Consider the following 72089-nt stretch of genomic DNA (forward strand, 5'->3'; position numbering starts at 1 on the left):
CATTTTTCCCATGCGCTTATTTCTTTGATTACAAAGAAAATTTAAATAATTTATGATGCTTCGTGTATTATTTAGAAATTTTTCAAGAATTGTTCAAAAGTTACCCTTGCAGTTGTATTCTAAATTAATATTGATATTTTCACACGTTCTTAGATATTTCGATAAAGATATTTCGAATAATTAATGTAATCTGGTGATTCAGTTTATAAACAACACAGCGCAATAAGTGGCAGTAACGAAATTACGTGTTCTCAGATTTGCACATATCTTAAAAATTGTTTAATCTTCTAATTGAACAGTTTCTTGATACAAAAACTTTGGACAACGCAATGCAGCCCTTTTAATTTCCATTTTCCTGTTTTTGAAATTACCGATTTGTCGTCTATTCGTTACGATGTTTCCCAATAATTCCATCTAATGGCAAAAATCTCAAAGGCAGTTTCAATTGTAACTAATGCTAAACATCGTATCAAGAGGGCGATGGTTATCGGCAATCGTGATCGAGTTGGAAACGATTCTTTAAACTCATTTTCAAATTAAAGAACGCTAAAACAAAGGAAATGACGAAGTGAAATCTTAGTCATTAATGAGATTCAAACAGAAGCCAAAAGGTCGGTCGACAAGGCTTATGGTTCGCATTCGTTTAAGTAGTTCTTTTCCGACTATTCAGAAGCGTGTCTCGTGCTACAGAAAAAGGTAAATTTCGATCCACAACTGCCTGAACACGTGAACTCACTTTTCAAATTGCATTGCCTCTCGTTTCCAGTGTGTTGTTCGATTTCGTGGCATTCTTAGCTAAGAGAATATATAAAGAGAATATCAATTTTTAAGCTGTAAACGTTCTTCGAAATCTTTTATGGATTCCTTCATGGAGACTTCAATTTGGTGTTGCTAAAATGTATTTTTCGTCTTTTCCTTTTCAACTTTATGTGACTTTTATCGAACTTTATTTTTTAATGATCTAAGTTAGTATCCTGAATAGATGAAAATGTGTGCCGATTGTGTTTCGTCGAGCGACATGCGTAATCTTCAATTTGTTTAAAAACAGCGCGATGTTGGACGAGAAACAACCAGCAAGGAAACAAGAAATGAAATGGGCGGCTATTTTATGGTACATTTATATACACGTCCTCGGAGTATACGCTATCTGGTTTTTGTTCACTTCCGCTAAATGGATGACTGTGATTTTTAGTAAGAAAACACCCACTTTATTATTCTTTTGTTTCACACGACGAATTTTGTAACTTGTGGTACATTTATCGCTTCAATCGTTCCGTGCCCCTCCACTAAGATATAGTCTTTTCAAGAGTTTCATTTATTATTCGTTCTAGGAAGACATATTACTTTATTCCTTCATTCTATTAAAACAATAATCAAATTCTAGCCTATACCTTTTGTGATCAGTCAATAAATTTTCCAGCGTTGTTTATAACGACCCTTGGTTGCCTTGGAGTGACAGCAGGTGCCCATAGATTATGGGCTCACGGTACGTACGAAGCCACGGGATCTCTTAGGCTTCTCCTCATGTTGTTTCACACCCTAGCAGGAGTGGTAGGTACCTGAAATTTCTGCTTAAGGGAAGAACCGGTTAATAAGTTAATTGTTATTATTACAGCTTACCTGTCATGTTCTTATCCTAGTAAATTATATTTTGTTTACAGGGTTCGATACACGACTGGGTATTGTATCACAGGCTTCATCACAAGTATTATGGGACAGATAAAGACCCTTACAATCATAAGAAAGGATTTTTCTATAGTCACTATGTAGGTAATATATTGTCACCGAGTATGGACCTTGAAGAGATCAAACGTGAGATCGATATGCGTGATATCGAGCAAGATGGCTATGTTTGGTTTCAAAAGAAGTAAGATCTTCTTAACGAACGCTAAAACTGTCTAATTTCCTTACATTTATTATTATTCTATCAAAAATTATTTTTGACTCGTTGCTTCCACTTGTTTAAATTTCATTTCTAATAACCTGCATTGCTCTTTCTACTCTTTCCAAACAAGAGACCCTCGTTCTTTGACAATATAACACTCGCCTAATAATTTCTGGCACTGACTCTTCTTCGCACAATTCCATTTCTTCGAACATAGATATTTTCTTTCGTTCAAGCGTTCAATATTTAACTTCTTGCCTAATTTTTCACGCATCTTCGTAACGCAATTTCTCTTCTTTGTATTTACAGATTCTACTGGCCATTATTCATAATATTCGGACTAATATTGCCATTGAACGCGCCGCTGGAATACTGGGACGAATCGATGACTGAGACCATACTGATCACGGGAGTGCTGCGATTCGCCATTACGGTGAACGTATCTTGGCTGGTGAACAGCGCGCGCTTGATCTGGAGTATGGAAACGCAAAAGTTAATGCAAATTTCAGATACCTTTAGCATATTGTACAAACTGTTCTTTAAAATGCCTGGTAGCCACGGCACTGTCAGGATAGACAACGATGGAATCACCGTTCAATAAAATGTTAAATTCGTTGAAAATATAAGAAGCTTGATGAAACTAATACAAACGATCCTCTGATTAATCATTTCGCTGTAGTTGTTCGACGAGATTAACAAATTCCTTGAATTCGTAAAATACAATGTAATTTAATTAGAAAATTGTTTCCTTTAGTTGTCAATATCGCTTCATATCCATCTTCGTTATTCGATAAAACATTGTTCATTAGTTAACGAGAAAGAAATTCTCTGCTTAATATTGAAGCAACGCGAAAGAATCACGAAATTTCATACAAAGAAATTTTTATAGGAGAAATTGGAAATTAGAGAAAAGATTTTACATCGATATCGCAACAAAAAATTAAAGAAATCTTTGTATCGATAATTTTTGCATGATCAAGTACCGAATCCAAAGCAAACTACTCACGGTTCCAGATTGCCACAAGACAACATCAGTGTATTCTTCCTAACGAAGTCATTTTGGCCGATGTATCACTACATGGTACCATGGGACTGGAAGTGCGGTGAATTCGGCAGCTACGCGGACGGTTGCGCCACGTTTTTCATCAAAATATGGCACGAGCTCGGTTATGTTACTTTGTTACAAACAACTGATTCCGAGGATGTTAGAGAAATGCTTCACGAAGTGAGCAAGAAGAAAATGACGCTTGCGGAGGGCCTTGGAAGGCTGAAAGAAAAATCTATGTACAACGCAAAAAAACTGAAGCTGATGGTTAAGAACTGAGCTGAAATTAAAAGTGTACCGATTTGTCGCAGCTTAAAACGATAGATTTCATTGTTCTTTTATCGTCGCTTTTATCGTCTTCCTTTACCAACGTTATTTGATATGATTCTGAGCATCGACAAATCGTACAAGTTATTACTCACTGACGAATATAAACCTTTGTTATATTTTGATAATATATTAATTTTATAATAACAATGATATAATTTATGATGACAAAACCACACAAAAAAGAAAAGGTCATTAAACATCTATGATTAAAATTTCATGCAACTACCTTTAGTTTATTAATCATTTTGTGTAGAGAATAATATATTAGTTAATTAGAGCATTTCGTCTCAATTGAAAATTGCGAAACTGTCAATTGCTCTAGGTTGATCGGTATTAGAAGAATAATAAGGCAATGAAATATAGTGGAACAGATATCACCATGTGAAACAAGCTTAAATTACTAAATCGCGATTCCATCAAATTATAGTTTAAACGAAATTACAATTAAAATCACACAACAAATTTAATTTTGAATTCAATAAAAACAAAATAAAAAAAAAAAAACAAAACAAAACAAAAAGTACAGTAAGAAAGAGAATTAAGGAAAAAATGTGAAAGTATGTCCGCTCTAAATGAATCGTTCAGTAAATGCCCGGTTACGTTACTACTCATGCAACGAGAAAGAAATTAATCAGACGAAAGAAACGATTACCCTGAATGCTCTTATATGATTATCGGCATGCTACGAAATGGAATAAAATCAATCATTTCGTCCTGATCTGGTAACAAAACAACATATATATTTGTCTCTTAAAATCTGGTAACACATCACACTTTTATTTAAAGTTAAGATTAAATCTTAGAACTAATCTCCGATAGTTCCTTGCACAGTAAACGTCTGCGAACGGACATATTTGTACGTCTGCGAAAAGATCTTAGTATACTTGTATGCGAGTTATTTCTTTATACATATGGAAAAAAAACACATAGAAAAAACGAGGGCGATCTCGTGAAAAATACCGTCATATATACTTTCTTCAAAATTTCGCACAACGTTAGCGAAATTTGCCCCCCTCGTCTTTTTTCACACTAATTGCTAATCTCTATGTAATCTTTGATATCAATCTTCTGTGTACACCGTCGTACCGCCATCGTAACGCGAATTCATACAATTATCACACTTCTTATACTCACAAGTGAACACCTGAAAAGCCAGTAGGGTGAAGGAAAATAAGTAGATGCTATATATGGAAACGAAGAATCGGTCAGAAACATGTAATCATAGCGACAACCAATTTTCAGAAAAACATATATGACGGATACGGCGAATGTTCTCTAAAAGTGTACAGATCGGTGAGAAACATGTTGAGCATCCTTTTTTTTTTTTTTAACAAATCAACGAAGAGAAAGGATTTTGTTTCTTGTAGTGATACTTCGAAATTAATGTTCTAAGACACTTTTAGCAAAGAGAGATTCACCATATGTTTGAACGTAGAAAGAATTTTGCTGCCTACTGTTCCTTTTTTTAATGAAGTTCTGAAGATAACGAAGGAGACCCTTGCCTGAGAATTTGTTTAGCTAATTTTTCAATTCTTTACACGGGGAAGGATATTTTCTCAAGGATGGAATGTCTCTTAGAAAAACAAATATTAAATATATCAACAAATTTCACAAGCGCCCGCACGATAACAAAAAATATTCGAAATAAGAGGTTCAAGTAGAAAACTGACAGTCGTTTACATTTACATTAAGCGTACAATGTTTTTTTCACTTTCTTTACAATCTTTCTTGCAATCGACTATGTCGACTATGCAAATAATTTTACAAATATACACGTGCAAATCGTTGCAGAGCACGGCGTGCTTTTCTTAAAGGTACCAGAGGTCTTCGTATTGATCGACATCATCTTAGTTTTTCTTCTTCTTTTTTACAATCACGCTTTCTAATGTGTTTTTTCAAATAGTGTCGTCGAGTACAAATATTATTGTGTTTTTTACGCGCTCACTTCTTATTAGGAAGAGAGAACAAATTAGGAAGATATCATATTCTGTTTCTTCTATCTTTCTTAGTCTTTAACCCGAGAAAGCGTGACGCTTCTTCTATTTTTTAAACATCTTTAATTGAAGAAATGTATTGTACTATCTTCTGCAATTCTACATATCACAAATTATAATGTCAATTTCCAAAAACGAAAAGAACATTGCTTCCTACCATACGCATAGAAAAATATTTAGGATCGTATCAGTAATAATCGATGAAGATAATTAATGTTGTATTCAGTAATAAAAAAAGTAAATATAAAAGAAGAAAAAAGAAAATATTCGAAGAAAGATCAACTAAAGCTATATTTTTTTTACTTTCTTCTTCTAGTTTCCGCTTTCTAAGGTTAAATTCGACTCAATAACGAGCCGAAAGAGAGGAAAAGTATATTAAACGCAGTATATTAAATTCCAGTGTTCCCATAATTGACTCAAACATCACTACTAAATAATTTAAGTTGTATTGTAATTAAATTTCCAAATAAAAATAAAGAGAAAGAGAGGAAAGAGAAAGTAGAAACGAAAGATAGAATTTTTATTACAAAAATAGCATGCTATTATATAAGTAGGATGAGAGCAAGCATCTTGAAAGGATTAAGGAACGATCATAAAAGGGAAAACGGAAATGTGTAAGGCGAAAAACAATAGTGAAACCGTACGAATCAGAGTTACGAAAAATTTTCAATTTTTGAAAGAACGAATGATCTATAGCATTAAAACGGCTAAAGAGGCATATTATCATAAAGCATAAAATCCTCGACGAGTTTCTCTCGATTCACTTGGTTCTTTATGAGAATACGTTTAACGCGTCCTAATTATGTGGTCGCTATAATAATTCGCGTTAACATAACATTTTTTTCTCATTAAACATGCTAAAAACATTCATATTTATCTCCTTTTATCCTTCGCAGCTCTGATATCGACTATTAATATGAAATAAATAAAAGACAAAGACAGCAAAGAAGCCTCCTAAGAATAGAATCCACACTGCCATCGGATAGAGAGCTCAAGAACAGAAATTTAATTCAGTATCCATAAATCCTATGGAACAGTTTCTCCAGCTATTACAAGCATCAATGTTCTTCGAAGTTTGGTGTATATATATATATAGTTATATATATATAGTTATATATATATATTATATATATATATAGTTTTAAACTATCGTCGCCTGCGAGTCTATCGTTACGATCTAGGACGTCGTTAAAGTGTCTAACCGAAGTATCGATTTTCACCCATAATCACTGAGGACACTTAGAGTTCACGTAACCATAATATCGGCCGCGATCAGTAATCCGCAAGACAGCCTACGCCGTCAATCAAGATATAAATATTTTTTATTTTGTAGAAATTGATATTCAAAGTACGTTAACTATTATTTTAAGATTACATTACAATAACATAAGACTAATAAAATAGAATAAAGATCTTTGTTCGATAGTAACGCGTACTTTTGTACACTTGGGGCGAATATCAATCTTGGCGGAAACACGCAACGAAACAATATACAATATTTTATCCTTTATTGTAAACCAATATCGGAAAAATTGGATATAACTGATGCTAATATAACCGGATAACTAAGAATATTAAGAGCTATCCCAAAATATTTCAATTGATTACCGGATAACTTATATACCACCCCTTCCGTAAAGAACTGTACAAAGAAGTAGGCTGTCGTTTACTATTTTCTATTGAGAAAACGATCAGCCTAGCACAATATTTGTGTCCGTTAATGATCTTTCTTCAGATTCACCACCATTGTCACATCTCTATCTTGTTGCGTCTGATCTTTGTCACCCCAACCCCACACGTTATGGCTTCCGTCGCCGGTTCTCTCTACTCGTTTCCGCACCAGATCTTGAGGTACTATCTTCATATCGTACGCGAGGCCAAGTTTTGAGCAGGCGTCAATGAATAACGTTGTTACATTAACTTTGTAATTGCCCAACTCTGCCGTTTTGTAGTCCCATGGAAATACGTGATGATAGTTGTGCCAACCCTCACCTAACGCTGTTATGGCTACCATTTTATTTTCCACGGGGTTGATATACCTAAAAAATATCATTTAATTCCTCTTCCATTACATTTTTTTTAATACAGCTTATTAGAAAATTAGAGATTTTTGTCGATGGTTTTTTTTTAACGCGAAATATACGACAAGTTCTGTTTCTTTCGAAACCGACTAACTCGATAAATAGAACCAAAACTATGACAAATAATACTAACTTGTCATATGGTTTGTTTCCAAACATATGGGCCGCAGAGTTGACCAACCAAGTCATATTCAGCGTATAGACGTAGCGCAAAACAGTAGGGACGAAGTAACCGTTTCCCCAAGTCTCGTTCCAGCAGTAGACAGGAATTATAGTCGGTACAATAAAACACAGTAGAGGCATCAGAATCACGTAATATCTGTAGACACATTGTACAACGCATTAGAAACCTTATCTTCCTTTATTTGTTTATTTTTATTTATATTTATTCCGTATATAAAATATATTTTAATAAAATTATCTAAAAAAAGAACTCAAGATCGCTTCATTCTAGTTAAAAATATTGTAACACTACAATCTTCTGCCATAGTGATCAACTTTCCCGAATGTTTCGAATCGATTCTTAAAAATCTTCTAATTTAATACTGAACGTAGAAAGAAGATCAAATTTTCCATTTCAGTGGATCGCAAGGGGAATCGATAAAGGGCACTCACTTTTTCTGGAAACTCAGTATAGGATTGTTCTTCAGATCACTGAGATCAATTCCTTTGCCTTTCGCGCGGATGTCCGGATGTTTCCTACACAGCAACCAACCAACATGCGCGAAGAAGAATCCCCTCTTTGCGTTATGAGGGTCTGCGTTCGTCTCGCTGTATTTATGGTGAAGTCTGTGATCTCTGGCCCAATCGATTGCCGCATCCTATCGAGGATAAACGTATTAGAAAAAAAAAGAATAACTTAAAAACAAAAATCTATTTACTCTGAACCATTTCTAGTTGCACCAAGAGTCGGGCATTAGGGGAAGTATCGCTACTTGATCTTTGATACATTAAAGAATTAAAGATCTCGTTTACGTTTGATTTCAACTTAGAGAAATCGAATACTCTAAGAACCTGTACTTCTAGTAGAACTTTTCGAACAATCCAATGATTCAAATATTTTTTTATCTCTCAATATTGTCATATCTACTTCCAGAGATTCCATAATTTCATCCACTGGATACAATACAGTTCGTATTAAAATGATTTAAAAGCCGTCTGGACAATAATTTGTTTTCTTTTTTCTTTCCCAGTCTTATCATGTAGCGAGGTCATCATACGGTTCATCGTTCAGTAATTACTCGATCGATTGCTTACTTGGAAGGCTATTGTGTTGGCAATCATCAGGAACAACTGCAAGGGCCATTTCGCTTTGTAAGATCTGTGTGCCCATAATCTGTGAGCGCCAGCTGTAATTCCCAAAGCACTGTATACATGCAAGATGATCGCTGCAAAACAAAAACGAACGTTAAGGATACTGATCTTGATCGTATCGATACATAGGAATCATTGAATCTTATGAAAGAACGTACTAGAATTGACCGTTTATAAACTGGGTTATGTAAGTTTCATTAAGTACGACAAAAATTTTTATCAACATGTTTACTACGTTGTATTTACGATTGTTCAATAATTAAAACTTTTTCAAAGCGAAGAAAAAATCTTGTTAAAGAAAATCAAGGATAAAAGAGAATGAAGTAAAAAATTAATTGTTATTTTACAATCTATTGATAATTACGTTTATAATATCAACTCTATCACGATAATAATAATTATTATCAGAGTGAACAACAATCCAGAGAGAATTTTTCTAGAACAAACAAGGAAATCTGAGTACGCCAACATGTCAACACGTGTGTGCAATGTAACGTCTCATTAACGCATATTATTACTTCCCACCTTCCTCTTTCGAATAATTAATTAACGCTGACTAACTTATTCGTACAAGCTTTGGTTTCGTTGGCATACAACCCATCGAACGTACGATTTCTGAACTCAAATTTGGTACGATGCCATTTTACGAGGTCATTTTATCGCATAGACAATATAACTGGGTCTAGACAATTCCACAGAAGTTGTCACGAATTTACAGGTAATTAAGAGAATTCTTTTTCAAAATATAGTTAAAAATAGTTGAGTTTAATAGAATGTTTCCGTAATGGTACAATAAGATGAAAGAGGGTGAAGAGATAAGCTGAACGGATCGGTTGTTGACTTATAACAGGTCAATCCGACAGTTACAAGATACAATTCTGGTTACAAGATATTATAAATATTAGTATTAGGTAATGGACAAAAAATATTTTCACACTTTCACTCACTGAATAATAGTGTCGCCCATTTTGCCGATGTAAGAGCGAGGTACAGTCCATAGACGGCGCTTATATGAAGATACGTGAAAATAATCACATTCCTCCAAACGATCTGTCTCTTGTATTTCGTTTTAGGCGCGTCGACCACCCTTGAGCTCTCCTCCAGAGTTTCACCCTCAAAGAGTACACCTGTCGGGCTACTCGTTATATTCGGCGCCATTCCTCCTTTCTTCCTAAAAAGGGAAAACAGTGTATTAGAATTACCGAAACAATTCGTACAAAGCTACAAGAAATTCACATGGATATTAATAAAGAGTGCAAATTTATCTACATAATTTAATATTTCAACTTCGTAATAGTATTACGTTATAATGAATGCATAAATACTAATCAAATCCTGTTATGTTTTTATACATTTTAATTCGGCGCAATCGAAAGAATTGACGTCAACGTAGGTATACACAAATATGTGACGCATGATATATGTATATGAGAAATGAATCATTGGAATTGGAATGAAAAAAGTGCAACATTAAGTATACATTTCTTGCGCAGAATGGAATTATTATTTACACGGGATTATTTACAATGGAGATTCTTTCCCTTTTGCAGCTTAATAATGCGACATAAAAAACACTGTTTGGAAAAACTTCCCTGACACATATTCAAATTCAACTACGTATGTATAAGCTATTACATAATATGTATAATGTTCTATTGCGATATTGTGCATATCATTGTATTTCATTCTAATTATGAGACAGTGAATAAAATATAAAAAGAATTGGTTGGTGAACATTGAACGTTAAAATGTTGAAACATCTTAAAAGATATGAATAACGCATGTTAAATTCTAAGGAAGGTTCAACTATAATGATTTTCTGTTTCCTTTTCTGCTATCTTACAACGATATATGTGTATCAATGTTACTCTCGGTTAATCAGAATTACCAAAAACTGAAAAATTCCGATACGATAGCGTGGAATATATATGGAAAGTTCACCAATAGTAATTAATGATGCGCGATAATAAAATGGTACTTTATTGAGAAACTCGAACATTAATCAGTTATTAATTCATCGGCACAGTTCTTTGAACGTGTTGGTAAAGCTGATGATCATCGTGCAAGCATTACACAACAGGGCAATCTTCGAATCAATTTATTAACATATGTGACCCCTTAGGTATTTCTTCGATATAAGGGTATCAATGAAATTACTCTGTAAATCTTTTTATTCCAGTAATTGAAACGATGATATAATGAAAAATTTTTATTCAACGATATTTATATCTTTTCGTAAAACAGAAAATTGTTCCATAAAACGATTATGAATCGAACTTTTTTCTAATAAACTGACATGCATTAACTTCAACTGTATTCAACTGAACATTAAAATATTTCATTCTTTATTCAAAATGGCAATTGAATGTTGTAATAGAAAGGTCACACTTCTACTTTTTTCGATAAACTAATATACATTTATTAAGAAGTCATAATACGAAATGACATGAAATACAACAAACTCATTACAATATGGTCGCTCAATTAACGACAAAATGACACGAACGAAAGAAATATCAAATAATAACTCTCCAGTCAGCTGAAAAATAAAATAACTAACTAAGAAATTTACTAGAATTCTTATCCTTGGAAACACAAAAGTGTGCCGCAGGAAACGCAGAGAACGTCGAAGAAAACACAAGAGAGCAAAGAATAAGAGAACCGAAGGAAAAAAATTCTAACACTCACCAAACCTCCTTTCTCTGTAATAACAAAAAAACCATACCTGTTCATCGGTTCACAGATGTGTCGCCTAAGTACATTCTAGATCCTCATACATGGAATCTTGTGCAAACGTTGCGAAATATTTCCCGACATGAAACCGAACAACCATCCCTTCGTCCCGTCAAAACAGGACATCCCGACGAAATCGATAACACCAGCAGTGAAAACAGCTTCCCCGACCAACCTTACAAATTCAATCCATCACCTGCGACTCTATTCGTCCATGAATCAACGATTTAATCCTACGATTAACTAATTCTTTTACCATTTCCTTTTGCTAATAACGTCTCGCATTCAAAATTCAAACGAAAGCGTCCACCGTTAATATTTTACAGTTCGAAAATTCACTCTGTCTTTTACCTAGATATGTTTAATGAACCTTAGATCGTATTTAAATCGTCCTCAAGAATCGCCACTTTCACTGTTATCACGGGTTTATCACAGTCGTCGACCCGTAACGTCTATACATATATTCAGGGACAACAGCTGCCAGACGCCCGTTTGGCAACACCTGTAACCTCCACTACGGGTCCAGCGACAGCAAAGGGGTGGAAGAGGTGGTGGCAGTAGACCGAGTCAATGGAAAATATGCTACTGGGGTAGAAAAGGAGAATGAAATATTTCGTCGATGCCCGAGCGTGGTCGTCTATCGACTGAAGGCTAGATCGCGAGACGCGCGCCCTCCTTGGCACGCAGGCTCGTCCGTACTGCGTACCGACGCGACACCACCGAAATATGTATATCTTCCTCGCGACGGAGTTTCGTTGGTCGAAATTCTTTCCTAGGATCCGTTGATCCTTATCAAAGACCATAAAATCGACTAGAACGTACGTTGTCCAGAACCTTGACACAAGTTCAGTTGAACAAGTTGGGGTAGGAACGAAGGTTTGAGGGAGTTGAGAAAAAAAGTTTGGAGAGAGAAAGACAGAGAATGGAGGTTATGAAGGTACGAGAGAGTAAAAGTGTTGCTATAGAAGACAGAAAATGTTGAATGATAACGTTATGGGAGGGAGTATAAAGGAGAGCGAGTGTAAGGATAGGGTTAGCATCGGCAATGAAATGGCGGAGATGTGGCTGCAGCGTTTTTTAGAAAGTAAAGGAGTCTGTTTGCTTTGAAAAGAAATTGCTGAATAGGAGGCAGAAATATAGCGGAGAATGGGGTGCCATGAAATGGGGTTGAAAATGATAGAGATTACGCAATGGAATGTCGTTTCGTATCTTATGTATAGAAAAAGTCGAATCGCTAGGACGGAGAGCGAAGGACAATTCACTAGAGATTTTATAGCAGCAAACGCAAAATTTTGGGTATAAAATATAGTGAGATATGCTAGAACGGAAGATAAAGAATAGATGAATATTACAATTTTTATCAACAAAATCAAGATTTCAACATAATTACAGTTTTTTCCGGTATTTTATAATTTTTATTAAGAGACGTTTGTTCATAATTTAACATGTTCGGTACATGAAAGTGAAATTAACTTCGTATTACTGTTATACTACGTGTACTGATAATTCCTAAATACGCATACATATACAATTGCTAAACGTCAAATGTATGATCCATACGAAACGAAGAATCTCCATATTCAGTAATCAAATTTCTTTATTCAATTTGATTCGCAGGTCACATCCGTAAGTCATAGGCAATTGTCAATCATTTACGTTACATTAACCAATTATCAATTATACATATTCTGTTCGTTATATTGGCTGAAATTAAAGGGTCGGAAAATGGCTGATTTGTCACTGTTAATAATCCCGTACATTCATCACAATGAATTTTTGAATGACCTCGTGTAAAATTACACAGTGGAAAATAAAAATATGTGTAAAATTGCAATTCACCCTTTCCGCAGATAAAAAATATCGCAACAATTTATATATTACGCAATGTGTGATATATAACTAGCGACGGAATCATAACATCATTATTTATATAAATTTATTTATAATGCACAATTTATGGAAGTATATTCCTCACAAGAAAAAGATTGATACATTCAGAATATAATGTTTTGTCCAAGCCATAAAAAACAGTATCATATCCATGTAACATAATTTACGTCTTACGATATTGTTTCTCTGATAATTACATAATTAACTGTTAACGTGTTTGCATTTATAGCGACAGCGTTATAACACAAATTATTTATCCATGTTCGTCAACAATTTGTTAATAAGGAATGATATATATGCCACAAATTAAAGGAATCATCAGTCGAAAGGCAATTAAATTGAAAATTGAATTCTTTGACTTCTTTAGAATCTAGCACTCTTCTCAGATAACGTACAATTTGTTATGGGCGCTATAACTACAATATTTTAGTTATTGTATCTTTTCACTTCTTGTTTAACTTTTTACTATATACAATCTACTATATAACAATTTACCATATAAAATAAATTAACTTTTTATTTCATTATTTATAAGCATTATTTTATTTAGAATAATAAAGTGACCGGAAGGAGGACAACGATACCGATCGATATTAGACTATTCGTGCGTTAATTCGATAGTGATCAAGGGTCATAGAGATTTTCTAATGGTATGAAGATAAGGAGAGATTACGTACCAAACAAACGTATCGCGTGATTACATAAAGCTAATAGCATTTACGTAATTCGTCTAATAAAATACTTTTCTATGCTTACATGCAACACACTTTGTCTATATCGAAATATACATAGTCATAGTTCTAAAATTTCAATCGATCACTTCGTCGAATGGATATAATTTATTCTCGACTTATTTACAAGTAGATACCGACTACTATATAAGACCTTGATGAAATAACCGAATGATGTTATATGATGATATGATAATTAAATGGACAACCAATTTAACGGTCAAAGAAGTTCGTACACAGGTGAATATACGAATTATGTAGAATTGAATAGAAACGTGAACGAATACATTTTTAGACTATTTATGAATGCACGAACACGCGCGGCTAAATATTTACAAATTCATATTCTATTCTAACCCACGTTTGATCAATACCATTTATCACAACAGTATTACATATTTATAATTTTTCAATATTTTATCACATATATCTTTCAGACATTATCATTCTAGTATCAGTGAAACAAATGATAGATACAACAACGTTATTGACTTTTTATCAATTTTCCATTGTACGTGATCGGTCAATGTTGATTCTTTATCTTTTATATTTATAGTGTCTATCCTCGACCTAGCAAGAAAAGGTTCTCGTGTGTAACTCTAATTATTCGATTAGCCACTGGTACCTGCTGCTCGAAAAGTTAAAGCTAATAATATCCAGCTTCATGAATTGATATTGGTTATAAATGAATAAAAGAAAAACGGAATAAGAATAAATGGAGATATGACAAGAATTCAATATACATGGTGGTTGGTAACTGGGGGTGCAAACGGAAAGGGGGTGATTCTACGCGAAAAAAGAAGTCGAAAATATAGAATAAAAATTTTTCGTTTGAGGCTTTGTTTTCGAGAAAATCGACTTTGAATTTTCGCTCGGTACGCCTGTGGTACGTTATAACGGATCTCACTGCAGATCGTTGTCTCGATGGAAAAATTAAAAAAAAAGGAAAAAAATTAAAAAAAAGAATTTTTGTCCTATATTTTCGACTTCTTTTTTCGCCCCACCAACCACCAACCACCAACCACCAACCACCCTGTATAATGCTATATATGAAAACATGTAAAAAATTAATAAAATGTATATTTACAACCATCTAAGTTTCTTTATATATTACTAAAGAAAATATTCGATACTAGGAGCAACCTACACACATGTAATGTACATACCTGTAAGTATATTATAACATCGCATAGATGATTGTAATTGAAGTGACATGTTAAACATACACAGACATGGTTTTATCTCGATAAAAATTAACATTAATTACCTTTTACAATGACAACAATAGTCTACGTGTATCGTAAAAATAACAAATCTGTCAAATATTCCACCAACTGGTTATTTTGGACAGTTCTCATATTAAAGATAATTTATAAATGGTAAATATATGAAAAAGGATATTGTCTTGAAAATAGGATTTGAATTTGCAATAGACTGCATACCAGTACGGCTGGCATCGTACAGATCACGCCACTGTCATTTCAGTCACAATCACAGTTTCACGTTAGAAAATAAAATTTTAATATTAACTCTTTCGTAACGTATAAAACTCTACGATATTTATGCATAAAGGTTGCATTAAATACCACCAATTACGTAACGTAGTTATTTATATACTAATATTTATCTCTTCACAAAATATTGTGTATCCAGAAATACGAAAGAAGGCTTTACTAAAATAAGATAGTTATTTTTTATATCACCTGTCGTAAATCTTTCGTTATTTTATGACACTTATAACTGAGAGTCTTGAAAGTTTAGAAATCTTATGAATTATTGATTAATATCATTAATTTCAATTCGTTAGACTCTACGCTTGATTCATTCATGACCTATGTATTGTTATCATTTCAAACGTTACTATTGTGCAAAAACTCATTAAAAAGATTAAGATGTGTAAGAGCTGTGACCGCACTCCTTGTAACAGTATACACTGTCACATTTAATTAGCAAAAATACGAATTATAGAAATATTTGAATCAAACCACAAGCACGTGAACTGGTAATCTAATCTAAAGTGATTCTGAATATGTCTTAACACTAAGTGTGCAAAGTTAAAGCCTAGATATATTATGGAGTTATCGATGACTTTTGTGCCTTAGATTTGTTGCAAAATCTGACGCAAAACTGCTCCCTATTAATATTCGATGTCTGACAATGATAAAACTTCAGATAATATTTACTTGTATTAAATATAAATGATAAAAAGCTAGAATTAACTTCGTCTGATTTGAAGTTACAAATAAAAACCAGGAAAGGAAAAAACGGATTTACATGTAATTGTATTTCAATTATAAACTACGTAAATGCGCCAGCAATATTAGAAAAACATTTGTAGATATGTGTATATGCATAGTTCTTTTTGTTACAATTTTCTGTTGTCATTAAAAACATTATTACATTAGCTATTGCTACAAATGCAGTAGTACAATGTTAATCCTAAGAAAAATTGAATGAAATATAAATCGAGTCTATAGAAAGGATTAAATACCCTACATTTCATAATAACGTTTAATAGATACATAGTATAAAAAATACGCATTATACACACATAAGTGTTATGTTTCGTTCAATCATCCATGATATTTGTACCTGTTCTAGGAAACGAATTTCTGAATGAACGAATAACAATCGTAAATCGTTCGAATTGCAACGAGCAATAGGGATCATGAAAGGAGGTAAAAAAGGAATTAATGTTTACCAAGATTTTCTGAATTGCGCGGGAAATTCAAGTAGCATCAGCAGAGTATAAAGTAGTGTAGGCAGGGTAAACGCCAACAAGTGCAGAACCGCTTCGATAATAGTGAGTTTCTGCTTGATAGAGGGACACCTAAAATCAGACACGTTGCGACGCCCCTCGAACTACGGCTCAGCTGAGATGGTCTGAGCCAATCACGCTGCGCATTGCTGCTCTCGCCACTTCAAACCAGCGAATGGTGTTCGTTGAAATACGTGCGGCTGGTCGCGCACCACACTAGAATAGTATCGACGTGTTCCTGCACCGTATACTAGAATACATATACCTCGTGGAACTCGCAATCCGCAACGGCCACGTGTCTGTGTGGTTGGCAGAATACGTGTGAGGTGAGCGCCATACGCTTTGAGAACGGGGAAACGTGAATTTACCGGGCCGAACAATCGAGAAAAATGAATCGAGAGCCGGAGAAGGGAGAACAAACTGATTCTCCGTTCGTACCGAGTCGAATTATATCGGAAGACTGATTTTCGAACGGTGAATGCAAACGTAACACGCTCTGAATCGTACGGAAGACACGTTCAATCGATGAACCTACATAGAGCAACCTTGAACATGAAAATAAGAAGATTTAGGTTCAGACGAAGGATCTCTAGTATTTCGGGTATACACGAAAGAGTTCTAAGAAAATTATGGCTAAAAGAGTGGGAGATTGGAATAAATCAATTTCGTTACCGCATAAGATGATATAAATACACGCCGCACGTATAGTCGACAGAAACTGTAAGATGTTAAATCTTAGTAGAGTTATTTCGCAAATGGATATTAATTCAAAAAATTGTTTTCTTTATATAATGAACCATTTTTATCTACTAACACTTTAAAACCATGAATGATATGAAAATAAAATTCACGATGTTCATAAAAGATATCAGAGATATTAATCTCCAGAAAGATTAAAAAAAAATTAATGAAAAAGAATTATGATGTGGATTTAGTATTCGTATTCGACAATATTTCTCTAAGTGGAAGTAATTTAATCTACGATACCAGCGTGTGGCACTTGACAATTATATATATTACGTTTTGCGTTTGGGTTGGCAGGTGTAGAAATCGTTAACACGTAACCGTAGTTTTATTCGAGGTTCCCACAGATATTTGAGTTGATGCCTTTGACTCGGAGAATGATTTTGTTTCGACTATTGCTTTTTAGTTTATATGTGAACAGGATAAAATATATTATTTGTTTCTTTATCTTTCTTTATACTTCAATTACCAAATATTACTTATATTTCTATAATTCTACATTACAAAAATAAAAGAGTCTGAAACTTTATGAAACATTACTTTGTAGACATATTTCTCTCAAACCTGTGCTTTTTTCACGAATATGTATTTCAATAGCAACAATTGGGAAACTTCGTTTATACGAAATATTTAAATAATCGATAAATAAATTTCTTTCGTATCGCGTGCAATTTGTCATAACAACTAGCGCAATTATAAAACGTAATTGGTGACGTTGATACAATTGTCGTAACTTCATATACAGTACAGGTTTCGTTATGTTCCTTAATTCACACTCTGGCGAAGATTCAACTCAATGATATCTGTATGAGGTCTTATAGCCGCGCTTATAAAGAATGTTGTGCCAATAGCGTGTGTTCTGTTATTCACTTATTGACTTAATACGTTCATTGGTGATTGAGTTTTCCCAGATCAATTTTATCCTACTGTATTTTCACTTCCATTATCAGACATATATTTTTTGAAAACAAAAATTAATGAAAGAGGATTTCAATATAAAATTTTTATAATACATACAAATGGATATAACAAAACCTATATCTATATCTATATATACACATCTTTGGTTTGATAGAAAAGTGACATAAATAAGAAAAATAAATTATTCTGCAAATCAATTGAAAATAAAAAAATTGAAATAAAAAATAATTAATTATTCGATTATTTACCGATATAATTTAGTTAACTTTAAAGTTTTAAGTCTTTAATAAAATATTATCCATGCATATAACTCACTATTAAGAAAAGAGCTACAGAATTAAAACAATTTTTGAACCTATGGTATTTTTTAAATAATATAATTTCATTACATAAAATAATAAATTTTTGATTCTCGAAATTGTTCCTCTTGCAGCAAACTGACGATATACAGCAGGTGGTTTTGACCCGCTTTCACGTCGCTTCATCCGATGTCCGAGACTTAAAAGCAATAGCTAGCATTGTGTCTGCATATTTGCACTGGTATGCAATTTGCGCGGGCATAAGAATCAATGTATTTTACTTTTTGGATTTGCTTCAGATCTAACAAAAACACATATGGCAGAACTTCGTTACATCAGAAAGTGCTACTTTAGTGCAACTTGAAAAATAATCGATAATTAACTTGATTTAAACAATTTACGAGAATCTGATTGCTCTTAACGAGATCGTCGAATAACGCAATTTTCTATAATTAAAAAATTGAGTCGATTTAGAGAAAAGACAGATGCGAAATAAGTAAGGAGGAAACTTTCAGAAATGTTGAAATACGCATGACACGTAAGATTTACGCAGGTATATGGGTTACACTATACGACATAGAGGCATGCATAAAGATTAAAAAAACGTGGAAAACGTAACTATAAAATGCAAATAAAAGGAAAATCCTCAAGCGTGGTTAAGCACATTTATGAAATTTTTACACGATCTCTCTTTCTAATTAATTTCAAATGCTAATCAAACTATTATTATTACTATTACTATCACAACTATTATACATAATATTTAGATTAGAGTTATAACTATACATATATTAGCAAAACTTTTAATATTTCTACTTAAATTAAATTGTAGTCATTTATACATACATTACATATTTCACAGTTTAGGAAGTATACGAAAAATATAGGAGTTCATCTTAAACTAAATTAGCCTATGCATACTTGATATTTTAAACGTTCGACAAATATGTATATTTACATGTCGCTTCAAATATTGAACGGATCTTATTGTATTAATAACTAAAATGACAAACTCTTACCGAATTCCTACGAATTAACAATATTGGTATTTGCACAATTACACATCAAGTAGGTATTCATATATTCACTATGTTTACTTGTTCGTGTATTTCATATTTTAAACTGTACCATAAAGTCTTTATCCAAATTCGTAAGATGTACGATTATTGTTAGAGTCGCATATTTATATCGTTGATACAAAATAAATACACGTACCAAAACATTCTATCAATTTATTCTTTCCGCGTTTTTGAGAGCTTCGTTACACCGCGAGAAGCTTGTAAAAATGTTAACTCTTCTATATATATCGATTTTGTATCCTTTTGACAAAGAAATTCGCATATTCTAACGTTTTAAGTTCAAGAATTTAAAAAAGAAGAAAAATTCTCCTTTACAAAAATTTGTCTATATCCCACCAAAAAATAAACCGTTTAGTCGCTTTATTACGCGTCCAACATTGAGCGTATCGCAAATTTTTTTAGGAACATGACTGTTCATTTCATGTAAACTAACTTTCTGTATCATCGAACATTGATGACTGTCATAGCGGTCGACATGTTTGACCTTTGCGATGCATAATTAATTTCTCTAATCGCTCTTGAAAATCTTCAATTTCAAACGAAAATGTTATGTTAATAGATAACGCACGTAACATCAGTAGTCCTATACAGAAGGAGAATGAATTTTAACGATACGTAAATTACATTGGAATTACAAGGGGAAGAAGTGTATAGCTAAACTAAACTCTGAACTTGGAGCCAAAGTCGTATGTCGAAAGGCAAAGGTTAATCTGGAGATACAAATGATTCGCATAAATCAGAAAATGGAAAAATTAAAGCAATGAAACTTCAATTAACGCTCAAAATATATATATGTACATGTACTAAATAAGTTTATCCCTCCATGTCCAGTAACAATGAACGTGCATGCGCGAACGTTGAACAAATGCACAACGGAGTACACACTATATGGTGTAATAAATGTGTAGGCAACGAACGTCACACACGAATGACGAGAAGCACGAGATGCTGCGTGCGAGAGAATCACGAGGCTTCGTTCGCTTCCTCGTCCGCGTATTACGTGACTCACTTGTTGACTAGACATTAATTTGAAAAGTGAAAAGTGTTATTACGTGGTCGATCTAATTACGCGTTCTTTAAAGAAAAATATTTTAACAGAAACGTTATATCAAATCTATTAGATAGTTCAACTATGCGTATAAATACTGCCCGCTTAAGTGACCCCGAGTTTTGATTAACGACGTCCCCACTACTTTTTAGAACTGCACGTTCCAAGCAAACTTGGAACTGTATAAGTACGTTGATGATGCAACCTTACAATTAAATTGTTGAGATGCGTACCATGGAAACAATACCAAAAGCAACGATCAATGTTAATTGCGCGGTAATTAATTTCTAATTCTTAAACATTGTCGACTCTCTGAATATGGATTCCATAGGGCAGAACGTAAAGCTCGATGTTATGAAGGTAGGACGTTGTTATGTCTCATTCACGATCACGTATTCGCAGTAGAGTGAGCCAAAGTAAGATAACACCGGGGATTGTAAGAGAATAATGCTGTACACATAGCATGTAGTACATGCGTACGCATATAGCATATCGTACAAATCTCGTATTCAGACATAAAGTAATTAACTAAGATTTATTATAACTTTATGTAAAATATCGGATGTTTATAATTACAGTGGTACTCCATTTACATGAACGATATTGTAGATTTTAATTCACTATATTTTAGCTGATTTCATATTATCTAAATTATTGCCGAGAGTCAATCCTCTTATATGAGCGTCTAACATTGAAATGTAAACAGTAGGAACACGTGTTACGTGAAATACTCTCATGATTTACAATTAATACAATTTTGATTACAACATTGTTATGTATTTAAGAGCAAATGTTCGGTGGAATTCTCTTATACGAACGCGAATTCCTATTAACAGAACGAAAAATCACAGATGGTAGGGAGAAATAGGTGGCACTCGTATCATATCAACGGCTTGGTTATATGAATCAACTTGTCCCCCGGCAAGTTCAAGTTTATATATCGTTATATGATTGACGCATAGTAGATCACGATTTAAATTACATACATGGCAAAAATAAATACTCATCGTTCCTGATATTTGAAGATTTTATGTATGTACAGATTCTCGTTTCGAACAATTTGCAGTTTCATCGAGAAATTGCAGAGAGTCCATTTAGAAAATGTTCGAAGTCCATTACGTCGATGTTCAAAGTTCTTCCTTCACAGAATTTCAGAGTTAAAGTCCACGTATGAGATTGTCAATCGTCATCGGTTGAAGCAAGGAAAGGCGCAAATGCAATAACACCGGTGATGATCTCACGTACTTAAGATCAAATTGTCTTATGTGGAATAGCTGCAAAATTTCACGCGTAATTTGCGCACTATATTTAAATTGTGCCTTAATGCGATGTAATAATGCGAATAACACGATGCAAACTATTATCATTTACAGGGTTATGAATATTGAGTCAATGAGTGTATGAAGCAAACATACATCCTTTATTATTCGCTACATCATTGCGATTTTGTCATTGAACTTCCGAGATCAAACCGAGGGCATAGTTGATTGAATCAACTTGAAATACGTTCGAGAGGAGTTTAAAGAGGCAGTCAAGTGAATAGAAGTTGTTCGAGCATTATGAGGTATTGTAGACTCGTACTTTCAACTGATTTCAGTTTCTTTGTGTCGTATAATGAGCCGTAATGGAAGAAAATACCGAGCTGTGATACTTCCGATGTAAAATAACAAGAGAAAGGTGTTGCGAGACGTGAGAATTCGCGCGAATACGTTTACCGAGCAAAGTATACGACGCACAATTATCGAATCTTCAAAAATTCGGCAACTTGGAAATTTAGGAATTTGATAATTTTGTAATTTTGAGATAATCTCTGTGAGATATGAATTTCTGACAATTTGAATTGCATTATTGGGACAAACAACTACATCCACGTAGTAATGGATCATTAAAAATAATTAGTCTAATAGGTGTTTTAAAACGACAGCTTCCAGTATTCCTATTATTTACTTCGACTTTATAAATAATTGAATAGCCTCAAGAAGCATAAAAAAAGACTTCCGCATGATATATAGCTGCATGCCATTTTATATATTTGTGTAATACTGTATCATGTATATGGTCAGTAAATTCAGCGTGCAGCTTTAACATTAGTCCATTGAAACAAGATAATGACAAATAAATGTCATAGGGTGCCGCTTTTTTATAGCAATGTTAAATAAAACGTAATGGGCAATTAACGTTCAAGGTTGGGGCACTCGCTCACATACATATTTGCATATTATCGCAACTATATTCAGGAAGTAATCGTTTACAATTTAGAACGACACACTTCTGATAACGTATAACCACGGTCTCATAATCTTTTCTGCGTACATCCGATAAAATCCAGCATAACAGTGGTATTGAAACCACGTAATACTAATATCGATCGTAATGACTATGTTAAAAATGTTACAGATGTTCACGAAAATTACATGGAGAAAGTTGCCTAACTAAATACATTAATCGTAGGTGACATTGCACGAAATTCTAATTCGGAATTTCTATATTTTATGGAAATGCGTGTATTAAATTCTTAGGAAAAAGATTATCCCGTTTTTTCATATAATCCGAGAATCTGTAGGAATATTGTTTTAGTACATGTGTTGTAGATGTATTGTAGGTGCGAGTTGTACACGTTTTAACCGTACCGCGTGTAAATATATTTCTGTTTATCTTTGCGAAATATGCTGATAGCTGATGATGATAATTCTTTATTTGATGTATGCATGCATGATGGGTACTACCTCACCATATTATAATTCAAAAATTAATTTTCTTTATTTGCGAAGTTACATAATGTACTGCTATACTATGGAAAAATTATTCTTCATTTTTATTTCTTCTTTTCCCGAACAATTGTCGCTATTTGAAGAATTCGTAAAATACTTAGGATAATATGGAGTAATTTGCAGATTTTATAGTAAGTAAATTGAGATTATTTTAAACTTAAAAGAGGGCTCAAAATGAACACGACTGAATGAATTATTGCGGTCGTTGAAGTTTACAAAGATATGTATATAGCCTTAACTAATTAACACCTATATATCGCAGAACACCTGAAAACTGAAACATTCTAGTTATAGAAATTCGAAGATAATAATTAAAATATTATTATCTAATATTATTTACATGTGTTTTATAATATGTATTATATATTATTATTAATTTTACACTTTTAGTCCAATACGGTGTGCAGATTTGTCAATACAGTACTAATTAAGAAATCTAAATAGAAGTTTTTGATACAATATTTAACAACATAAATGATGTATGTACTTTGAAATAATGCGTCAAATAATGCTAATATTTGTTATGTAACTAACCGAGGAAATAAACAACAATTATGAAATAGTGTGAGAATTTCAAACATGAAAATCTATTATTGATATAAGCTTTCTCGATTTTTGCACGATAGGACATGTAAAATAACTGACGCACAAAAATATTTTCTATCGTCGGAAGTGCAATATATAGGAGCTGGATCGAACCGCTGCTACTAATCGACTTTAATCGAATCGACGTTTCCGGTGGCCGATTACATCCTCGTATCTGATCAAGAATGAAATTGTAAACGACGCGCCGCGAATGTATCATTGGTCTTAAAAATTGCAACTACTTTCAACTAGATTATAAATTTAGCTTTCACTCTCAGAAAATGAGAAACTGTTGCACGCAGAAAAACAGGTTCAAAGCCGTGAGATAACTTGTAATAAAAATACCCGAGTTAAATTTTTCACGAGTAAATTTACCGAGAGCATAAAGTAATATTTGTTTCAGCCTCTTAAGATCCATCTTTGAATTTCATTAAATTGAAACGTTTTTTCTTAAAAAAAAAAAAAAAAAAAAAAAATAGGTTCTTATGTAATTTTGTAAGTATTAGTGTAATAAAGTTATGAAATAAAAAAGAGAGTGTTTTATTTCGTTAAAATTGAACGAATTTTTGAGAGATTAAATTATAATATGAATATTGTTGTACGCATCTCTCAACTTTCCTGAACTTGTAGGCCTAGTAACGGTATGCGTTGAGAGAAATACTTGGCTGCCCGAAGCAGAAGCGGAATAAACACATTAGATGTACTTATATCAACGGTCAACCTTTGCCAACAACAAGCGAATCTAAGAAATGTTTCCAAACAGCTCAACAGGTTTGACACCGCTGAGACGCTGGCCTGACAATTGGCACGTACTGTATTCTTCAACCTCGTTAAAGAATTGCTAATTCGTACTTCGAATTCAATGACCTTGAACATGTTTCGAATAAATCATAAGCCATTGGCATATCTCATACAAATAGAGCATGTCAAAATGATAAAAAAATATGTGTAGAATTATGGATATTGTGAGATCGATGAGAAAACCTTGGCATTGAGTGGTGAAATTATGGCGTGAATGTAGATATATTACATTAAATTTCGTCTACTATCTCATAATTCCTATACTGACTTAAAATATTTGAATTAATATTATATACGTTATTCTACCGAGATATACAATGAAGCTGAAATTTTTAAGAAATTACTATCACTATTACTAAGAGATTACTATCATTATTACTAAGAAATTACTATCACTATTTTCACAATATCTTACACTATCTTGCAACCACTATCTATACTATCTAAGCACTGTAAAAAGTGCATTATCTTCCCTTCGAAAATTTCCGACAAATCGATATTGCGAACGTAAAATAAAAGATCAAATATTATACCACGCTCAGAATTAAAAGTACTAGTTTATTTTGAATCGCTTAGGTTATGCGAAATCTCCGCGATCGCGAGAAATACAGATAAGAATAGATAAATATTTAGGTTTCAAATAGTAAGCAATGCCACAAAAAGACAGTAACAAAAAAAGGAAGAAGAAAGGCACGTAGCCAGGTTTACATCTAAATAAAAACATAAAATAGAACAAGGAAAGCGTAACTATTTTTACTACTTGTCGCGCGGTATCGTAAATTTTGTTATCGCTTCATAACTCTCAGGCGAACGTTCGTGCGACCGTAGTAGCCCGTTCCTAAAGTTACTAGGATCACATATATGTGCATATATTGCAACATACTAGAAACGTATACGAATTAGAAATTCAAGAAATGTCGCCTCATGTGCGTGTTCTCATACCGTATCGAAGGAAGGAAAAGTTAAAAATTTGTATTTTTGTCTGCGAAGTCTAAAACAGACTTATATTACTTACGGCAATATCAAGCGATAAAACATCTGGTAATTTCAATACTAAAGTCAACGTAACATTATAATATTTGACTCGTTATATATAAAAGAGAAATTACTTAAAAGATGTTTATAGTCGCAAAAGTATCAACAGAGGATAATATATATAATATAGAGAGGATAATATAGTTTACAACTAATTATACGAAAGATCTTATCACTCGCATGTACTCAAACAAAGTACTTAACGCTAGAAACAACGCGTGTGATTTATTTAGACGCCATAACGATTAAAGACTGCGACAAACGTGATATTGAGACTTTATATTGTAGACAAGATACACAGAAACGTAATTAAAGCTGTCGTATCTAACACGCGTCAATGAAATTTACCTTGGATGGATGACCTTACGTTACCTGCGGTCGTTTATTTTTTCAAGTTATATTATTTAAAAAAACACGTGATTTACTTGTCTCATCCGAATCAAGCAATCGCGAGTTTTCTTTTTCAATTTCGATTCGAACTTTCATGGGGGAAAAAAAATTGAATGTTTGTCACTCAATGTTCGTCAATCTTTTAATGTTAAATTAAGGTTTTTTTATTGCTATTGCCATGGTACGATTCACGCGAAAGCAGAAATTTCCTTATTATACGCCGTATACATGTATATACGTGAAATAGGCAATACGCAAATCTGGTATTATTGAGCCAGCAAAATTAAAATTAACGGTATATTATTTAACGCTATCCTAGTTCGTCCGTTAACACTAGAAATATCAGAATTGAAATGACTTATTTGTAATTTTGAACTTGAAACAAAATTTTCTTGGTTTACAATGGGGCATTTTTAAAACTGTGAATGATGTTTTGATGATTTTATACATACAAATACAAATTTTATATTTATATACACATGTATATATATCTATATACGTTTCTTCTATCTTGATTTATTTGCTAGAAATATCGTACTGTAGTCATAAATAGTTTTAAAATCGAATTTTGGATCAGCGAAACATATACAGCCGCACTATAACGCTATTACATCATCTAGAACACTGATAAATTCTCAAACGTACGAAAGATCTGATCACGCGATGATGTGATGACCGGCCGTCTGCCGAATTGAGAAACACAAACGGAATTATCCCAGTCTTTTATCAATTCGCAAACGAAGAACGTTGAATAAGAAATGACCGTGAAAGAAGGAGATTGTCCTATAAACTTTGATTTTACTATCTTCTCTCCCTCTTTTTTTTCTCTCGTCTTACAGAAAGATCGAAATTTTTAATTTTACTAAATGGAATAATTCGAAGATTCTTAACGACGAATATATACGATCGTGTGTAAGGGACAAACAATGGAAAAAGATAGAACAGTAAAGCAAACATACCTGTTAGCTCTATTGCTACCCTTGTTGAATTATTCGCCGGTTAACCTTTCTCGTTCAATCAACTTGATGAATGTTGTCGCCTTACGTCGTCGATGTGACACGATTTTATAAATTAATTACTGCTACACAAAGCTCTTTCTCTTCTAATCGTTCAAATTGACTCTTTGAGATGCACTATTATCGCTCGCGAATGGATTCCCAGTCTCGAAATTGAACGATCTGACAGCAAAGCAAGACTGAAACGCCGGCAACACGAGGCAAGAGCTAAATAGCCGACAAACACAAGCACAAGCGCGCTCAACGTTAGACGAAAGAACTAGTGGCGCCTCCCCGCGTTTATCCTGTGATCTTACCGGCAAATGCGTAAGTATGCGTGATTCTATATATATATATATTCTATATATATATATATATATATATATATATATATATATATATATATATATATATATATATATATATATATATGTACCTATATCAAAGAAAATACAAATGTACATAATTCTTTACGCAGTATTCAATATATGTACATATCCTTCTGTGTTAATGAAAATAAAACATATTTTTGTACGAACCTTTTTTGTCTTTTGGTTTCGGTTAAATTATGAGATTTAAAGGCTTTGTCCAAAACGTTCCATTTCTTTCTTTAGATTCTTTTATAGATTTTTTTATAGATACGCTGATGATCCTGAACAGGTAAATAAAGAAAATTAAAATATACATAAGTCCTTTGTATTGTCTAGAAAAGATATCTTCTTATTTTGTACCATTGCTACTATTTCTCATTTAAAAATTTGGGAACAGATAAATGGAATAATATGTTAAATACATTTCGATAACATTAAGTACTCAATTATAGTAACCTTCTAGCTATTTTATTTCCTATATAATCTCCTTTATATTGTAAGAAGTTAGAGTATAAAAATATTTCTTTAACACTATTATTAAGGTCATGTTACTCGCTGTAATAGTAAGCTTACTTAATAGCGATTATCATTGGCATTATGTAGTGGTAATTTATTTACGTTTTTAATATTAATCATCTTCGATATAGCTTTAATATTCATAATATTGATTTAAATATTTCGGTCTCTATTAGTTAGCACTCTGAATACTTACTCGTAAAAAGATGAATCTAGTATTTACAAACATTTGCAATAATTCATTTGTAAAGAATCGTTACCTTCAGTCGGTTAACTTGCCCTTTTTATGACGTATAACAGAATATATACTTATGAATTAACCGAATATGTTTTGTTTACCTGTAAATAAATATCTTGCGCATATTCTTAAAAAATACAAAATTATCGACAGCTTTTAAGAAATATACTTAATAATATGTAATAGTTTCAATTGTTTTATAATGATTCAGAATGAATTTAGGATGTAACTAAATGCAATTAGATTATAAATACACATATATATGTTCTTCCCTTATACAAACTATGAATAATTGCGATTGCATATGAACAGAGAAAAATATCTTAAAACATGTGACATTTATAATATTTTTATAAATTCATATGCTTATGCTTAAATCGGGAAATAAAATCACAGTAAACAGTTGCTTCTTACTTAATTTTTCTTAGATTTACATAGTGAATCTAATTTGAAATTCAAAGTTCAATGCATGATCACGCGAATCACATAACATTTCACGAAGCGGAGCCATAAATTCTTATTCAGATATCTTCGTGGAATTGTGCATGTCTTTAACGTAACACGAATGGAAATATGTTGAATCATTTTAAGCAAGTGATTGTAATAAGTTTTGTCACGAGTCGTCTTTTATGTCGAACTTGAGTCATCGAAGGGTTGAATAGCTGGGACGGGGAAATATAGGAAGAGCTATTTGGAATAGTTTAGAAAAATTACATAATAACGATGGTGAATTTTATGTAATAGTATAATATGTTTGTACAACAACGAAAAAATAAATCTATCATTTTTGTAATTATTAAAAGCATGTAGATAAAGACGTATAGGTTTTGCAGTAATACTAAAAACATAGTCAATAACAAAATTAATAATAATTACATATTGATTCATTTCACCGCGGAATGAAATAAAAATTTTTTGTTGAAATAAAAACAGAATTTATAGTACAGCTATATATCTCATCTTTAATTCTAATCTTGTATACTATATGTAGTATCGGGGAGAAGGGCCTAAGAAACGTCGAGCCAACTATAATGTCGCGAGAGCCGAGGCGCTGTCTGCTCCATCAATGCGTTATCGGGTCCTTCAAATAAATAGCTTTGCCGAAAAGGCCTACGTGATTCTGGCTACGAGCGTCCGCGGAACACGTGTGCGGTGGGCCTAGCAAAAGACAAAAGAATGCTACAACGGCCAGAGAGTCAGTTGAGAAGCAGAGTGTGAGTTGAGCGGACACAGAGTGTGAATCGACGTGCGACGATATTATAATCGGTCCTCTTGTTGTTGAATATCACTTATTAAAATACATTAGCTTTAAGCCTACCATCATTACTTGTCCTTACTCTAAGAATCCATCAGTTACTACATATATTTAGTTTCAGATATAGATATTTCAATTCGAATTAGTATTTTTTGTCATGTCCGTATTTCCCTGAAAAATGAAGCCTTACACGAAAGAATTTTATTGTACATTTTTCGCGTATTTTTTACATATTTCCATACGTAGAATAAACCTCCTTTCAATTGTCAACTTTTGCCTAGTCAGTAACTAAATAAATCACATATATCGAAAGAATTTCCAAAGTCAATTCTCTCGAGAATTAAGCTGCGAGCAAAAAATTTTATTTTATATCTTTTCATTTTTTCGTGAGGAATCGTCTCATGCTTGCTTGTACATGTTATTGGGCCGCACACTGTATCGCAATCTGTACAGTACAGTAGCAATGTGTAAGTGGTAGGAGATGTGTTGGAAAGACTTAATGGAATAAATATTATTATTATTAATGGAATTTGTCTTATTAATTATAAAGAGTTACAATGAAAGCAATATCTTGTTAGAGGGAAGTGTTTCTCATTTTTATTCAATTCATATTTAACCTTTAGTTGTTGACAATGTATCATTTGTTTATTATAATTACGATTTCCTTTTGTGTGTACAAGTTATTATGTTTACAATGCCATAGAAGCTTCAAATGTACAAAATTAAAAAATTTGCACATCATCAAACGGATATGATTTCATATCCATATATTTAAATCATATTCTTTACAAAAATGTAAAGAGGGAATCTTTAATTTTGAAAATAATTTCACGACATTAATGTAAAACACACTGCAACATAATATATTCGATTAATTTTTATGATTAACCTTTTAGTTAAAATATACAGGGTGGTTGGTAACTGGTGATTCTACGCGAAAAAAGAAGTCGAAAATATAGAATAACAATTTTTCGTTTGAGACTTTGTTTTCGAGAAAATCGACTTTGAATACCGGCTCGGTAGAACTCACTGTAGATCGTTGTCTCGGTGGAAAAATTAAAAAAAAAAAAGAAAAAATTAAGAAAAGGAATTTTTATTCTGTATTTTCGACTTCCTTTTTCGCGTAGAATCACCCCCTTTCCGCTTGTACCACCAGTTACCACCCTCTATATGAAGACTGAATGTTACTTATGAAATTTTTTCATAAAGGATTTTTATTCTTGTTTCATCAACAATTATAGTGCGTCACCTGGACGGTTGGTTCAGTAAATTTGCAATTCACGTAATCGTTATTGAAAACAATTTCGCATCACATTAAAGACGCATAAGTAATAAGATAGAGGAAATGCGAATTACCCTAATCGTAAAGCGTGATATATGCCTAACAGCTTCTAGTTTGAATAAATACGAGCATTATAAAAACGACCAATCATTAGCAATCTAGAATGAAGAGAAGTTAATTAAACGATAGAAAGTGAATATACTTGGAAAGATTTATAATATAAATTGTTGTCTCGTCAAATCGCAAACTGAAGCTAAAGTTTTCTGAAGATAAGGAAAATCATTCAGACTGATTATGAAATTGTGTAATATAATTTCATTGGAGATAATTACTACATATGTATGTCAACACGATGAAAAAGAAAGTGAAGTCTTAATATAAAAATTTGCTTCGCCCTTTAAATATAATAACAAATACTTTATTTTCAATATTTTTCTACATTTCCCCTTAAAGGTATAAATATCTGCGATTTAATAACTACGTTTAATAGAATATCGATCGTAGGAATATTATGAACTAGGAAAGTTTAGGAAAGTTTTTTAAAATTTCGCAAATGAACTTTCAATCTTTCTTATTGATGCAGTTCACGAACAAGCTTTATAAATAAACGTTTATGGGACGCACCGATTCTTTTCATCGGTCGAATCGATAGCATCAATTCTATCGATTTGCTGTCGTCGTGGGGTAAATACTATTATCGACGCATCATTGTCTTCGTTCACGGGTTTTCAGTACAAACGTCAATAATACACCTGCCGCGCTGATTTTTTCAAACACGGTAACCCGATTCCTTTATTACCATCTTCTTCCTCAGGAAATCATTTTGTAATCTTTATAAACAGCCACACATACTTTCGTTTTCAACAAACTTTGTTTAGAATCCGTCAAATTTAATCAGAAAACCTAACACAAACCTTATCGAATTGAACTTATATAACTCGACGAGATGGATAAAAATAATATTTTAACAGACTGTTTCCTTTTTAAAACAATACAAGGGAAAAAACGAAGATCTTTTCACAGCTCAAGGAAAATTCGATCCTGATACGGTTGAAGACGATTACAGAGGTGAAAATCGGAATGGAAGCCATTTACAACTTTATATTCGATGTGACTCTTAGAGAAAAGTGCATGGTTCGTTAAATTATGGGAAATTCTTCCTTCAAACGTAGTGTCTCGTATTCAAAAGTGACTGTCTGAAGGTATCCTTTCCTCGAGCAAACTTCAAAATTGTCTGGAATTCTTTAAAATTCGTGTTATATCGAAGAAAGTGGAGCGTTACGTTTCCAACATAATTTTCACTTCGATTGTAATCTTCGACCGTCTTTCGTTTCCCCGGGGGGCGATGTCTAACAACGATACGGGACACCATCCATTTAATTAATACGCTCGAAATGATGTAAAAAACAGAACGTTTTCTCGATCTCTATATGGAAGGTAATTTTTACCGCATGCGTTGAAGGTAAGGACGAGAGGACTGCGTTGAGATGATTCTCAGTCTACATTCGATCGCTGTCTGGGGCGTTTCGTGTTTCGTACAGGTATCGATGGACTTAATGCAAGTAGCCGCTTTTTTATTTTACGTAACATCTTTCTAGAGCAAATTAATGCATCGAATGAAGTGAATAAACGAATGAAAATACTATTAGGATAGGAATTTATTTATCTATGATAATTCGAAGTCTCGTTTGACGTGTAAAAGTGTTACTTGCTGACGTTCGATTGCAACGACCGAGGTCGTTTCTAGTGATTTTAACTCTCCTGAAAGGTACCTTATGTGAAATGTTTTAAAGATTTTTCTATCAAACGAGTATACATCCCTAATAAAAAGATTCGTCCGTTAAATTGAATTTTCTTATTAGACGAATAGTTGTAATTACGTATCTCCATATTTCAAGAGGGAAATGTTGTTGGATTATTTCCACCAGTTTCTTCAGTAGATTAATCAACGTCAATGGAAACAGCACCGTCGATTCTTATAATTATTCACAATTAAAGAGTCTCGTACGAGATCCATAGCTCGATAGAAATAAAGAAGATTCTTCAAAACTTATCCATAGTTCTATTTCCCTTCGAAATTTATACAATAATGAAAGTAGAACTTTTCCTGGCGGCGACATTTTACATGGTCACGAGCACTTGCATCTTACCCTCGCCGTTGATATTGCAATTGATCTTGGAATTTGCTAAATGGAAAGATTGGGACCAAGTAGTACTATTCCAGGATTTAACTTCTTTTGGTGAGTACGATCAAATCTTTGTGTACTTTTCTCCGGCCTCAAATAAAAAGACACTTATCGTATGTTTCTCTCGCAATGTATTACTTAGATTAATTAGATCTTACAGATCTGTATTAATCACGTATAGCGACTCTTCTCGTTTCCAAATGTTTTCAAGAATTTATAACATAACGTTCCTGGCGATTAAACGGAGGTCGCAACAGCGCGACCTTCGTAATATTATTCAATTTCCCTATTTCCTCGCTTCGACGTAGTATTTCCTACTTTACGCGTTTTCTTTTCATTTTCCTTTTATTTTAGATTGCGTCTTTACTTACACAAGACCTTTGATCGCGTGTCTCTCCGACGAGGGAATCGCCGTGTCGATTCAATCGGCTGCCAACCCGAACATACCTGACGTCCTTGTGATCCAGAAGCATCGAATCGGATCGATCGTTCTACTGGATGGGCTTAATCTCACTTCCCCTGATAATATTCTTCATGTGGTGAGGAGAGGCTACGTCGTAACACGTTATATGAAATTTACTTTTTAACACATTCGCTACGGCACGTCACGTACTTTAAGAGCCAGCTTCATATTCCTGTGAAGGAAACTGTCTTTGAATTTTCGTCAAGAAAAATAGATAAATTCTCATTTGCCTTTATCGGAGATGCCTCTGTACAGTATCTACACAGTGACAGACTTTTTGTTTACAAAGGAGTTTATTGAGTCCAGAAAATACAGATTTTAAGTACATTATTCGCAATAAACATGAATTTTTGTAATGGTATGTTAGGCAAAGTACGACGTAGCCATGCTGTGTTATGTGTCGGCGTTTTACATTTTTCGTTGTATGATGCAGTTTTTGGGTTTAAGTCTCTGGGGAGCGGAGCTTTTTTTATGTATTTTTTTTTTTTTTATTTTTTTCTGTCCTGAAAAACTTGGTCGCGAAACAGGACGCTTCGGTCACACAGTGACAGACTGCATAGACTCGTACGATGATGTTGGAACACGTTTCTTTTCTTAAGTAACTTTTTAACTATTCAACATTCACCGAAATGCGATTAGTTCTCTGCTATAGCAGCGCATTTTTATTGCTAGAAATGTTTCGTATATCGAAAGGAGCACGTTTCACCGATTTCAATGATCTTCGAATAGGTCGTCAGGGTCAGAATTTCGATAAATTTCGTTTATGCATGTAATGGGCGCTCGACATCAGTTTCCGAGATATTCATGAAAATATTCTGCACGCATACGGTAATAAAGTGTTTAAACGACAAGAAATATTTATAGCAAAGACATAATACTTAATCGATTCTGCGGACGAATAGTGAATAATTCATTGTAGTGGTCCATGCGGCTATAAACAATCAATTAGTTAAATAGATAAAGAAATGTATTTAGCTATTGGATAATTAAAAATTTATGAGCTGCACACAAGAAGCATTTGATAGGAAGGAAGACATATCAATAGCTTAGTAATATCTACTTGTCTTCGACTTTATTCATTCGTTTATTCGATACCACGATCTTTCCCTATTACTCACTCGACATACTACATGTTAGTTAATTAATCTACATATCTGACGCATAATACATCGGTTATGTTATGGTTTCTTGAATAACTAATTACCGTTTCGTGTAAAATTATCCTGTATCTTTCACAATAATTGCTACATTTATTATCAGACAAGAGATATGGTATCGCATGGCAATATCATTTGCAATTAGCTGCAGTTGGAGTAAAGTCACATGATAAAGTATAAAAAATATCATTGGTTTAATTTCGTAATTATTATTGCTCCAAGTTGTTGTTTCTCTCTCATAAGTCGCCCGTCTTGCTTCAAGCTCGGTAATTAACTATTCTTAATGAAAATTTCATTGCAGGCGTCGCAGAAATTTCAGTTTAATTATTACGTGTCTTGGCTGATGATAACCATGAGAAACACGGATGCGACGATCGATACCGTACTTCGACACTTGAATATCGGTATCGATAGTGACGTGATCGTTGCAACACCTTCGTCAACGTACGAAGTGATTCAGAAAATGTCTCGAACGTACTGGAACAGGTAGATTATATTCGTCGAACAATGCATCTAGCATGTTCATTGATTATCGATCGTCTGAATAAGGAACGTGGTAAATGTCACGTTCATGTCACGTTCTCATGGTTCCGAGATAATTTAAACGACGGAGAAAAAAATTCGGAAAAAAGTGGAGCAGACTTGTTAAGATAAATCTAAAAATATGAATAATCGAAAACAACTAGTCCACCGTATAGATTATACCTATACATCGTTAAGTATTGAAAGATTTTCGAACATTGTGACGCTCTTATCGAGAATTTAACGCTCGAAACGAATCATTTAAGATTTATTATGTCGTTTATGCAAAACTCAAAGTTCGCTGGTAAATTTCTCTTTATCGCTATCCTTAGCCTTGGATGGAATTCGAGAGAACACAAATGCGAAGATTATCGTGGATTGTTAAATTATGGTTACGCTAAATCGACGTGCGTTACGAAAAGTATTACGTCTTACTTGCCATACGAAGAGTAACGTAAGTCAATCTATCACGAGAAGAAACGCCGTTCAATGTTCCTGCCGATAATAAACACGTTTCGAGCATATGACGATAACAAACATGATTCGCGTTTCATCACGAGTAGTAGTTTGTCTCAAACGCTTCAGCGGAAAGTAACACATTTCATTTATTTCGTGAACAGTAGGATATTGCATTGTAGTTTCCAAACAACTCACGTTCATCTTCTGTGGCTACCAGTTGTCTTCATTATCGTTTATTACTGGTTTATTCAGTTTTGAAAATTTCGATGATCCCACGTATACTCGTATTAAACTACATTGTGAGAAGAAATTAAAATACACGGCAAGGTGGATGCGATACTAAAATTGAATTATCGTCTAATAAATTACTGATACACGTCTGATAAATTATCATAATTCAATTACCTAAAAGAAGATTTGTTGGCGATGGTGTCTAAATGGAAGATATATTCAACTTCATAATGATATTGTTAGTTGAATAAATTAATTTATACCAATTTATGCTTTTTTACTCATGATGCACTTGTATCATTAGGCACATTTATTTGTATAATAAAATATATATAATATAAAAAATAAAGAAGCCTTTATACTTTCGTTTTTGCAGTAGAATCCTAGATAATCCATGTTTTTCGCGATTAAAGGCAAACCGTGCTATTTTTCGCAGAAAAGTTTCGAAATATGCTATATTTTATTGCAAGAAAGCATAACCGGAAAGTGCTACCGGAGCGCTAGTCCTCGCAAGATAGACGAAAGTACTATTTTTCGTAACGCACGTGGTAATTATGGTGTGACCCCTGATATTTCGCGAATATACCATAAATATGGACTTGTTACAATGCACATATCAACTCTCTTCAGTCAGTTTTAATTCTAAACTGTCACATCATGCTTATCAAAATTTTAAAGTCCACGTTCATAATTCTATTTAATTTAAAACCTAATTTCTCCATTTTCAATGGTAATTTTATCGTTACCATTTATCAACGTAATGAATAATTAATTACCATTGAGAACGAGGATACAAACTTTTAGAATTCAAGTTGTATTCGTTTTCGTTGCTCGTCATTCATTCATATATAATTACAATTAACCGATCTTTGCTATTATCTTCTCCATGTTTCTATCGTGTCTTTTAGAACGTGCGTATCTCTGCAACACTACGGGACAAGCTTCAAGTTCGGGGAGCCACCGGTCAAACGGTTCGACGAGAACGCGTCCCTTAATTTAAATTACGCGGTACTCGAGAATAAAACAGTGCTCTACCACTTTGTCCACGTATATAAAATCCGATATTCGGACAATACCAGTCTAGTGACAAATTTCCTTGGATCTTGGTATTTGGACTCGTGGTCATTGAATAATCCAATTAGCGTGAAATTGAGAAACGAGTTCAAAGGGCAACCGATCATCTTTGGCGTTCTCAATGGAACCATTGATGGGCAAATGGATGTAAACGAGGAGGAGACGAACGACATCGCACCTTTTCTCGATTTCGCCAAATTCGTTGCTAGCAGCGTGAACGCCAGGTATTAGAATAAGATAATATATGAGTTGACGAAACGGTTCGCAATGGCTACAAGTATGCAAATTTTCTTTGGGTCGTTGAATTTGTATATGAATTGTAGGCGAGGGATAAGTTACAGAGTGGCAATGGATCCGATAAAGAACAATATTTGGGAATCCAATGGAAGATATGTATTCGTGGTTATACAATAGATAAATTTTGAATGTCAAGGGGATAGTTTAGAGTACTGTGGAAGCTATAGATTATGGATTTCCATTAAATATATGTACAGACTTTTTTGATAAAATTGATATTGACTTTTCTCGAGATAAAAATACTGTTATATTTGCCTAATTGTTCTTACCGTAATTAATCGGTCGAATTAATTGATCGAATATGATCATTTATATACAATATAACGTATTTAGGTGTATATAAAATTTGTTAGTATTAATCATGCAACATAGTACCGTACTTCAAATGTGGTAACGTACGATAGTTTAAAAGAGGTGGGAATCATTAAATCATAGAACTCAATTGATATCGATAAAATGACTTTTCGTTTAATTTGCGCAGTTTTGTGCGTTAACAGTGAATTATTTATGAGCCAGATAAATCGTTAATATTTTCCTCTGATGTATATTAAGTCGTATCTTGAATGACTAATTTTCTAAGTGAATCATGCACTTTGTTACTTTTGTATTTACTTACGTACTTCGCATTTCCTCTTTAATAGAGCTTTTCCTTTTGAATCTGTCTTACATATATTATATTATATCACAGTTTTATTTATATTTTTATATAATTGTAATTGAATTCTAATTTCTGCATTCGCATAAATCAACCTCTGGATCGATGTTAACTAAATATTTCTCCGTAATTAAACTTAATAATTTAGTAACTTAATATTTTTCCGTAATTAAACCTAACGAATAACATTCTTCGAATAGATCATGACTTTATCGAAATCTACTAGTAGATTCATTGACCGCGGCACAAGGTCTTTTAAAATTTCTAACTGCGTGTTAAATAGTATCGTCCATAAATCTAACAAATTATGCCATTTTATGTATATATGTATATATCAAATATCTATCGGTTACATCATAACATGATACACTATACATCATAACACATGATACATTATAATATCAATTGAAAAGACAAATGCGAGTTAAACGTTCATAAATTTTCTCTGAAAATGATAATTAATTATGATTTAAATAATAAGTAATTTACCGGATTATTGAAATCATTTTTTACACACTTGGATCCGCAGAAATACATCAATACGTAAAGTGTAAAGACGTCTGCATTGAAAATAGTCATACGATGACGACGATAAAGTCGTATGTTACAGTGTACAAAATCCAACGTCCAGTTTCTCAACGTTCGTGTAACCGTTATCACGATATGACAGATGAAAATGGCAATGAAGTTTTGATATTGTTATTTTGTTAACGAGCATGCATGATTTCAGCCCTTTTTATTCCGTCCTGCTCTGGTTATCGATTTTCCCACTGATCATATGAAAATTGTTATTCCGTTGTAATTTCGAATTTCTCGTTCAATTTTTTTTTTTTTTTTTTTTGGCAAATCTCGGTGTTCATATAAATTAATATAACGCTTTTTTAATATTGGTTTCTGCGAACATTTCTGATATTTCAACTTAGCGGAGTTTTGCGGTTTCTTTCTTTGCGAGATTAGCCACATTTCGAGTTAAGTGATTCATAATTTTAAAGCAGAGGTCTATAGCTTTTTATGTCTCTCCGAAAACAGCATGGTTTATATTTGACGAAAATAGTTACACGCGTCTTGATCGATCGTTTTTTGCTGTAATTTTCTATTTCAAGTTTTAGACAATTTTTAATTATTTTTAACGATCCATCAGTTATTCTCGTAATTTATCGTTACGTTCCCGCAGTTCTTCATATCGATTACTCTTCTTCTGCAAAGTGCAAAGCAGTTATTAATTGGACTATGAACAGCAATGTAATTTGTAAGTGTTGATAGAATTTATCGGATTTGTTCCTTAACATTAAATATTTTATATTTATATATGCAGGCTGAGTTGCAAATCATGGATATACAATGCAAGCAATCTTCATTCACCAGAAAATATTTCGATTAAAAATTAAATGGTTTCGAAAGTGATATAACTTGATGTTAATAGATTTCGCGTAGATAGAAACGTAGAGGATATATAAATATCGGTCTTAATTTTCTTAATATGTTTATATATTTTTTAATATGTTAATCGATCCGTCTTGCTATCTCCTGTAAAAAGTTATTAACCTACTTATGTCGAAAAACCATTAGTTTAGTAAATATTTGAACTTTTGTTTCGTAAAACCTGTCATATCAAAGACAAGGAAAAATGTATGTAAGACACTGCTCTTGTATTTGTTTTCTTTGTTTTTCATGCGAATAGGATACGGTAGGGCGAGTTCATTGCTCACGATCAATGTGGACCACCCACGATATCATTCTCGTAACGAGCAAATGAGGAATTATATATTTCTTGTGTTATGTTCTAAGACGTGACTCGAAATTCTGGGAGAGCTTGTGGCGATTGTAGAAGGTAGAAACGAAGAAAGAAAGAGTCTAAGTTACCGGTAAAAACAAACCATATACGAAAAAAGAAGGCAAGACTAACAATATAGCAATCTATTTTACAGTAGACGCCTCATGGGTCTGCCAAGCATTGCCTGTATACAATCTTAGGACATAATACTTGTTTCAAATTCTATCACACGAAGAATACATAGATATACAGGGTGGTTGGTAACTGGTGGTACAAGCGGAAAGGGGGTGATTCTACGCAAAAAAAGAAGTCGAAAATATAGAATAAAGATTTTTCGTTTGTGGGTTTGTTTTCGAGAAAATCGACTTTGAATTTTTGCTCGGTACGCGTGCACTTTATCGCGTCTTGTTATAACGGATCTCACTGTAGATCGTTGTCTCGATGGAAAAATAAAAAAAAAATAAAAAAAAATTTGTATTCTATATTTTCGACTTCTTTTTTCGCGTAGAATCACCCCCTTCCCGCTTGTACCACCAGTTACCAACCACCCTGTATATTAATCAACATGTAATGTGTACATATAATTGTATTGTACATATAAAAAAAGATTGAAATAACGTAGATAACATTTCTAGAATTTGCCCCTCTAATTTTATGCTACACGCACAATTTTTTAAATATACAGATAAATATTAAATATACGAAACATACTACGAAGTTATAGTTACCACTTGGATTGAGCCGGCGTTTGGCACAGCGAAAAGTTTGGGGTGAATGACTGGATTATAAAAGGTGGGGAAGGATAAGTCATTAATTTATGAAAGATACATAAACGTTCAACAATGTCTTTATTGTTCATTCAGTTCATATTCTAATGCCAAAATAAGTATAATTCTGACGCAGAAGCAAACACGTGGAATATTGACAAGTCGCTATATAAATATGTATGAAATCGTATCAGGAAAATAACTCTTTCGCAGTTTTTTTTGTTGTTTTTTTCGCAATCCGGGCAAAAAATTCAGATGAATAATTTTTTAACATAGCCTGCAATATTTTTATAGAGTTTATTTTTTATCATTTTGCGATTAAAACGAAATAGATATATAACTAATAAAATGTCATATTTTCAGCATAGAGCTGGTGCCACACGAGAAGTTGGGTACTTTGAATAATAAAGTGTGGAATAACCTCCTCGGAGATGTCGTCACTGGTGATGTGGACATTGGTTTAGGATATATTACCGTCAATAAAGAACGACAAGCTGAAATGTCGTTTAGTCATCCCCTAATTCGTTACATGTGAGAAAATATTTCATAATATCTAAATCATGCGATAACAGTGACTAACAGATTTTTCGAGAACGTACAGGGTGTCTCCTAGGTTTATAAATTTTGCTGTAGCCTTTTACTATTAAAAGTACGAAAGCTTGATATGGACGAAGGTTCTTGAAAGTTTTGTTATAAAGCAGCAACAAAAATATATAATTCGAGGGAAATGTTAAAAGGAAGGTTTTATTATAATATAATTTATGTGTCAATATAAGTTAAGTCTGCTGAATTAATCTTTGATTTGTCGAATAAATTGATACTACGGTATATAGTATATCGATATTATACGAAGAAAGGTGGGATAACACTTCGAACGATAAGCAAATGTAACAATATATGCGAGCATCTACATAAATAACTTGGTGAATTCTGCTTGATAAATTTAAAGTTGCTTTAGTTGATGTATCAAGCGAAAAAATTTAAAGTCACTTCACCTTTGGTCGCCTATTATTAGATACCACGAATTTTAGTAAAAATGTAATTTATTCAATATATTTCTTCAAATGAAAAATAAACGAAACCGTACCATTCATTCATATTATGTACATAATTTCAAGAAAGATGAGAATGGATCGCGCGATTATATAATGCAAAAAACTAATGCACTGTGATTGGCTGATAAATTTATGTTTAGCAATGTATAACATCGCATGTAGTTTGATCTGTAACATTAGCTTGTTTCGTTTCCTTCAAGTTAAAAGTTATTATCTGTTTACCACTTTTATTTTGTCCATTATCTTATGATGAACTACCCGTTTAATTAATAAAAACGTTAGTTTCTTCGTCTCTTGCAAATATTCACAGAAACTAATTAATGTAAAGAAAATAGACCTCCGTTTATGCTTCATATTTTTCTAGTGAATTTTAAGTGAGATATTTATCAGTTTTATCTTGTTTTTGTCCATAGAACACGTAAACAAGATTTTATATGGAAACCTATGGGACAAGCTGTATAATGAAATATATTGTTGATCAGACGAATGACCTATGCTCTGTACGATGAATATTTTTACACAGGAGGAATGTTTACTATCATCCACTGGAAACTGGTACCATGAGGGACATATTTCGCCAACCGTTTAATAACTGTTTACTGAGTTGTGTCGCATCTACTTATTTCGCCATACTAGTAGCGATGGGGTTGATCATATACGCAGCGAAAACTGTTTTACACAATGAAGAAGCTAAACGCGTTGGAATAGGGGAGGCTGCGCTTTGGTGCATCAGCATAATGTGCATGCAAGGTTATATCCCTTGAATTTCTTCAAAAGGGCAATCAGGAATTTCTTAAAAGAGTAATTTATCAATGTTTAGTTAACAATTTTTACTAACACGTTTACACGCATACATAGTGACGAGCGGTGATCCCACTAAATTTTCATATTTGTTAGTCGAGTATTCAAATTTCTTTTTGCGTATCTGTAAGTTATTGTATAATACATATATTATGGAGAATTTCGTTTGTTGTCCTACAAATTGTTTTGCATGGATGAATTCGCTGATAAGAATAAATAGAGAATTAATTATTAAACAATATCTTAGAAGGTTATCAAAGAATAAAACGAAAAGAATAAAAACTGTTACAAATATTGTTATGCTCGCAAGTCATTTGACTCGGAACACACTAGTTGAAAGCTAATCCGTACAGATAGTTCTCTGACTTCTACAGTGACATGTTTTTGAATGTTCATATAATCATGTAAGCTACAAGTTTGTAGGAAGAAAGAAGGGATAAAGTAAGACGTCGTAACGTTTGTCTTCTCAATGATTGTTTCATTCTTAAGAATCGATTCATTTTCAGTAATTTTTCGTGAATTTAACGAATTCCAATTGCAGGTACTCCATGGACACCACGAAATCTATCAGGAAAGACAATATTATTATTCAGTCTAATGTTCGCCTTAGTAACGTACAATGCTTATGCTGGTTTCATCACTTCGATCTTATCGGTGCAGGCTAGTGGTATCAAATCTATTACCGATATTTTGTCGCACAATTTCAAATTGGGATACAGCATCACCGATGATGAATACATTAGAGTAAGTTTATTAAAAAAACAAATCAAAATGTAATATATCAAATTTTTCACCATCGAGATATTCTCCTCTTTGTTTCACAGAACGTGAATGATAGTAATCTTCGACAGTTGTATATAAGAGCGTATAACAATCGGGAATCTAAATTGGACACTACTTCTGGTCTTACAAAGGCCGTGAAAGGTCATTATGGCTTCTTCGTAAGTGCAACTCTCGCACGACGCGCCCTCAGGTCCACACTGATTCAAGAACGATGTACTCTAAAAGAATTGCCTCTTCCACAAACATTCACAATGGTGGCTCTACCAATGGCTAATTCTTGTCCTTATAAAAAAATTATTAATTTAAAGTACGTGAAATATTAAAAGAATATCGTATTTGAATTTTAGAGGGAGAATGAGAATCGTATTCTATATAGTAATACGACCTTAAACTTATATTTTATTTATTTTCTATTCTTTCTTAAAATCGAGGGGCTCGGAGGAAAAGTGGTAGGAATAAGAAATATCTAAGTTGGATAAACCGTCGGTGAAGCTAGAAGAACCTAAATTGAGAAATCTCGTCTGCTTCGATGAAGAGCATGTCACGACCAAATAAATGGAAGTGGTGATTTTAAAATATCTTACAAATTATACGCCACTCTTCCATCAAGCCCCATAATTGTATTTTACTTATCGTCAACATTCTCATGTCTCATGTTTCTCATGTTCAGAAAGAAGAAAGAAAAGAACGAAAGAATTGATAAATGAATTTCACATAGAGCTTCTCGGTCAATGGAAACATTAATCAATCAAATATGTTTTCCAGCATTTTGAAAATACGAGAACGAGGCGTTCTGAACAGGATAACAGAACGAATGCTGCCAGAGATGCCTCGATGCAAATCGCCGACCACATTTCACAGTGCCAGGCTGGCCGATGTTTATTCCGCTTTCTTCATCTTGATCGCTGGAGGCGTATCGGCCGTTTCTATCGGGATCGTCGAGAGACTTTGGCACAAGAGACGACAAATGAAGGAAACGATCGTTCGTGGAATGCGTCAACATCGCCTAATGCCCTCTCACTTGCCACATTTGCCACATTTACCTCGTTTCTCTCATTTCCCTCATTTATCGCATTTGCATTTCCGCGACGATCGTCGAAATGATTTTTCTCTCGATCGTGATTCGCGATCGAATTTAACGATAAACAACGAATGCGTAGCAGCGAATCCTTCCGATTCCACGCAAGAGTCGCGAGAACAAATTACACAAAGGAATTATAACCAGGAACGCTATGTGCGTTCGGATGAAGACATCAATCGACCTCGTTTCGAGCCGAAATTTTTCAACTGGAGGAGGCGTAGCAATTTCAAGCGTACGAATTGGAGCCCGTTTTCGGGATTGCCAAGAACGAGGCTTGATAGAAGTCAGAAGAGTAGATCTAAGGATAACACGGTCTTTCCTTTTCATCAATGATAAGAAAGGATGTTATGTGTCAAGGAATTCACCAGAACTTAACCCCTTTCTTGAAAGTTTCATAATTTTAGTATCAATATATTAGGGCCTCGTTTCTGTTCGAAATCAACCGTGTAACTTTAATGCGCTTGATCAGTATTTAAATGGCTTCTGTGCGGCTGAAATTGTCGACGAAGAGGCGAGTTGTTTTGGCAAGAACGTAGAATTATCTGGATAGTCGATATACTATTGCTTCTTTGTAGACATTCTTAAGGTAGTATTTGTACAACGTTTCAAAATATAGGTTAATCTGGAAACTAAATATCTAATGTTGGTTTCGCATAAGTGTTTTTTCTGCTGTGTCCTTTAAGCTAGGTAAAAGAAATATTGATTATTCTGCATATTCTGTATGTGTGTGCAATATAATTTCTTATTGCAATCTAATTGAGTCATAAATTATCATTTACTTCTAATGTTAATAATTTGTTTGTTTGGTAAAAAACACTGAATGACGTTAGAAGAAAATGTTTATGTTATAATACGTTGGAATTTCCAGTTGAAGTATTTTATCATTTGCATCAATTTATAGAATGTATCTATGTTGTAACATATCGTACGTTTTTGAAGTTTATATTTAAGATCAAAAAAATGAATTATGCATTGATTAAACTCATATTTAAAACTCATATTTATTTGAATAAATAAATATTACAAATATAGCTATGATGAGTTACGATGTAAATATCTCTTAGTGGCATAATTATAAATATATTATATTTATTTGCAGTGCAGAATAAAAAGTTGTAGACATATTACTCTTAATCGCGTTTGCCGTATTTATCGTAAGTTGCGGTGATTTTTACTTTTGCGTAATAAGTCTTAAACGGGGATTCGTATTTCTCCGTATTCTGCATGCTCTTACAATCTCGTAATATACCGTGCACGTTTCTGAAATGACGTAAACAGGTGACAAAATTTTTCGATAATATTTTGTTAGTAAAGTCAGATATTTCATTTTTCTTATTACCGACACATAATGTTCGACAAGTCATGAAGTTTTCCATCGTTGTTACATCGCTGCCATTGTTCGTACAATGAGACTTCTCCGATTTCATCGAGATAATAATGGCAAAGATCTCTGAATCTAAATAAAATCCGTCGTAAGATAACAGAATACACGCACGACATGCATAATTGTGACATGAATGAAGTATCTTTGTATACAGACTTCTCTCTCCAAAGTCCATCGGCGGACGTAGATACCATGATAGAACCAGGTAATTTATCAGAAATGTATCTTTTTCCATCTAATTCGCGAAGGCCATAGCTGTCAAAAAATCATAAATATATGTTCCTTCCTTTTCTTATTTGTAGGTTATGGATATTTATAAAAAGTGGAAATTCATATATGGTTTAATATTAATGAGTACTTTAGCTTTGATATTTTGTACATTCTTATATATATATTTATTATATATATATACATAAAGATTACTTTACTCATCAAATATTTACAACTGAAAAGAATAATCACATATGGTCCTCAACAGAACTTCGATCTCAGTGTCATTTAAACACGCGTTAGGCAACGCTTCGTGAACGTCCAGCAATGTCTGATTTATCTAAAAGGTATAGATACGATATTTCAGGAGTTTTTTCCATCAATCTATTGCAAATATAATATAACTCATTATGCAATTGATACCCATTCATTTCAAGATTTTGTTATGTATTTCTGCTTTTATTCGCGAACGAGAGTTTCTAGTGTTTTTGATAATCAATATTAATTTCTACTGTGTATTTGACCGAATTGGAAAACAATTATTTATCGCGAATGTCTCTTAAATAATAAAACGCTGGGTTTGGACAAATATCGATTCTGTTTGAATTAAATTGATTAAATAACAAACTTACGGAAGGATGTTTGTGAAAATGTACTTTTGTATATGAAGCGAAAGTATATATGCAATTGAATAAAGTAATAAATAGCCTGCGAATGTTGACGTGTTTTTGAAAATATTAAGTAACAAAAAAGTAGAAAAATTTTAAAAAACCTACATATAACTTTGAACTTATGTAAACTAAAAAAAGAGTCGTAAAAGGCGATGTTGACTCTTGGAGTCAAAAGTTCATTTATGTCAATACTACTTTTAGAAATACACCAAGCAAGACAAATTATTGACGAGACACAGGACAGCCATTGCCGATTCAAAAGAAAATGCAACTAAAATAACATGTAGATAGCAATTAAGGCAACATGCAGATATGCAACAAGAAAAATAAATGTAGAAAGATATATAAAATCAAAGAGATTTAAAAATTATAAAGTTCCCCTGTGTTATGTCTAAAATGGGAATAATAAAATCATTGATATGATTCGTCATTTCAAATTCACATCGCTGTTTTTTTACTTCAGAACTGCTATAAACATTTTAAATATTATTTATGTCTGGATTCCCTTGCGAAGTTCTCAAACAATTCGTTAAATGATGTTATCAATAAAATAAATAATTGTAAAAAATCTGTATTTGCATTTAAAAAATACGCGAATAGAGAGAACTAGGATAATCGAGACCGGTGAAAAAGGATCAACCTTTTCAGCAATGGCAAGGCACATCCCGCATCTGATACAAGCGGAAGAGAAATCGATTTCTATCATGTCGCATGGTGAACAAGAACGCAAATACGGAATCTTTTGTACTACTCCAAACTCTGTTGGGTCACAGTAATAATAATAATCGGATGTAGAATTCTGCTCGTTTCTACTTAAAGTCTGCTCGTTGCCTCTTTGACACTTGGCGGATCGTTTTCTGCCGAAACCCGTTCCATCTGAGGTTAAAATCAATAAAAGCAATATTACGATAGAAACTTTTATCTCCATTGTCGTCGACTTCCGTCAAGTCTTCGTTTTCTGCTCGCTGGATATGATACAGATTCCCAAAAAACTTTCTTCATATGAAATTTTACTAATATGCATTCATCAAAGATTACACATTTTAAAATAGGTTACCATTATAAGATTTAAAAAAAATAGCTAAGAATATCTTGAAACAGAAGAAACAAATTTTGAAGTTTGTTGGCCCGGAAATGTCATGGTAAGGTATACTTCGATATTACTTCTACTCTCGATAGGCGTCGCCGTAGTTACTATCGACGATTCGCCTGCGCAAGATTATACATTGAGTAAACGCATAGCCTGAGTTGGAGTTTTGAAGGTTAGGATAATCGAAATAATTCACAGCCATGGTAATATTTTTACTAATTTATACGTATACAAAATAGATTATCATAGAAAGACTATTTGAGTGTGTTGTTATCTTTTATAGGCCACAGCAATGAGAAAAGACTTCCTGAAGTCAAAGAAAATGATACATCCAAATAGTAGAAAGTCTATCGCTATTGCGAAAAAAGCCAAGAAGTAAATAGAATTACTATTAAATTATATGATTTTATTATGTACATTTCATTTATTTTATATGATTATATAATACTTTTGTGTACTAGTGAAGGAAATGGTCAATGTGTTTTGTTTCAGAATATCAAATAGACAGAAAGGAAAAATGTCCCGCTTGATAAAACAGAATTTAATAGGAGAAAAAATGTTGTGGATCAGAAACAATATGATTCCAGGTGTGTGTCCCTATACTCCAGAGTTAACTGCAAGTTTGTTAGAAACGTAGGTAAAACAAAGATGTATGTACATGGTGATACATAGAATGAGCATTAAAGATTTGATTAGTTATAGTCCTATGTTTGATCCAAAGGTACATAGCAAGAAATGATAAAGAAATGGAACAAATTGCTATTAAAAGATCTATAGGTAGCAATAGGAGTAGACAGCATGCTAGCAGGGAGAATATAATTAGAATAACCAAGGAGAGAGAACAAGAAGAATATGATACATGTGGAATAGGTAAAGAATTACAGTCAAATTTATTTTTAATATATGTTGATATACAAACTCTCTTTTATTTTTCAGAAATTCCTGATATTTTAAATGCAACTCAGTGTAAAATGTTAATGAATTGGAATAATGAATTACAGTGTATGAATAATTTTAAATTTATAAGGTTTGGTAAGAATGATTTAAACAAAGCATTAGTGCTAAAAGAAAGAAAGCAAATAGCTATGCCTGTAAACAAGAAAAATTTATTAAGTAAGTCAGTTGATTCAAATGAAAATAATCAATCGACAGAATGTGTAATGGAAACAGAATAAATTCTGTAGATATACATCTTTTTTACCTTCATCTCTATTTAAAAAGAAAAGCGAACAGTTTTATCCTTTTTTGTTTGCAAAATGCTAGAGACTGCATTTTGTCTTGCTCTTGTCTCCCACAAGAAGCAGTCATGTCACAAGGTACAAGGGTACGGTAGAAGAAAAAAGAAAATGTTCGATTGTGAAATATTCAACAAAACTGAAACATGTAGATGAATCACGTGCACGTCATGAATATTTTGCATCGTTTTTTCGCTTTTTCTTCATTTTTTTCTCTAGTTGCTCATTTAACAACGAAGACATAGTAATTATTCTAAAAATTGTATATTTCAAAATGGTAAAAAAATCAATAGTAATAATGATAAATATACGATTTTAAAAGTTTTTTAAATTCTTTACATACTTAGAATTAATCAAATAGCTTAGTATATAAAAGAGTGAACTTATGTCGCATGGTATAAATGCAGCTGCGTTTGTTTGTTAAAGAAGAAGAATTTGTTTTGTTAAATTATTATTGGTATACTTCGTCAACTTGTGATATATCGATACAACTTGCCAACCATCACTTAATAGCTTCTCGTTAATAAAAATAATTCGTAACTATTTAATAAGAAGCAGTATATTCTTAGTTATTTAGAAATTTACTTAACGATGTTTAAAAATACGAATATGTTTAAAAATTATAACGTAAATATATATATGTCTCATTTCATGTTTCACTAATATATCTCTAATTTAGATTAAATATCTGAAGCCTGAAACTTAAAACTTTTAATACATCGCATACGTTTCAAATTTAGTAGTTTTTAGGTTAGATTACCTTCGCTTTCCAAAGATTAATCTTAGTATATGGATTTAATGTGTCATACAGTAACTTTTCTTTGTTAGAAAATTTTAGAAATTATCTATATGACCGTAATCTTATTTCATAGTGGATATATTAGATTTGATGGACTATATTTTAATTTTATTTTATATTACTATTAATAGAATAGTAAGTAGAAAGATTACGTATATGCACTGTGACATAGTACGAATAAGCTTACAATTTTTTATATTTCACCTGTAACAGCAATTTGTAATTCTGTAATTATCTGTCTTCACATAATACTTAAAATTCGTATTTTGAAATCATGGTTGTGATGTACGCATATATATGTGTTCACCTTAGTGTTCAAATTCTTATAGTTATGTGGTTTAAAAATGTCTAGTTCATCAGTTCGTAAAATGTAAGAGAATTTTTACGGTGTTTGGTATTTCAAATTTATATTGTATAGAAACAAAGCCTCGCCGTCTCAGCCAATCCACAATCGGCTAGGCTCACTTTTGGCGGGATACCGCCATTCTACTGTCGAAGAGCGAGTCGTTAATATGTGTCACCGTTCGAAGCGTATAATCTGAATTTCTTAGTACTTCGATTGCTGTTATTACATTACATACATTATTATTAGGTTTGTTGAATTAATGTCTACCTATTTAGTTGTTTATTAGATATTATTAACAAAAATTTATAAAATCTTTCGAACTTTTTTCTGTTTTCCTCCATTGGTAGTCTATTTGATCGTTTTCATTACGTGTAGCATGTATCATAAACTTTTGAAACAGAATATAAGTCCGACTATTATTTCACTTTAATATAATTTGTTCCAATTTTGTACGTTTATTTCAACGTTTTTCATACAGTAACGTTTAGTAACGTTGATTTATGATATACACATTTATGATATGACAATCATATATATATATCAATCGTATGAATATGCACATAGGCATGCCATATTTAACGTAATACGACTAAATTATACGTAATTCTATGATTTCTCTTAAGAATACTAAGGTGGAACTAGACGTGATTAAAAAAAAATCATTACTTTTTAGAAAGAGTTCAAATATCTTCAATGTTTTTTTTATTTTGAATAATTTTTTTCCTCGATCTGTAGTGCAAAATAGAGTTTTGAACAATTCGATAAAATAACTAAGACATTCTCAATTGAAATTAAAATAAAAAATTAAAAAAATAGTTCATGTATTATATGAATTGTAAATGCATGACGAGAAGATTGCAGCGTCACTAAATCCTTGTCAACAATTTTTTGTTTTCACGAGAGCTCTACAGTACCAGACGCGTGCACAAGAATTTTGGTCTGTCACAAGCATTTTCGAATAATTATAAAATGAATGTAGTTTATAAGTAAGAAACGAACATCCGCAGTATAATTCTTTCAGATAGATTGTATTACATTTAGAATCTTATAAATATTTGTCAATATCAGGAAATAAGTTACAAAGCACAAATAATATTTCAAATATATTATATTTCCGTAATATATTTTTTTATTGATGAGTAAATTAATTAGAAACAGCAGTATTTTCCGAAAAAACGCTCACTTCCCCCATCCTTCTCTGTTAATGCAGTTTTACTTTCGGAAATTTTTTGTGACCGGATGCAATGCGGTCTTAGAGTCAGTATGCTATGTAACTTTTTTATAATTTAATATTTTAGAATTAGATTTACTTTTACGTTTTCAAAGGCGTGCTTTGATAATGGGATCGCCTAAGGACATTGCTATTAATATTTTATAATATTCTATTACATGTTATGTTTGAAAAAATTATATCTTTCCAACTTTTTATCTATTAATCAATTTTATTTAATCAAGTAACAACGTATAAGCGCAGATATCTTCGTTTCAGACTCACTTCTATTCGTCAAAATGATATTAAATCATTTGTGTTTACTCTCTGTACTTTTATTTTTCATCTCACTGTTTAGCCTAACGTATTGTTTTTTGTTTTGAAACGTAATATGTCTATTACTGAAAACATATCCTTTAGTGTAGGTGTTCCAGGAATTTGACGAGTCCTATTTGTGTATGTAGGAATAGCCGACAACTCTAGCCCCCTACTCCTCCACAACCCAAACTCGTTGGGTAAATCGCGGTGCGGGGTGTCAGTTTAGCGTGGACAATCAGAGGGATTAGACGTATATCCATCCATGTCATTTCGCGACAGGTGGCTTTGGCACTTTAGTAGACATTTTTCTACCGTTCAAACTCACACTATTGTTACTTTCTGTGCGTTTTTCTTCATTACTTCGTTGTAATCTATTATTTAATTACCTTTGTTTCTCCGACTGTCTTTTTGATTGCTCCATTTACCGGTAGCTCGTACAATGAGTTTTCGAAACACAATTTGACCATGATATATGTTTTATTTTCAAATAATTTATTCTTTTTATACATTTGTTTTAATATTTCGCTTTTTTTGTGCAGATTACTATTATTTGATTCCGAGAGAAGCTTTGATGTATTAGAGGGATGCTGCGAAATTCGAAAGGACGGGATGAAAGCCAAAAGGACGCCATGTTGATTAACGATAAATTTGATAACTTTTCGTCAAAATGTGGTAATATTTATTTATTATTAAATTAACTCCATTTCTTATAAATATTTCGTTATGTTAACGTAATTAATATCTAATATAATAAATTCTAAATTCACGGTTTTTATTAAGAATACCAAGATGAAAAGTGCAAGATTAAAGAAATTACTTTTTTCTTTCGAATATATTAAATTATGTTTCCGAAGAATGTGAATAGACTGTTTAACGTAAATTTAACATAGATTCTCTCGATTCTATTTCATTTGAGTAAGACATTCAAATAACTTTTTCATTTTAATACATAACATAATATTGACTATTAATTTCGTCTTTCTCAATAATTTGTATTACATTCGAGAAAGTACGTTATCACAGATAAGTTTGAACAGGTTCTGCGCATCGCATTTTTTTCGTGTTGTGTAGTTTTGTTTAACGGTCAGAAAAAGTGCGCCATGTTGCATTAGAACGAAGTCACGTAATGCATAAAATATGTGAAGCTGTAATGGCGGACATTCAATTTGGCGGATAATTTTTACAAATCAATGGTATTATGAAATATTCATATATATGTATTTGACAATAATAAAAAATACTTTGAAAAATATTTAAAAAATTTTTAGATTTTTAGACAGGTAAGATCCATAAATAAATTTTTAGAGTTTTAGGTACGTAGGACCCACAAACAAAGTTTTAGATTGTTAGACAGGTAGGATCCATCAACAAACCTTTAGCTTGTGAGGCAGATAGAATCCATAAATAAATCTTCAAATTTCTATCTAGGTAGTATTCTATAAATAAACATTTAGATGTCTGATGCTCAGAGTTTACAAAGAAATTGTTCAAATTGGTTGCAGGTGAAAGTCTATGAAAAGAAATCTTTAGACTTCTAATAGGTAGAACTTGTACAGAAATCGTGTAATTTTTATGTAAGTAGAGACGACAAAAAATCTAAAGTTTTGATTTAAACTAATTTCAATTTAAGTTTATTTCTAAGAAAGAAGATACTCTCTCATAGTACAATCAACATATTCAAAATATTCAAGATCAACGTATTTAGTTGTGAAAGATATATTCATTCTGTACTTAGACACAATATTTCCACTCCAATTTTATTTATTATATTGAGATATTTATGCAGATAGGATTCATGAAAATCTTTGAATTTTTGAGAGACTGGTTAAATTAGATTTGTAGTCAGGTAGGAAGTTGAAACTTAATTTTTACTGTTAGGTAAGGCATTTGTGAATTAATTTTATGAATGAGATCCCTGGGTATGTTGATCATTCTCAAATTAAAGCCCCAACTCAGAATTAGGTAGGCACTTAATAGAAAACCTAGTAATGTTAGGAAGCACTGTATTCCTGTATGTGTGTGATAGATAGATCGTTTTGAAATTAAAAATGGCAATAGAAGTATAAAATTACTGATAAAAATAAGAAAAAGAGTCTCATATAGAATTATACGATTAGTTTATGATTTAATGTAATTTTTATTTTCATGATTATCTTAAGATCTAATACAATTTTTAATTTTAGGTGGGTCTCCATTCGCAGCAACCTCCACACGGTGAGATCCGCATAATCATATTAATATTTAATGTACAATTTCTAATTGCATCAATACGTAATTAGAATTATGAATTGTGTAGTAAATGATAATATGAGCTGATTGGCTGCGATCGCGATTAGTTTTACATAATTATATAGTCAAAATTTGTTTATTATTACCTTTTAAAGGATAGTTAGTAATTGCCACGATTTACATTCCAAATTCGTTCGTAAGTTAATTAACTTTCACTCTGCCCACTGTTCTTAATTACCACGCGTCTAACCAAATTCGTCTCACGAGTGCAGCGTCGAATCCATGGCTCGTTGCAAATTAAGCGAAAATACGACAAATCTAACGAGGTGTTTTAGCTAAATTAACATTAATTCGATCGACCGAACCGGTAGAACTATCAGGAAGAGATTAAGGCGATATAATAGATCATTGATTACAAGAGTTGTGCGACGAGCTCTTAAATATTTCTGCAAATTGACGATATCCGGATAGTACAGTTCTTCAAATTCATAATTCTGAAAATATAGTATATAGGTCATGGAATGATTAGAATAAGGATACATATTATAATTTTCACGTATTTGGATATTCAATATTGATCAGTATATTAAAAAATGCTCAAAATATTCAAAGTGAAGTATTTGTTAAAAAATTGAGAGGGTGAACAAATCTTTACTTAGATATTATTTCTTTAATTATATTCATAAAAATCTTCAATCTATCGATCGGAATTTCCAATTACCATCAACTTTCCAAACTTTCGTTCGGTTTGTTAACAGAAAGCTAAGAATGCGCGAGATGTCGGATAGAATCTTCAGTCTACCGATTACATGGACTCTTCTAGAAATTCATTTGCGTTGCCATTAGTTACAAATAGAACTATAGTACCTGAGGATGGTTGGCTTTTGGTATCGAAGTAAATGAGTGGAGTGCTTGTTAAATAACGTTTCACTGATGACCTATCGTAGCTAAAAATTCATAAATTATCCAGGTCTCCAAAGTTCTATACTGAATTTTGATCCTTTATTGAACTATATTCGAAGTGACTTGAATCTCTAAAGTATCGTTGATCTCTCAATTGTTTCGAAACTATCATTCAGACGTTTGTTACTATCTACGATTCCATCGTAATCGCATTTCGATTCCTATTCGGCAAGTAGTACTCAGATAGCATCGAATTTACCACATCGGCCATTTTTACGCTCGCTTGAGCTTTACGATCTCCCGACGTCCTTGCATTCTCAATTATACTCGACGCTAATCCTCCCACTTGTTTGACGGACCGGTGCTGTCGAATTAGAAAGTTCGTTGTCTAGCTGTGACTTTTTGACTTTTGCCTTCCTTCGTCCATCTATGCGGAAAAATGACGAGGCGATGGAAAACGCGCACATAGGACGTGAAATTCAAACTGTTGATGAGAGAAAAGATGCGTTTGTTTATGCAGATGTTGATGCGCATGCGATTAAGATTTACTGAGAGTATTCGCGATCCAGTGGTTCGTTGATTGGGGTCAAATTGTGAACAAATGGCTTTATTGAATAGTAAAATTATGCCTCATAAATTTTGCAATTTGTTCGAAATAATAAAAATGAAATAGCTCTGATGAATAATGTATTGTTGGAAATTTAACATTGAAAATATTCAATTATTAACATGTACACGTTCTTACTAACACATTGCTAATCTTGATTTATATGGTAATGTGTATTTTTGGTTGGGTTACAATCCACGTCTCCACAATCTATAGAATAAGACAAACATTTGAACCACGAATTAAGGAATTATTTAGTGAATCAATTAACGAATCATAAATTTCCTTCCTGACAACATGCTTTGACAATGAAGGTAATTCAATAAATACATCCTCTGCATCATTATGAACCTCTTTCTAGCCACCGCAAGTGTGAATACGTGACTAGGCTACGAATTTGATGGCTAGAATGCGGATGTTTATGGCAAATGCGAACACAACTGCAGGAAAAGAAAGAATGTTAAAAGTAAGTTATGTAACGTAAATAATAAATTATATAAGTAAATAATTAAGTAAAAAAAATTATATAAGTAAATAATAAAAGTTATAAAATTTAGAAGATACCACATATCCTGATTCAAGTTTTACTTCCACGTTATTCGTCGTTAAGGTGCTTATCAAAGATCCCACTTCATTTAGTCCAGTGTGATAAAACACTGACACCTAAATGTAGCTTAGAAAGTGAACGTGAAACGTCTGTTGTATATACGTAGCTATCACAATTGTCAGAACCTTCGTCGTCCGAGGATTAATCCTTTCACTGTGGATTAAGATGACTATGCGCTGCAATAACTGTGTTGTAGAACTTAAGAAAAATTATTTTATATGGATTTGATGTATACTCATTTCGCTATTGGTTAGAACAGGAAACACATAATCGCCCATGTGTCGCAACAATTCTAAGCCTTAACAGTTTATATGGTCGTTAAAAAAGTTTGAAATCAGTTTAAACATTAGAGTATAATGTACAAGTAGAACGATAATTCGAACAAAACCATCGTTCACGATAAAAGCGCCCCGTCGATAAGGCGTTAATCGACTCTTGTAGATCTCTCTCGGGGCTCATTTTCTCCGCCATCGTCGTTCAATTTCGCGGTCTGTAAGCGTGACCGGCGGCTCCTCCGCAAGATGCAAAGAAAGAAGCAAATGGGAAGAGAAGAGAAAAAAAAAGGAACGCGGAAAAGAGAAAGAGGCGAAGGAAGGGAGTAATTTCTCCAGTGGAATCTCGGTGACGGAATTCGAGAATCGGTCGGTAAGCGAGTCAACCGACATCGACACGAATATCTCGGCGGAGACGAGCCAGACAGCTGGAAGGAGAAGAAGACTTAGCTCGTGAATGTAGGTCCCCCGGGTCGCCACCTATAATACGAACCTCCCACCTCGAGGGAGTCGTGCCACTATCTTACAGCTTCCTTCAAGAAGCGTGCCCGTTTCACCGTCGAGTTCATTCAGTTCAGCCCGGTCAACAGGTGGACCACCTTATCGGGAGACTCGAAGCAAGGTTGACTTTAACAGGAGCGTTCCAAGAGATAGAATCTTGAACGCGTACAGGATGTTTCTAAAATCGCGTCGAGCGATTCGTAGGTGATGGGATATTTCTCTGCTTCGTGAGCGGCAAGGTCGTAGGAAGTAGGATGCATCGAAACTTAGGTTTTTTTTTATTGATTTCGACGTTTTTGTTCGGATTTTTACTAGCATTTCGTTGGTTCAGAAGGAAACTGAGGTTTTTAGTCGGTCGTGTATTGGGATTTTGGTGATTCAGAAGGATATTTTGACATTTAAGAAGCGCAGAAGGTAAATTGAATGATTCTGTTGAGGTGAAAAAGATGTTTCGATTTTCGGAAATCTAAACGCTTTAAATGAGCCACTTTTGAATTAGTAATTTGTATGATTGTAAAATGCTTAATTAAAATAGTTCTTGTACATACGAATTTCTTTTTTAAATGGCACAACGTATTAGAAGATAGAAGATCTATGAATAAAGAAATTGTATTCAAAAGATTTGAACGATGAGTTAAATGGGATTCCTCGGTAAAATATAGCCTTTTATAATCTGGCTTTTATTGTAGTTTATTGGTATTATCGAATAATCTTTAGAAAGCGGAGTAATTATTAATCAATTAATATATCATCTACTTTAATGTACAAGCCAATAGCATTCCTAAGGTGACAAAAATGTTGTTATAATATACTAAATATCTTTTCCATTTCTTCGATAAAATATCACAAATGCTTTCCTCGCTATCATTTCTTACTTCAAATTCAAATTCGCCTTTTCGATGAATCTTTATTCACTCGAACAGTTTATAGTGAAATCTTCGACCGAATATTTCACATGAAACTTCGACACTTGAAAGGGATACCTCACAGGTGGGTCTTCGTTTCTGCATAAATTACTTTTCTCTTTTAGAAAAAGTAAATCGAAGATCCGTTATTTTTGAAAGTAATTTTTGTCGAATCCTATATAGCTGTCTAAATAGTAAAGTATGTTAAGGACCATAATATTCTTTTATATCTATTTTGTAAAGAAATATCAAACATTCGTATTCTATAATTACCAGACTTACGAGTATATATACATTTGAAAATTAAAAGATCAATAAGTCAGATATTGTGTAAATGAAATAGATAAAATACTCAAACATAATCAACACATGGTTCAATCTTTAAATTGGATCTCTGAGAGTACTATTGTCGAAGGAACCAAAACGACTACCATTCATGCTCGTTGCCTATCATCTTCTTAACAATTCAGCAGCAGTCAATGGCGAGCTTGCGGTTTATCGTCATGGAAAATGATCAGGAATGGGTTTTTCAATTAGCAAAACAGAGGTTTGACAAGCAAATTAAAGCAAATGTAACAGCTGTGCCGACGTATTGAGTCACACTAGTGCACCGGCTTGAATTACCACATAACGGGTGGTCCTGTAATACAACTCGAAAGTGGCTGACTGGATGACGGAACGACTGACCGGAACGACGGGTGAGTCGCGAAAGAGACGAAAAAGAACGAATCTCGTTGCACGAATTAATCGAGCAACTTTCTTCCCGAATATTTTCTATAGTACTTAGCTACATGATGTTTTAGTCTTTAATCGTACACAGATCTTTTTTGGAATTCTTTTTGATTCTGGTCTTTCGTTAAGAAACTCGTAGCAAAATTTTGTACGAAATATCCCTGGTTTCTGTGTACTTCAAATTGTTCACTTTTCAACGTTATACCATTCCCACGTTTTTATAGTTTCCAATTCCACGGCTATTAAGTTTCGATTCCTATATTTGTATATCCTTTCAATTACGCTGTCTCTGTGTTTTCCCAGTTCCCAATTTTTCCACTGCCCTTATTCTTCTTATTATTTCTTCAATCCACGAAGGCATTAGATTGTAATATAAATTTGTCTCGCCTCCTTCGTTTATATGCTAAATATAAAAATAGGACGAATGTATGTTACAACCTAATAATTTCTACCATTTACACATTTTTCAACATTTCAATTTGTATGCCGAACGCACATTTCTTTAATTATATATCTTCAATCCCATTATACCCATTTTCGTCGCCCAATAATTACACCCCCTACAATACAAATCCTCTTGATTCTCCCTCAAATCCCCATTCCCCCCACTCTTTCTCCGTCCCCAAACTCCTACCTACTTCTACTGTCATCCTTCCAAGACAAGGATACTTCAAAGAGATAGTATGCAAGGCCGCGTCGTAGTCGGCTGTAAGTTGGCGCAAATATACATGCGCACGCGCAATTACAATGACAATAACAATCTAGCAAAGAGGAAAGAATAATGCGACAAACGGTTCTTCTCGCCACGAAGAAGATGACGATAATGAGATTAAGAAAGAACTTGACCCACGGCACATCCGAGAGAATTTTAGTCTAAATAAAAGTAGCTAGGAAGTACTTTCGAAAAATAATTTATTTTGGATGGACGAATTTCATTCCTGTAAACTGAATTCGAAGAAAAGCTAAATTACGCGCCAAGAGTAATATTATTCAAATAAAAATGCCTTCCCTATAAAATGCCTACGATTTTATTAGTGGAAGAAAGAAACATACATAATCGTGTGTATAATCTACCCTTCTTTCACAGAGCTCCTATAGCGACGAATTTTATTCATTCTTACTCAATTCTCACTTATTCAATTCATTCAGAAGTCATATTACCCAACAAAAGTTAATAACTTAGTAAGGTTTTTATTTAAATAGTATCCATATATATGTATAATCTTCACGATCCAGTGGTAGAAGAGAGAAACGTGTATAATCTGTGATTGAGAGGAGGGGAAGAGAAGCGATAGAAGAAGGGGCCTTACCGGCTCGCCTCTGGCCTCTCTCTCGATACACCTTTCTCCGGTTCCCAACAGCCGGCGGTGGGCCTTGCTTCCCCTTCAGTCCTCACCGGGACACAGACAAAGTTACGCACCCGGAGAAAGGTCAATCGGTCGGCTGCTCCGCTCGTCGAGTACCAGAGCTCTCGTTAACTGCTCTGTCTGGTGACCAGGTGGACAAATTTTTCCTCTTCGTATCTCCGTGGATAGACTGTGATTAAAGGAAAAAGAGACTCGTCGACGATTTTAAACAATATTTTTTCGTTGTTCAAATAACAGAAAAGAAATTTAGTTCATCGTCCGATCGGTTTGCCCTTCGTTTGTTTAACGTTTCGTCTTTCCGTCCATGTAGATTTTGGTTACGTTTTTCGAAAGATCTTTTTTATTCGGTCACGTCGAGGGTGAGAATAATTCGAAGTGTGTAAGATAAGAACGTCGACGATTTTGGTGCTGATGTAACGGGCTAACGTTGTTCGTTCGTATTGGACCGATTTACATGAGAGTGTACGTCTTCTGTTGGTAATTTCGTGCAGCGCAGCTCCCTGCCAGCGGGGAAACAGATGGGCAAAGACATGTGGAGGCTCTGGTTCACGAAACTGCTGCTGCTGCTGGCGGCTGTGTTACTCTTCGCCGCCGTGGAAACGCGATCTGAGGGTGAGTTTTCTTCTTTTGGTGTCGTATTCGCTGTTCTACACTTTGAGAATCTTCTATGCGTTGTAGTGTATCTTTGACAATGAGGGACTCAGACGATGAAGTGATACATTGTGGTACCAGTGACAGAATCTTCAATTTGAGGAAACTGTGGGTGGAGTCTTTGAATCTACGAATCTGTTTCTCCAAACATTAAAATATTTTAGTACGCGTAGCTACGAAGCCTTGGAAATTTACAATAGAATTCTTTCAAATTCATGAAACTTTTAATTTAAATTTCCATTTTTTATATTACTAATTTTAAATATCAATGTCGTACGTCGTTTTCAATTCAAGATTGCTATTCCATTTCAAGGACCAGTAAAGGCATGTTCAGTATTTTACGAAATTTACCATTTCTGTAATATTTGAACAGTCATATTTAAATTATCTTACAAAATTTCCATACCACTGAAAACAGAGAGAATACACCAAGTTGCGTGACTATCGAATTGTCGAATCGAAGTTTCATGAAACGAAAAACGTGTGGTAGCGCAAGCTTGTTTGGCAGAGTTTTCCCGAGTCTCGTTGCGCTTGTGCAAACGACGACATTTGCATCGTGCAAGCCAGTCGTGGTTGGAAACGCGTTAAACACTTTCTAATTCGTCGCCTCGAGAAGGGAGAAAATACTTGTCGCGGAACGCGTTGTGCAATTCCGCGATGTAGGAAGAATTTCGTCGCACGGGTACCACGATTTTGGTCCTGTTCGACGTTGAAGAAACATGACGAATAGGAAGCTAGCTGGTCGAACAACAATTCCTTCGTTGTGACAGCTGTTCTTCCGCATGCAAGTCGATATAACGCGGTTGTCTTCCCATTAATAGGACATCCACTTTTACATTACTCTATCGTAGCTGTAGCTCTCACCAACGAGGAATTGTTCGCGTGCAACTGTTTTCCTATGTTTAAGACGAGGCCAAGAATTATCAGCCGCCTTGAGTGTCAAGATATTCGCTGTTAAGAAAAATAGAGGAAAAAGTAGAGGGAAATAATTTAACACGTTCCTTAGTATTGATCCATAAGTTGCATCGATTCAATTATTAGGTTGTCATATGACATATTCGCTAGAATACTACAGATTGTTTGTGTAGGTACTAGGAAGTGCGTGGTGTATTCACAGTGAGGTTTATGGAAAATTCGATGTCGATTTGTGCTTCTTTGGTTCCATATCTTCTCTGAGATATTCACATAGATATAATGAGATATAACGAATGTATACGAAATTCACATTGTTTTCCTTGACGAATTTACAGTTAGTGATTTTGCAATGAAAATGGTACTGTATTTGTTATCAGTGTTATATAATTGCGTTATATTTTATCCTATTATGTTTATTATGTTATGTTTACATTATGTTTATTACACTGTTAATCAACTGCTTATACGAACGAAGAAGCGAAGAGAGTTAGAGCAAGAGCGTAGCGAGAAGATAGAATAAGATATTCAAAAATATTAAAAATTCTGTGCAAGAATCGAGGAATAATTGAATATATTCGTGGGAAAGAAGACAAGAACAAGTGTTAGATCGAGATTGATAAGGGGACAGCGGGCGGTCTCACCTGTAGGAATTAGTGAATGAAGGTAATTTTGAGGAACACATTGCATAAGTTCAATGGAATTAACGTTAAGAGCTAAGGAATACATTAAAGAGATAATACTGTGGTCGGAGGTGTTGCAAACCGCGTAACGGTGTGCGCGACGTAACAATACGTCGCGTAAATTCTTGTGACCCAAATGATCCAGAAAACAAGTAGAAAGACGATGAAGCAATACCTCGTCGAAAACGTTCCGTACAGACAAACGTTTCTTCGTTTCAACGCGAAATAAAACGTAAGAAACGCGCCAGAATAAGTCAAAAGATTACTTCAGCGATGAATTAAACGCGAATGAATAAAGTATTTTTTAAACGACCTAGAAATCCTCTCATTAAGTATCAAATTTATACTAGAATATTTTTAGACTACGGCGTGCAAGAATTTCTTAAAATATTCATTTCGAAGACTATAAATTGCTACCTGTAAAAGATCTTGTTACTTATCGTTACGTATAAAAAACGCTATATCAATTTCCCATGGCCGCCACACGCGCCAACAACAAAACAGTCTCAACACAAGAACCTTCCAAAATATTCCCACCTGATTAAAGACAGACAAGCGTCCCAGTTACATTAATTAACCCGTATCAAAGACGAACAGTCTCTATCGACGTAGCCGATGAATGATCGTTCCACATGAAAACAGAACGGAAACGGCGGCGAACGAAACCGATCTCCGCGAGGCCGATGCATTAAAACTCGAGAGAAATTAGGACCTGCGAACTACTACATTAGAAAATAATGCCGATACTTTGTGTGTTACGAACGGTATAACGGTTCAAGCGGCTTATGGCGCTCAGTCGCGCGCGCTCTACTCTGGTATCCGCTTGTTCGATTCCTCGATCGAATACAAGATCGACGATGCCATGCGCGCACGCTACCGTCCATCATCGATCACACGTCTAGAGCCGGTGTAGATCGTTCGATAACGTCTTTAAGATTCTTATCGTTAATCGAAACGAACCTGCAGAAATGCGCGGGATGTTTAATGTTATGACGCACTCTTCGTTTACGGTCGTGAGTTTAGTACGGAATATTCGCTCTAGAAGGAAGCTTTTTCGTTTCTTTGAAAGATAAACGAGGGTGTTACAGCTGGTTAGAATAGTGTTTTAGTTGAAGATTTTAACAGATTTTCCAAGAGAATGAGAATAAGAAGTGCTCGAATTCTATGGAATTTTCTTAATAGGGGAGCAATAGTGATCAGAGATTGTAAATTTATTATTTTATATTGTATTGTAGTATTGTTATCGATCGTATCTTCTGCTAAGTTATTAAACTGAGTCGAATTTTTACATAAATCGGTGACTAGAAATTTCAAATTCCTCACTTACCAGTCATATGTCCTTGACTTGTCAGAGGTCGCATTATTAACTACCTGTCTACCATATGTTACTGACACATTCTCTTACGAAAACTATCCACTATAGAAATACCAACAACTTAATGAAATGCCATAAACAGTTCCGGCGAAACAGGTTTCCAAAAATTTAACTGGTTTCCAAAAATTCAGCTGGTTTCCAAAAATTCAACTGGTTTCTTCACTTAACGGGACATTCACAAATTTTATGAACGTTGCTACAGCTTTAGTAAAAAAATTTCCTTTCTTGAAAATGCTTTCTTTGAAAGACTCGCGAGTGATTTCGCGGTTGGTGCTCACTGATGAGAACAGACTACTTTACTCGGATCTTTATTAAATATGCATGTAATCATTTGCCAGCACGAGTCAGCTCACGTAATTCCTCAATTAATTCAAGAACGGAATAACGAACGATGACTCGACGTTCACCGGTGAAACGAACTACCTGCAGAATCAGAAAAACAAACTACAAGATACGTTGCTCACCGCCATCTCTAATTGAACGTCTCGGAAGCGACGTGGTGCGAATTAGTCCTTCCGTCGTGGCTCTATCTTCCGTTGTATCTTGTTGGCGGTGAAACCGGGCAACTAAAGAATGAAACGATTCAGGAAATTCTGTGTTTGTGTGCAACGAGTTTCAATCGAGAGTAATGCTTTTTCCTTTCACGGATTTTACGTATATGATGATTTGAAGAGATGTTTGATAGGGTGGTTACAATTGGAAATTGCGGTTGGTTAATGGTTGATGTATGCTAATCGCCTTGAAAACTAGATATAATCGTATGATTAATATGAATATCGTTATTATTTGAAAGATCCTTTCGAAAGTAGGAATTTCGTGGTTTCCAGATCCGACTATGAAATTTACTTAAAAACTGTGAAAAATTCGCGTTACTCAGGTTTCAAACATCAAGATACATCGATTGCGAAGTCAGTACAAGTGCAAACTCAAACATTGCGAGATCGTTTACTCTCATCAGCGGAATGACTTAACTTCTTCGATTCTTCAATTAAAAATCTTTCGTTAGATCAACGATTTCTAACACTTTAGCCATATTATTATCCATTAAGCGTCGTATTAAATTCAACTTTTCGTTTCTGTAATTGGAGAATTTTTCTCAACAACAGAAAGGGATATTAATAGCCAACTTGTTGCTTTACAATGATCAACCTACTTCAGTCTCCAAGTTCAAAGGTTTAACGCCATCCATAGGTTTCCCAGAATATAATCAACTGAGAAAGATCTAATGCGTGGTGGAAAACAAACTGTGTTGGCGATAAGATCGCCGTTAGCACGGGCTTTAGCAGGCTCGACGCGGAATCCTTTTACACACGCAAACCTAGACAGCAGGATCATCGTATATCAGAGAATCGCGAGCCGCGGACGACTCTTTCACCGCGAAGACGAACGAGCCAGCAGGAATCGTGGCTCGTTAGCAGAGATCTTCGACTCGAGCGACGATCTCTCCTGTTTTGCAGTAGTGAATGGAACACGGAGGTAATGTCCGCAAGGCCAACCGGCGTCGATAAAAATGCCACGAATAATGCAACCAGCCGCCTCTGTTCCGCGCGCGAACCTCGTTTTCCATCCTGATTTTGTTGCTTGTGGTGCAATCGTTCCTAAGAGTTGGATTTTATGAAGTAACTGACGACGGATTCTTGGATTTTGGTTCGCATTGGCAAGTCGAGGACATTTCCTGTTTCGCTTCTACTCTCTGTGATAACAGATGGAAAACGTAGTAAATGATAGTGAATAATAAGTTGCACACTTCTAATCGTCTGTAAGGGAATTAGCGTAATTTCACCTGTGAACTTCATCCCACATTTTTATTGAAGAAAAGTTAAAACATTTGACTTGACGGAGGGTTGTATGAGACAGATATTGTAGAACTTTCTCAGGTTTTGTGAAGACGTAGGGGAATAAAGAAATCAGGCTTGGGTATAAACGACCAAGTTTGCCCACGAAGAGTTAAAAATTATTAAATTACTCTGGCGCGAAATTCAAATGGAGATTAGAATGTAAAATTTCTATAAAGAGTTTTAAAGAAATGTACAAATCTGTGAAGAATTTGATTTCTAGAACGTTTTAGACGATACTTTTTGAGCGTCTACTTTTATGATAATTTCGTAATGATACAAATGATGAACAATCAAAAATGTTCTTAATAAAACCAATTTTTGTTGGAGGAGATCCATCATGATGTTGGTTATATACAAAATATCGTACTTATATCGTGAATACGATTTTTATTTAAAAAAAAATGATTGAATCGATGTGAGAAATTGTAAGAAGCTCGATTCTCGTCGCAAACGAATATTATTCAGGGTTAATGAAAATCGCTGGGCGCCTCCTTTTTACCGATCATGGGAAAGCCTAGTGTTCCTCTATTGGAATAAACCACGGGGAAAGCTCCGATTGCATATTAATGTAAGTGGAAATCTCGGTCGCAGACTGCAAGAAAAGTGAGTTCAGTCTACCTTTACTGATCGTTCGATCAGTTTCGATCATTGGGAAATTCTCTGGAAAGTAAACCAATTGAAGAATATTACATTGGTGATGGACACAGAAAATGATAAATATCCTTGTTTGAAAGTTACAATTAACTAGAAAATGTCTTAGATATCTCTTGGAGAGACCGAGAAAGCATATTTATTAATAAATTTATTCCGTTGATTGGTTTACGAATTCCGTTTATTGAAGCTAACTAAGGCAACGTGATATCAGAATTAACGCAGAGAATTACAATTTAAAACGTAATAAATACGATCTTTTTCAAAGTGTAGAGACATTAAGCTTCAACTGGTTTCAATTCTACGCAACACAGTTCTATCAGTAAGTTGAAGTAGCATACAAGAAAAGTTTGTATTTGAATTAGATCGACTATATATTTCCTTTAGAAGAAACTATTAAGTCAATCATATCTCGTCTAGATTACAAATTAAAGATTGGATTTCATTAAAAATTCATTTCGCAACTTGAGACATTATCAATTCCTTTCACCCCCATCCAGTGATATACATATATATTTTTTAAAACATTGAAAAACACGTAAAATCATCCAACAATCCACTTAAATCTTCTTCGATACTAAAGAAATAGAAAACGGATTTTCAAATATCTCCTCTAGATTACAAATTAAAGATTGGATTTCATTAAAAATTCACTTCGCAACTTGAGACATTATCAATTCCTTTCACCCCCATCCAGTGATATACATATATATTTTTTAAAACATTGAAAAACACGTAAAATCATCCAACAATCCACTTAAATCTTCTTCGATACTAAAGAAATAGAAAACGGATTTTCAAATATCTCCTCTAGATTACAAATTAAAGATTGGATTTCATTAAAAATTCACTTCGCAACTTGAGACATTATCAATTCCTTTCACCCCCATCCAGTGATATACATATATATTTTTTAAAACATTGAAAAACACGTAAAATCATCCAACAATCCACTTAAATCTTCTTCGATACTAAAGAAATAGAAAACGGATCTTCAAATACACAAAACGTGTCATTTTCACCGAATCGAGTCTTCTCTGGTAAAAAGAACGAGACGACGAAAAGAAAGACGAACAAATCCGAAAGAAAAGATTCTTTTGTTCCGAGAGAAGATTGGAAATGGTAAGCTCACCGTTGCAACAGTATTTAAACGCTTTTCTCTCCCCTTTATATGCTCGGTTTGGCGCGAGAACTTTCTCCACCCGAAGGGGAAAAAACCGAACGATGGCTCGGTACTCGCGAGAAATGCCGCTTCTGTCCGTTTTGCGCAATTGTCCGGCCAGCCATCTACGGGAGACACTCCTTTTTTCAGTGCCGTTTAATTTGCCGAGCTGTCGTGCCGCGAAACGGAGCGGAGACGCTTTTAAGTCTGTGCAAGAATGCGCCGCTTACGCACACCGTCAGGAACTCGAACGTTACGCTACGACTAGATTTTTGTCCCTTTCAGTAATCCGGCAAACATGATCCTCTTTGGAAACTAGCTCGACTTTCTTTTTTCGGCAATGTAGAAAAATTCACCTTTAATATGATGGAAATTTGGTGCTGGAGCTTTCTTTAGAATATTCGTGGTAACCCTCGAAGCTTCTGGAAAATAGTTGTTTTAAAGCAATGTATAATTTTATAGACTTAGACATAGTCTTTTTTCAACTCCTTAAGCTTCTAGAAGATTTTGAATAGTAGGGTGCCTTTTTTCTTTAGACAATTCATAACATCTTTTTAGGTTTTTGTTTTACAGTGGATGAATTCTCTTTCTTCAGAATATTCGTGATGTTTGTCGAGGTTGTTGAAAATTACTTGGATCTATTTCTTTAAAAAATTCTTCTATTTAGCTTTCTTCTTGCAGGAAACAGAACACGTTTATTCTAGAGGATGGCCAGTTTTAACCTGTAAACGTAAATTACTTCTAAAGTACGTGTCGCATAAGGAAATAGTTCAGATAAGGTGTGACGTAGCTTTTTTGCAGACAAACGCGTCTACAAAATGCGTCCACTTCTTACCTAACACTATTTTTTTAGACAACACATAATGTACGAGTGATTTGCATTTATAGATTAAAACCGGTCATCCTGTATAAATTTCAGAGAACTAGATGTAAATTTAGAGCAAAGAAAAATCATAAAATTGTAGGTTTTTTGACAAATTCGTAATTATTAGCACGCACGTTTTTCTTGCGTCTTACTATTCTTGCTTTACTTCGTGGGAATTAAATGTCAAATTCTTTGTCTTTCTAACTGTCTAAGTGTCACTCTGGTAACCCACCCAGCTCATTTAACAGTGTTGCACGCAAAGTTCGATTGGCCAAGAGACAGTGGAGCGACATTTTCGTGGCATTTGCGTTACAGCTTTGAATTGCCTATGTAAGAGGATACGATCTACAGAAATACACATATTATGAAGCAGCGAGGTGCAATTATGACAGTGCACAATAACAGTATATTACGGCAATGGTGATATAATTAAACGTTTGTTTTACTTAGCTCCTCGGTGTATTAACCAGTTTGTTATTCGATGTTATTCGATATAAAAATTGGATGTCTGGAAATTTTCACATGCAAAGGATGAGATATTTCGATTAATTGAAAGTTAAGAGCCACGTTGTAAATACTGCGGAACCGATCGAAGTGAAACCACGACGAAATATCACGTAGCCCCGTTTTCTCCAAAGGATCACGACGACGCGCTGCATGAGCTCTCGACACGAAGCCAATTAGAAGCGTTAAGGCAGTTTCTGCCATTTGTACCAATCGCATTCTTCTTGGCGAAATGTTGGCCATGAAAACGTCAGCTGTACTTCATCTTGTTGCATTGTCAATGTTACGAGAACACGTTACCTATAAGTCAATAATCTCATACATCTCAGAGAAATTTTCGAAGAATGATTTGAAGCTGATTTTCCAATTGTTCGGTGAGCGATAAGATTTTTGTTTAAATTAAAATTAAATTTTGTCAGTTTTCGTATAAAGATTTCGACACCTAGAATTCTACAAAATGTTCGGAATTAACGAATATTCTCCTCCCGAAGAAATTGAATTTTCCTTAAATAAGAATTCAAATACAGTTGATCTATGATTAAAAATATCAAAAATTAACATTCTCCGGAAATTCGATTCTTTGTGAGCACTTTAATTTTAAAAGAGTTAAATATCTTAGCCATTAAAAAAAAAGAAAGATCAGGATCGGTTGGTTCGAGCAACAACCTCCTATTAGAAATGAGGAATGAAAGGACAGCGAGTGCATTGGAAGGCCATCGAACAGAACACGGCGAGAATTGTATTTAAAATGTGAGCAAGTTGAATATAACTAGTGGAGTAACAGTAAGACAGATTTCAGACTTGACCAAGGACGAGAATTCGAAAGGGACGCTTCATGTCACGGTCATCGTGAATCGGCGTCCTTACCTCGATGACGTTAATCGACATTTCCCGCTGGTTTCCCAGCCACGATAACCTCGATGATGCTTTTTGCTCTCGTTACGGGTCGATTACATTGAGAGTGTCGCAGGGAAAGTGGAAGTACATCCAAATTTCCTTTTTTTTTCTTTCGTTCTTTTTTTGTGAAATATTTTATGCCGATTTAGACACTGAGAAGTTCATCCATGTTGTAAGAAATTTAGATATATTTATTTATAATTTAACGATGTTCTTCTCCTTAAAATCGACACTTTCTCCTTTTTATCCTAAGATTGTTATAACGTATAATGTTATTTTATTAACGGAGAAAGAATACGCCTTTCCTAGAAATTATAATTATTAATTGCCATTATTATTTTTCTATTAAACTTTAAGTTCTTCATATTTAAACATCGTTTATATTTACACGGTTTTGTTAACTACGAGAATCTTAGATTTATCTCGTCGATTTAGAATAAACGAACTCGAAATATGTATTTATATCTTCAGCGAGGAGAAATTTGCAACACAGATGATTCTTGTGATAATCTTATTTTGTTGAATGTAGTTTTTACTACGTGCAGTGCAAATTAATATATCACGAAGTACGTTATGCTTCATAAAGATTCTCTTAGTCAAAGAACGTATTTTATTTGGAAGATAGGCAGTCTCGCGTGCATGAAAAAATGTGCCACGCGAGGACTCGATTCATGAAAGTGGACACGTGAATATCACTCTCCCATCGTCCGAATGCTGCGGGCGATGAAAGTTTGCATTCCCTGGGTATCGAGTGCTCGGACCAGGTCCTAATTTCACGAACGTGAACTCATCCGTGGGCTCGGCCAAGAAAAACACGTTTCTGGGTGCTTCCTCTTTCTCCTTTTCTCTATTACTCGCCCCTGTATGATTCGGTTTGATGAGCTACAAACTTTCAAGAAACTGTTTTGCCAATTCAATCGAGATCTTACTTGTTTCTTGTGAATTTAAGAAGCTTTCTTTAGTTATAAAAGTAAGCTGCCGCTGCAGTGCTACCAACGATACGAGTGGGGGGAAGCTAGGACACATAATTTTTGATTTCATAAAGTTTTATTGCAAAAAAATGCTAAAATTGTTATAGGAATAAATTCTCAGTAAAAGAGTCGATATTTCAACGAAGAACTGCCAATCTTTGGAAATTTTTTAAAAAGTCTACAAAAATTATACAACATGTACCATTTTCCCCATTTAAATGCATTGCTTTCCTTCCAAAAAAATCACGAAAATTTCAATCAGCTCCTTACAATGTTACCAAATCCAAACGATCCAGATATCTTCGATCGAAGCTAATTTTCCACGCGGTCATTCGCATCGTTCCACTTCCGCGTTCACCGTTTCGCGTGCGAATTTTTCGTACTTTCATCGATCCATTGTTCTTTTTTCTATTAGCGATCAAAGCAGTAGTACGACAGGCGGAAACAAATTTACGATGAAATTTGCCAGAGAACGGAACGAGAGGCGATCGACGTTAACGGACTATCGATACGTGTCGTGCATATTTGCAGGCTAAACAAAGGCATCGCCACGATGACGGATGCGTCGTAATAACAGGGCTGCGAGCCGCATGCTCGATCCAGATTGGTTTCGCTCGATCAGTGACCTAGATTTTTGCATAATCTTATGCAACTGTGTTAAACAAAAGGTCCTCCTCCTAACGGGTCGTTACGTGACATCACTGGCAAAGCTGTGCTTCCTCGTCTTTGAATGGCGACACGAGAGTGGAACGCTTCTTGTCTGGGACAGGAATTCAAGTTCACGGTGTCCGATGGAAATTAAGGACAGGGGACTGGAAAAATGTATCTTTTTGCGATGATTAGATCCGTGTTCCTTTCTTTTTTTTACTTCCTTTATATGTGTATTTCATATTAGGCGTGTAAACGAAGTCGGTGTCCTTTTTAAGCAAAATTTCATTCTATTTCGTTTTTGTCCCCATTTGTTTATTGTGTTGTTATTTATCTGATTTCAATTGAATCTTATTTATGGCTAACGAATATAAACTGAATGATATTATTTTATTTAGACAATTAGAACAATAAATTAGTGATTTTCTATTTCGGAAGCGAAGTGATTTTTTAAAAATATTCTTTTTGGTAGAAAAATTTTCTTCCGAGAATAATATTTCATATCTCGGTTCGATGAAAATTCATTGATACCATCTTTTTTTTCGCATTGCTATAAAGAGCTGTAAGAGTATTTGGTTTTTGACTGTAGTGCAAAAAACTTTGCTGTGATAAAATTTAATTGCTTTTTCTACAATTTAAATTTATATCCAATTTAAAGTATATTTGACTCGTTCGATAAACTTTCTTTTCGAACACTCATTCGAACAATCGAATTGCTATTTCGTCTCTACTTGACAAGAGATGTAGATCGATCTGTCGATCCTCGTCCAATCAGATAAAGGTTTCTGTTTAATGTTGAACGTCTGTTTGTTCTCAGACGATTAATTTACGACGACAGACAGTGTTATGACACAGAGCATGACTATCACAGTACGAATTTCGTAATTTACCTTAACAATGTGTCGCAACGTCAATGATCGATCTTATTCAGCCTTACGAACCCCTGTCACTAAACCAGTTTGCGTAAAAAATCCCCCGTAAGCTAGAAACCCATTTACGTGTTTCGCGTGTGCCGCACGGCCTCGAAGATCCACGACTCGAAGTGAATTTTGATTTTACAATAGCTCCTCAACGGCCACGACCTCGAAAAGCCTATTCTGTTTGCATAGAATTCGAAACTTAGGTATGTTACGTTGATTTTTAATGAGGA

General features: G+C 33.8%; 5 protein-coding genes and 1 long non-coding RNA gene across 7 annotated transcripts; 4 read left to right on the forward strand and 2 right to left on the reverse strand.

Moving 5' to 3' along the window:
- The first annotated feature begins 546 nt into the window (after positions 1–546).
- On the forward strand, positions 547–3407 carry LOC117210784 (acyl-CoA Delta(11) desaturase). The gene is made up of 6 exons (XM_033454114.1): positions 547–696; positions 1049–1191; positions 1421–1551; positions 1662–1867; positions 2195–2377; positions 2900–3407. Exons 1-6 carry the CDS (start codon positions 587–589, stop codon positions 3207–3209), a joined length of 1083 nt encoding a protein of 360 aa, XP_033310005.1. The 5' UTR covers positions 547–586; the 3' UTR covers positions 3210–3407.
- Positions 3408–6558: 3151 nt separating this feature from the next.
- LOC117210785 (acyl-CoA Delta(11) desaturase-like) lies at positions 6559–27650 on the reverse strand. 2 transcript variants are annotated; one of them, XM_033454115.1, is made up of 6 exons: positions 11375–11397; positions 9597–9820; positions 8593–8723; positions 7951–8156; positions 7469–7654; positions 6559–7293 (listed from the first exon to the last, which is right to left on the reverse strand). In XM_033454115.1, exons 1-6 carry the CDS (start codon positions 11380–11382, stop codon positions 6972–6974), a joined length of 1077 nt encoding a protein of 358 aa, XP_033310006.1. In that variant the 5' UTR covers positions 11383–11397; the 3' UTR covers positions 6559–6971. The 2 variants fall into 2 exon arrangements, with proteins under 2 accessions (XP_033310006.1, XP_033310007.1); XM_033454116.1 differs by lacking the exon at positions 11375–11397 and adding an exon at positions 27394–27650 and having other exon boundaries at positions 6835–7293.
- Positions 13863–14615, forward strand: LOC117210787. The gene is made up of 3 exons (XR_004488159.1): positions 13863–13922; positions 14137–14243; positions 14560–14615. It is a non-coding gene; the product is annotated as an uncharacterized LOC117210787 (long non-coding RNA).
- A 5328-nt stretch (positions 27651–32978) lies between the features above and the next one.
- Positions 32979–45030, forward strand: LOC117210772. The gene is made up of 9 exons (XM_033454099.1): positions 32979–33331; positions 33632–33816; positions 35199–35383; positions 37018–37407; positions 41040–41207; positions 42255–42481; positions 43074–43276; positions 43357–43622; positions 44081–45030. Exons 1-9 carry the CDS (start codon positions 33181–33183, stop codon positions 44727–44729), a joined length of 2424 nt encoding a protein of 807 aa, XP_033309990.1. The 5' UTR covers positions 32979–33180; the 3' UTR covers positions 44730–45030.
- Positions 45031–45284: 254 nt separating this feature from the next.
- LOC117210774 lies at positions 45285–47792 on the reverse strand. Its single transcript, XM_033454101.1, has 5 exons — positions 47302–47792; positions 46224–46330; positions 45937–46035; positions 45736–45852; positions 45285–45656 (listed from the first exon to the last, which is right to left on the reverse strand). The coding sequence occupies exons 1-5, from the start codon at positions 47587–47589 to the stop codon at positions 45527–45529; spliced, it is 741 nt and encodes a 246-aa protein (XP_033309992.1). The 5' UTR covers positions 47590–47792; the 3' UTR covers positions 45285–45526.
- A 50-nt stretch (positions 47793–47842) lies between these two features.
- Positions 47843–48940, forward strand: LOC117210773 (translation machinery-associated protein 16 homolog). The gene is made up of 5 exons (XM_033454100.1): positions 47843–47954; positions 48035–48126; positions 48244–48384; positions 48473–48621; positions 48688–48940. The coding sequence occupies exons 1-5, from the start codon at positions 47952–47954 to the stop codon at positions 48924–48926; spliced, it is 624 nt and encodes a 207-aa protein (XP_033309991.1). The 5' UTR covers positions 47843–47951; the 3' UTR covers positions 48927–48940.
- The last annotated feature ends 23149 nt before the right edge of the window (positions 48941–72089 follow it).

The sequence above is a fragment of the Bombus bifarius genome, unplaced genomic scaffold (assembly GCF_011952205.1).
Source record: "Bombus bifarius isolate JDL3187 unplaced genomic scaffold, Bbif_JDL3187 scf7180000008212, whole genome shotgun sequence".
NCBI lineage: Eukaryota > Metazoa > Arthropoda > Insecta > Hymenoptera > Apidae > Bombus > Bombus bifarius.

What these genes read in the sequence shown, in the direction of transcription:
- LOC117210784 (XM_033454114.1), top strand. Translation starts at nt 587, where the DNA reads ATGAGATTCAAACAGAAGCCAAAAGGTCGGTCGACAAGGCTTATGGTT. An exon ending in TTCACACCCTAGCAGGAGTG is followed by an intron (nt 1,552 to 1,661) that starts GTAGGTACCTGA and finishes TTTTGTTTACAG; the next exon opens with GGTTCGATACACGACTGGGT. An exon ending in TGGAGTATGGAAACGCAAAA is followed by an intron (nt 2,378 to 2,899) that starts GTTAATGCAAAT and finishes TCACGGTTCCAG; the next exon opens with ATTGCCACAAGACAACATCA.
- LOC117210785 (XM_033454115.1), bottom strand. An exon ending in CCAACACAATAGCCTTCCAA is followed by an intron (nt 8,157 to 8,592) that starts GTAAGCAATCGA and finishes TATCCTCGATAG; the next exon opens with GATGCGGCAATCGATTGGGC. An exon ending in ATACTGAGTTTCCAGAAAAA is followed by an intron (nt 7,655 to 7,950) that starts GTGAGTGCCCTT and finishes ATGTGTCTACAG; the next exon opens with ATATTACGTGATTCTGATGC.
- LOC117210772 (XM_033454099.1), top strand. Translation starts at nt 33,181, where the DNA reads ATGAAAGTAGAACTTTTCCTGGCGGCGACATTTTACATGGTCACGAGC. An exon ending in CCAGGATTTAACTTCTTTTG is followed by an intron (nt 33,332 to 33,631) that starts GTGAGTACGATC and finishes CTTTTATTTTAG; the next exon opens with ATTGCGTCTTTACTTACACA. An exon ending in TCTCGAACGTACTGGAACAG is followed by an intron (nt 35,384 to 37,017) that starts GTAGATTATATT and finishes CGTGTCTTTTAG; the next exon opens with AACGTGCGTATCTCTGCAAC.
- LOC117210774 (XM_033454101.1), bottom strand. Translation starts at nt 47,589, where the DNA reads ATGGAGATAAAAGTTTCTATCGTAATATTGCTTTTATTGATTTTAACC. An exon ending in TGTGATTATTCTTTTCAGTT is followed by an intron (nt 46,036 to 46,223) that starts GTAAATATTTGA and finishes ATTTTTTGACAG; the next exon opens with CTATGGCCTTCGCGAATTAG. An exon ending in GATGGACTTTGGAGAGAGAA is followed by an intron (nt 45,853 to 45,936) that starts GTCTGTATACAA and finishes GATTTTATTTAG; the next exon opens with ATTCAGAGATCTTTGCCATT.
- LOC117210773 (XM_033454100.1), top strand. An exon ending in ATTGCGAAAAAAGCCAAGAA is followed by an intron (nt 48,127 to 48,243) that starts GTAAATAGAATT and finishes GTTTTGTTTCAG; the next exon opens with AATATCAAATAGACAGAAAG. An exon ending in ACTGCAAGTTTGTTAGAAAC is followed by an intron (nt 48,385 to 48,472) that starts GTAGGTAAAACA and finishes TTTGATCCAAAG; the next exon opens with GTACATAGCAAGAAATGATA.